The sequence below is a fragment of the Vicia villosa genome, linkage group LG7 (genome assembly GCF_029867415.1).
Source record: "Vicia villosa cultivar HV-30 ecotype Madison, WI linkage group LG7, Vvil1.0, whole genome shotgun sequence".
NCBI classification, from domain to species: domain Eukaryota; kingdom Viridiplantae; phylum Streptophyta; class Magnoliopsida; order Fabales; family Fabaceae; genus Vicia; species Vicia villosa.
In genome coordinates, this window is record NC_081186.1 from 48,816,276 (window position 1) to 48,888,364 (window position 72,089).

At 34.3% G+C, this 72,089-nt stretch overlaps 3 protein-coding genes and 2 pseudogenes across 3 annotated transcripts; 3 read left to right on the forward strand and 2 right to left on the reverse strand.

The window, feature by feature from the left end:
• The first annotated feature begins 583 nt into the window (after positions 1-583).
• LOC131618999 (uncharacterized) lies at positions 584-1,477 on the forward strand. The gene is made up of 2 exons (XM_058890144.1): positions 584-1,315; positions 1,397-1,477. Exons 1-2 carry the CDS (start codon positions 584-586, stop codon positions 1,475-1,477), a joined length of 813 nt encoding a protein of 270 aa, XP_058746127.1.
• A 13,521-nt stretch (positions 1,478-14,998) lies between these two features.
• LOC131617199 (uncharacterized) lies at positions 14,999-18,790 on the reverse strand. The gene is made up of 8 exons (XM_058888541.1): positions 18,516-18,790; positions 18,358-18,434; positions 17,121-17,223; positions 16,800-16,897; positions 16,190-16,320; positions 15,794-16,094; positions 15,583-15,719; positions 14,999-15,500 (listed from the first exon to the last, which is right to left on the reverse strand). Exons 1-8 carry the CDS (start codon positions 18,727-18,729, stop codon positions 15,218-15,220), a joined length of 1,344 nt encoding a protein of 447 aa, XP_058744524.1. The 5' UTR covers positions 18,730-18,790; the 3' UTR covers positions 14,999-15,217.
• A 4,607-nt stretch (positions 18,791-23,397) lies between these two features.
• Positions 23,398-23,970, forward strand: LOC131619000 (protein MAIN-LIKE 1-like). Its single transcript, XM_058890145.1, has one exon. The coding sequence runs from the start codon at positions 23,398-23,400 to the stop codon at positions 23,968-23,970; it is 573 nt and encodes a 190-aa protein (XP_058746128.1).
• Positions 23,971-24,599: 629 nt separating this feature from the next.
• On the reverse strand, positions 24,600-27,293 carry LOC131620534 (polygalacturonase 1 beta-like protein 3; annotated as a pseudogene).
• A 41,345-nt stretch (positions 27,294-68,638) lies between these two features.
• On the forward strand, positions 68,639-70,391 carry LOC131619001 (ras-related protein RABA1f-like; annotated as a pseudogene).
• Positions 70,392-72,089: the final 1,698 nt, after the last annotated feature.

Consider the following 72,089-nt stretch of genomic DNA (forward strand, 5'->3'; position numbering starts at 1 on the left):
TTTATGATAATGATGAAGTTGAGGCAGATGCAAATATTGAGTGTCATACTAATGTTGAGGGTGAGAATATGGATGAAGGTGTTACTAATGTTGAGGGTGAAAATTTGGGTGAGGGTGATACTAATGTTGAAGGTGAGAATATGGATGAGGGTGATACTAATGTTGAGGGTGAAAATATGGTTGAGGGTGAAAATATGGATGAGGGTGTTACTAATGTTGAGGGTGAGAATATGACTGAGGGTGATAATAATGTTGAGGGTGAAAATATGGATGAGGGTGACACTAATGTTGAGGGTGAAAATATGGATGAGGGTGATACAAATGATGTTGACATTGTGGGTGGTTCTGATGATGATTCTATAGACTTGGATTTGACTACAGTGTTACCTAAACATACATCAGAAGTACCAACTGAGCATGTTGTAGACGAGGATTCAGATCAGCTATACACTCCACTTGCTAGTGAAGATGAACAAGAGTATGAACATATTTCAAATTCCAAAGTAGTGAGACATTGAATTTTAAATTAGGTTTGGTATTTAACAACAAGGATGTGATAAATGATGTTGTCAAAGAGTATGCAATGGTTAACAATAAAAATGTGTGGTTCAAAAAGAATGATGGAAAAAGGATGGTGGTCACTTGTGAAGAGGTTTGTAAATATTACATGAGGTTTAGTAAGAGGGATAGAAATCAATATTGGCAAATTACTAGTTTGTTTGATGAACATACTTGTGCTAGGACTGCATACAACGGACAATCCAAGATTGGATGGTTGGCAAAGCAGTTTGTCCACATACTCAGACACGCTCCAAACATGAAATCAGTTGGGTTAATAGCTGTAGAAATTGAAATATTGGGTGTGAAACTGTTAGTAGATCAGGAAAATAGAGCTCAGTCAAAAGTAGTGGAATTGATACAAGGGGTTGGGAGGGATCAGTTCACACATCTGAGGAGTTATGCACAAGAACTTCTGAATTCAAACCCTAACAGCAGTGTAATTTTACAGTATACTGATTCAACTAATGGACCTGTATCTGAAAGAATATATGTGTGTTTAAGAGCGTGTAAAGTTGCATTTGCTAAATTTTGTAGACCATTAATATGTTTGGATGCATGCTTTCTGAAAGATGACTATGGGGGACAATTGATGGCAGCTGTTGGAAGTGATGGGAATAACCAACTATTTCCCATTGCATATGTTGTTGTAGAAGCTGAGACTAAGGATTCTTGGGAGTGGTTCATAAATATTCTCCTTGAAGACTTGCAGTCAATTAACAATGTTCCATATGCCTTTATCTCAGATCAACAAAAGGTAATTGTTGTATGCATAAGAGTTCACTAACTGTACTAAAGTGTTTATCATGCTAACATTGTTTTATGTATATGTTATCAGGGACTTATTCCATCTGTTCAAGGCATAAGTGAACATGTTGAGCAGAGGTTGTGTGTAAAACTTCTGTATGAAAATTGGTAAGATTCTATAGACTTTTGAAAGAATTAGTTTATTTCATATGCGTTATAGATTAAAAATTCAATTTTTTCATCAATCTATATTTTTAATTTAGAGAAAAAGATAAATCCTTGATTACGCTTTATATATCGAAAAAAATTAATTTTTTATCAATTATTAGTATACTTATTTGTTTATTATATTTCAGAAGAAAAAAATATATTTTTCACATGCTTTATATATTAAAAAAATCAAAATTTTAATCTATTAGTATACTTAATTATTGTTGAGTTTTAAAAAATTAGATCTTAGAGCATTTATAAATAAAAAATTTGTTAATTTAATATATAAAGATGCTATCCTTTTTAAAAATATTTTGTTCCAATATATTTCGCTTAGCATATATTTTTTATATTATTTTATAGTTATGATTTAAGATTGAGGAAGGTTGATTGGATTTGGATCTCATATTTTATATTTCTCTCAATCTTAAATCTTAATAATTTAATTAATCTAACAATGAAGTAACAAAATTGCATATTCTAAGATATATATATATATATATATATATATATATATATATATATATATATATTTGAACAAAATATATAATATATATATATATATATATATATATATATATATTTGAACAAAATATATAATATATATATATATATATATATATATATATTGTTCAAATATATATATATATATATATATATATATATATATATTTGAACAAAATATATATATATATATATATATATATATATATATATATTTGAACAAAATATTTTTAAAAAGGAAAAATACTTTTATATATAAAATTAACTGCTAATTGATAATATATTTAACAATAAAGAGTGAAGACTCATTTTGGTCCCTCACAAATATTACACGAGTCAAATTAGTCCCTCACAAAAAAATTGACCCAACTTAATCCCTTACAAAATTTAACCGGATCATATTAGTCCTTCTGCTAATATTTTTCTCAAATCTATTTTTTCCTACTTCTAAACCGGTTCTTTTCATACTTTTAAACCGTGACTGGACTGACACGTTGGATTTTTTTTATTTTTTATTTTTTAAATACTAAATTAATTTTTATTTTTAATTTCATTTTTAAACAGTTATCAATGAATAATATCAAAAAAGCCAAAATTATTTCTTATAAAGTAATTTTTAAATAAGTAATTTTCATGATTTCTACTAATATTAACAAATTTTATACAGGTCTCAAATTCAAGTCCCTTCAAATTAATTGATGTTCACTTTACAACTAGACAAATCAATTTTTATCGTTAATAAAGTGCTTATCATTTACAATTAGAAAAATCAATTTCTATTGTTAGTAAAGTGACTATTATTTACAACAAGACAAATCAATTTCTATTGTTAGTAAAGTGACTATCATTTACAACTAGATAAATCAATTTCTATTGTTAATAAAGTAATTATAATTTACAACTAGACAATCAATTTCTAGTAAAGTGACTATCAATAACAACTAGACAAATCAATTTCTATTGTTAGTAAAGTGACTATCATTTACAAATAGACAAATCAATTTCTATTTTATTAAATTGACTGCCATTTAATCCGAAGAGACTTAGGTTCGAGACCATATTGATACAAATTTTGTATTTTGTATTTTAAATTTAGAATTGTTTAAGATTAACCACATGAGTCTGAGTTCAACTCCTTATAAGAAACAATTTTGACCTTTTTATATTATTAATTTATAATTGTTTAAAAATGAAATTAAAAATAAAAATTTAAAAAATGAAAATAAAATAAAATCCAGCGTGGCAATCCGATCACGGTTTAAAACTAGGAAAAAACCGGTTTGAAAAAAATATTAACAGAAGGACTTATATGATCCGGTTAAATTTTATAAGGGATTAAATTGGGTCTATTTTATTGTGAAGGACTAATTTGACTCGTGTAATATTTGTGAGGGACCAAAATGAATCTTCACTCAACAATAAATGAATATCTATTTTTTTAAAACACAATCAATAGTCAAATATACTAATTAATTAAAAAAAATACTTTTCTTTCAATATAGCATGCGAAATAATATACTTTTTGAAGTATAATCAACATTTAAGTATACTAATTGATTAAAAAAATCAATATATAAAACATATTAAAAAATCTATTAATAAAATTTGAAAAATATTAAATCAAATTAAAAGGAAATATTAAATCAAATTCTCATTAAAGAGATTAAAATTTGGTGTGAACATAAATGTATAATAAATTTAAAAAATAGGGTTACCGTGAAGGAATCCTTTAAAAGAGATCAAATATTACGGTAGACAATTACCTCATTATTACATTATAAAATATCCAAAACCCTCCATTGTGAATTTTCGTTTACCATTAACAACCGACCTTACTGCTTTTGTGTGTTCTCTCTCAGGCTTCATTATTCTAGTGAAAATCTAGTACCTATATAACAAGGTTTTTTGTTATTCACTTTCGTATGCATTAGTCTTTCCCCTTGAAACTTTTTTTCTCAAAATACTATATTTGGAATTCCTAATTGGTAAAATCACCATGGTTACATGTATGAATGTTTGGTATTTTATGATCAGTATTATGATTTTCCTTTAATTAATATTTTTTTATTTCTTCTACTATATCAAGATGCGGTCCCAGCGACTTTAACCTAGGGATTTAAGCCTTCATAATATATCAAAACTTTGATGAATATTTGTTGATATAATATTCTTACTACGAAACTACTAGGAAAATATAATTCAGTTTATAAATGACATCTACAGCTGAACAAAAAAATGAAGGGACAATTGCATATCGGTTAAGATCAAGTTCTAGAAAGACACCCCAAATAAATGGAGTTGAAGGTAATTTCACATATTTCTTTATTCTGTTTATTGTCTAATTTCCATTAACAAATTTATTCTTTGGCTACTGTGTTGATAATAGTTAAGCCATGTCAGTTAGAAAAAGACATCAAAACTGAAAAGATTGCAAAGAAGAGTAGTGATTCTGATTATAAGACTTCAAATATTTTTAATACTTCTGGTGGAGAAGAGAAGAAAGGAGACAAGCCTTCATCAAGTAAACAACAACAAGATTTACAAAAACCAATAAAACAACAACCCATACACCATATTCGATGGAAAGGTACGTACCACTCACACTCATTCATCGATCATACATGTATTTTTTTAAAGAATTGTATGACAAGATTTATGATTGTTTACAGGTATTGAAGACACGAGTACACAATGGAACTGTGATTTGTGTAAGCTTGATTTATCTAAAGAGGAACAAGAACGTTCAATTCAACATGGAGATGAACTGCAGTATTATTTATTGTCCTCGCAAGGGAGAAAAGATGATTTGAGTGGAAACGTGTTACCGGAAGTTGTTGTTCTTCCATGCAGTCATGTCTTCCACATCAAATGTTTATCTGCATCGCTCCAGCTCACTCATGTCACTGATCCTTTGTGCCCCATTTGTGAGAACAATACTTAAATAAAAACAAACATAACAAGTGGCTTTACAAATAACCCATCACTATTTTGTATTAATTTATAAAAATAATTTTTGGATGTTTTTTCGCTCTCATTATTGAATGTTTCTAAAAATATGAATTAAGGTTTATTTTCATGCAAGTATTTCTCCGTTTGTGATACGGTTATCACACCATTCTAAACTTAAGTGATAAGAAATAAAATTAATGTTCTTTTTTTCTCTATATATACTTGCTAGTTGAATATTTAATTCATAAATATTATTTCTATACATGTTATTGTCTTGTTTTGTTAGTGAATTTAATTAATTCCGTTAATTTTTGATATTAAAAAACCAATATTATTGGCAGTCCATCAAAGACCTCATTAATTTTTTTAATCTTAAATATTTGATTATTTTGTAAAAATATCACACAAAAGTCTATAGAGTCTTAAAATTGAAGTGTGTCTGAGTATGTGGGCAAATTACTTTGCCAACCATTCAGTCTTGGATCGTCTGTTGTATGTAGTCCTAGCACAAGTATGTTCATCAAACAAACTAGTAATTTGCCAATACTGATTACCATCCATCTTACTAAACCTCATGTAATATTTACAACCCTCTTCACAATTGACCACCATCCTTTTTCCATCATTCTTTTTGAACCACACATTTTTATTGTTAACCATTTTATACTCTTTGACAGCGTCCTTTATCACGTCCTTCTTGTTATAGACCAAACCTAATTTGAAATTCAATGTCTCACTACTTTGGAAATTTAGAAAATATTCATACTCTTGTTCATCTTCACTAACAGGTGGAGTGTAGAGCTGATCTAAATCCTTATCAACAACATGCTCAGTTGGTACTCCTGATGTATCTTTAGGTAACACTGTAGTCCAATTCAAGTCTATAGAATCATATTCAGAATCACCCACAATGTCAACATCATCTGTATCACCCTCATCCATATTCTCACCCTCAACATTAGTATCACCCTCATCCATATTTTCACCCTCAACATTAGTATCACCCTCAGCCATATTCTCACCGTCAACATTAGTAACAACCTCATCCATATTCTCTCAGCCATATTCTCACCCTCAACATTAGTAACAACCTCATCCATATTCTCACCCTCAACATTAGTATCACCCTCAGCCATATTCTCACCATCAACATTAGTATCACCCTCATCCATATTCTCACCCTCAACATTAGTATCACCCCCATCCAAATTCTCACCCTTAACATTAGTAACACCCTCATCCATATTCTCACCCCTCAACATTAGTATGACACTCAACATTTGCATCTGCCTCAACTTCATCATTATCATAAACAGGTCCATCCTTTCCCAACTCTTCCTCATCTACTATATCAGGGATATCAATACCATTCTTAACTTAGACATCAACCAAATCAAATCCATCAACATCTTTAGCAAATCTTAGTACATCCCTATCATTTTCTATAGGTGTAAGACCCCTAGCAAAACTAAACTTGGGATTTACATACCAAATGCACTTCAAACTTGTATATCCCACCTCATGAATAAATTTCTCTAGCTCAATGTAAGACATATAATCAACATCCCATGCCCAATTCAATTATGTTACATCCCCATCTAGATACCATTTAACAGGATTGTGAACAAGTGTACCCTGATGGTGAATTCTTAGCCTAACTTTATGTTCAATAGCTGGCTTGAATAAGACAAATTTTAGGGTTAGGGTTCAGATTAAACAATTACGGTTACACACGTTGGGACCACAGACAAAACATTAGGATTAAAAAACTAGGGTTTCAATGAGTTGGGACCACAGACAGAACATTTGGTATAAAACACATTGGGACCACATACAAGACATAGAAATAAAAATACGTTCCTCAAGCAAAACTTTTCGTCTTCTTGCAACTTTGATGACGGTGGAACTTGAAACATTGCAAGGATTTTGAATCAAACTTGGTTAGGATTTCACTTGAAGGTGAGTTTCGCTTGAAGGTGAGCACATATGTAAGTAAGATGGAACGAAAATGATGATGAACGAAATTAACAATGAGTTATCACTTTATGACCTAATTTAAAATAATTTTTTAATTCTTAAAATAAAATATAATGTTTTTGGAAAAATAAAATATTAATTTACCAATTAAAAATGGATTTCAAAATAATTTTAATGATGTGGCAAGTGATTGGACAAATTATGAAGTAACATGTGAATAAAAATGGGGACCTAATAGTTGATTTTTTTTGTTGGGGGACTAAAAGTGCATTTAAGCCTATTATTTTTAAAAAATAAATAATTTTAAAAAAGACATTTATTTTATAACACAAATATAAGGATGTGTCATTAACCAACTTCATAATTAATTATACTAACCATAAAAATGTACATCATTAACCACTTATTTTACTTATAATTTATTAACCACTTTCACTACTTAATTAATCAATTAAATACATACTATTAACCAAGTTCTGGCACTAAATTATAAATGTATTAACCAACTTTTATACTTCATTAACCATTTTTATTTTACTATTTAATTTTTTTATTTTTTATTTTTGAGAACTCATTAACTAAGTTATGAATTATATTTGGGCTTAGGCCCTCTTCAATACCAAAAAAAAAAGTTATGAATTGTATTAACTAACTTTATACATAATATTAACCAAAATTGATTTACTATGTAAGATTTAATATTTGATGTTAGAACACTCAATAACCAGACTCTAAATTATATTAATCAAATTTTTATATCCTATTAACCAAACTTATTTTAGTGTAAAAATTACACAATGTCAAAATAAAATAGTTATTGTTCACTGTATTATGCAAGTATACTTGCATATTTATTATATTTTTGAATTACTTTTTTTTTTACAAAAAAAAAGTATAATTCATTTACCCATGAATTTAATGTGTTATAAAAACACACTTCTAAAATTTAAAGGGTATTTTTTGAATTTTTATAAGGTATTTTTTCACTATATAGGATGAAATACCTTATAAAAATTCACTTGGACTTTGATTCAACCCTTTCCATCAGGTTAACCGGGCTAAAATGGGTCTGGTAGGATGTGGTACTTTGCTAGGTTTTCTCTCATGGTATAGTTTTGAAAAAAAAGGGGTTATTCTTGATACTCTTAGTGGTTCTCATGCGCCCTAGTAAAAAATCAATAATGCTTTTAAAATTCAGAAATGTCATATACCTCACATTCCTCGGTAAGTGAGACACACATTTATTTTGTCATAATTCAAAAATTTATTTTTGGAATAAATTTAAAAATATACTTTCGTAGGAAGCAAGCCTCAAGCTGAAGTAAATCATTGGACTCATTAGAGAATGCCACCTTGGATTAGAGTTCATCCTCAAAGACACCATGGTTCTGCTTCTTCGACAACAAGAGGTGATTAGTAATTTAATTAAATCAACTACGTGCTTCATGATAATACATGTTCATCATAGTGCTTCATACCAGAAATAAAAATGGAATTAAAAAAAAAAATCATTCATGTGAACTTTTAGTCATCAAGTTGGTGTTTTAACTCAAAAAATTTATGGTTTACCGGTTTTCTTCAAATCAATATCAATTGGCCTCTCTTTTAAAATTGTCAAGATAAACTTTGAAACATTATAAGTAAATGATAGAGATGCCATAAATTGAATTGAAAATGCCGAGGTTGAATATTATTGGGTTCATATACTTAAATTCACTTGTCTTTGTGCTCTTTGTCATAATTTAATATAAGGTGACATTTTTGTTGCATTTTCTGATCATTACAGTGATCTATTTCAGCTTCTGGATTTATTCAAGAAATCTATTTTTAGATGTTTACACCTTAATTTATTCCACCTTAATTTGACATGGGTAATCACAAAATAATAGTAATAATAAATTAATAATCTTAGGTGTTTACACTCAAAATTGAACTTTTTTTTTAAAGTGCACACTATTACCTTTTTTTTACTCAATTGTTTTTTTTAAATTCTTTATAGAAACCAAATTCAATCATAAGAAAAACAAATTTTAAATAGCAAATACTCATAATGGAAATATGAGGAAAAAAAAGGGGGAAAACTATGACAAAGAAAATTAACACGAAAAATTAGAATGTGGTAGTCAATAGAAAATTATGAATAATTATAAATTTTAACACAATACAATTTTTTCCTTCATATTTCTTTATATAAATGATTCAACACAAACAAATAAAAAAAAAATTTACAGGAAGAAATGATCCTATATGAACCTTATATGAATATCACTTGATGACTAATCAATTTAGAATTTAGTCATTTACTCATACTTTGATAAATTTATGAAAAACTTGATGTTCATTGTGATGAGATTGAGGAAGAGACACAAAATTTAAATGATATTGAAGTTAGGACAAGATTGAAACAAATAAAAATTTAGAAAGAAATAGATGGAAATGACATAAATAGGCAGCCACACCCTTTCTTAGAATAAAAAATGATGATAAGTTTCAATAAAATTCAACTTTTATCAATATTATACAATGTGTTTGTTTGACAAAATTCAACTTGATTTTTTATTTATGACTAACTCGTCGATCTTACAATAATTGTTCAGGAAATGCTACAAATCTAGCTCACCATTCTATCAATAATTAATTGGTGGATGAAAGGTCCCTTATTAAAAGGCGGTGGAGTGAGTGAGCATTCATTGCTTTGGTGAATAATAACCACTTTTATCAATATTTTGGACACAAAAATAAAGTCAAGTTTGTGACCAAAATTAGACAAGTCAGAGCCTTACACATTTTATTACAACATAATCAATTAAAAATATTAAGTGGCGCAACAATCTCACATGTTATGTCCTCTTCATGAGTTTGGGTAAAAAATGACTATTCGTTGTCCATTTCCTCTCAATTGGACCATTTTTTTCACTAGTTTGGTTAATAATTGAATTAAGGAACCATTGACACCCCAAACCCGTTCCTTTGTCATAAGACTTCCCAGACTTTGGATTACTTCATTTATGTCTTTGTGCTCCATGTCTTGATTCCTTTACCAATAGACTTTCTAGGCTTAGGATTACTTTATTTATGTCTTTCTGCTTCATGTCTTCATTATACCCCTTATTATCCCCTCCTAGGTGAATATTGTAAAGTTCTATGAACAACCCTTTTATAAGCAATCTCCACATGAGACAACTATTCTTCCCATATTTTACAATTATTTTTAAGGTCACATCTAAGAAGAGTAGAAAGAGTCACATCTAAGAAGAGTAGAAAGAGTTATATTAACTATCACTTCTTTAAAGAAGAGATCAACAATGAGATAAACATCATCTACTTTCTTGCAAGGTATAAAATGTGCCACTTTCAAAAATCTGCTGACAATCATAAAATTAGAATCTGAAATATACTCAGCTTCATAGGTTGACAGGGCAACCACATGTTGCTTCTTGGAGCACCACAAAATGGAACTTCCCGGATACTTAAAGAAATATCCATAAGTACTTCTTTTATCAACCCTGTCTCCACACCAATCAGAGTTTAAATAACATATTAGCTCTGAATCAAATTTAGCACCAAAATGGAATAAAACTCCATACCTCAGAGTCCCCTTAATCTACCTTAGTGTCCCAACAACATCTTGGTAATGTGACCACTTTGGTTTGATTATAAACCTACTCAATATTCCAACTGCATAGCAGATATCATGTCTGGGATTACAGAGATATCTCAATGAGCCAACCAATTGTTTAAAAATTATAGCATCTATGTCATATCCTTCAACATCAGAATCTAGCTTGTGATTTGTTTTAGTAGGTGTGATTGTAGACTTGCAATTTGTTAACTCAAATATCTTTAGAAGCTCTAGTTCATACTTCATTAGATGCAAGATTATACCCTTCTTAGAGTACAGAATCTCCATCCCTAAAAAATATATCATGTTTCCTAGACCAGTCATCTCAAACTCATTTATCAGCACCTTCTTGAACTTGACTATCTCATCTGAGCAACTCCTTATTAACAATATGTCACCAACATAGAGACACACCATAATCATATTTCTTTTAGAGGTATACTGAACATAAGCCCCATACTCCATCTCACATTTTCTGAATCCTTGAAGCTTGAAAAATGAATCAATTTTCAAATTCCGAGCTCTAGGAGCTTGTTTTAGTCCATACAAGGCTTTATGTAACTTATACGTCACCCCTTCCCGATTATTTTTCACAAACCCATGAGGTTGTGACACATAAACTTCCTTTTGTAAAGGACTACTAAGAAAAGCATATTTCACATCTAAGTGCATCAAAGGCCCATTTTTATTAGTAACTATAGCAATCACCAATCTGATTGTTTCATGTCTAGCTACAAGCACAAACATTTCAAAATAGTCTAAACCAGATTTCTGTAGAAATCTTCTAGCTACTAACCTTGCCTTGTGTTTGATAATTGATCCATCGGGATTTAGTTCCATTTTATAAACCCATCTGACAACCATCTTGTTCTTTGTAAGCTCAGTCAACTCCTAAGTCTTATTTCTGTCTATATCCTCAAATTCTTCTTTCATGGCCTTCAGCCACACTTTCATCTTAAGAGCTTCTTCAGTGCTAACTGGTTTAGAGTCTACTAACATGGCACACTGAATGACTTCTCCTTTAGAGTCTATCTCAGTATCTTGCAACATGTCAAACTCTACAAATCTTCTTGGTATTTGTCTAATTTTTTGTGGCCTTTGGCCATCCATTCTAAGAGCTTTCAGCTTCTGACCACTCTGTTTTTCAGCCTTCACTTTGAACTTTTAAAACTCAGCAAACATCTCATGCTTAAAATTGATGAGTTCTACCCATCTCATTCTTGTGAACTCATCCACAAAAGACACACAATACTTCTTTCCTCCAAGTGAAGGTACTTCAAATGATCAACATACATCAGAATGCACTACTCTCAAAGCATGCTTTGCTCTTGGAGCCACTTCTGACGCAAATGGAAATCTAGGTTTCTTGCCTTTCATGCATATCTCATATGACTTATCAGGATTCACAATCTTAGTCATTCCATGTACCAATTTCTTAGAACTCGGATTCCCTAAGATTATGAAGTTCAAATGCCCTTAATCTCTTGTGCAACAACTCAGTGTCATCTTCAACACCTTCTGCACTAAGGTATTTAGTTTTAGTTGTCTCCATATTCACCTGGAATATTTGTTGCTTCCTTGCTCATATTGCATAATCAGCTTCTAATCAGAATCATACAACTTTAAGAGATGATTCTTCATAGTTACTAAGAAACCTTTCTCAATTAGCTGACCTACACTCATTAAATTTCTCTTCATATTAGGAACATACCAAACATCCTTGATCAGAATAATTTTTCCATTCTTCACTCTGACATTGAAATTTCCAATTCCTTCAACATTAAGGTACTCATCATCAACACATCTGATCTTTGTCCTCTTTCTAGAGTCAAAATCAATCATCCATTGTTTGTTTCTAGTTAGGTGATTTGAGTAGTCAATGTCCATATACCACCAGTCTACCAAATATCCATCATCAGATTCATAAGTTATTAATAACACAGGTTCATCATCAGAATCTCCTCTGGCTATGTTTGCTTCTTTTAACTTCCTTTCCTTGTTTGACCAATAGTCAGCACCAAAGTGGCCAAACCTATTAAAGTTGTAACACTGAACATTTTTGTGCCAAACTTCTCCTTTGCCTTCTGATGTTTCTTCTCATCAAATTTGGAGGCTTCTGACTTCTGAGGACCACTATGTCTTTTCTTGGCCTTTGACCAAGACTGTTTCTGATTCTTCTTACTTGAAGACGCTTTTAGAGCCCGCTCTACCTCTCTTTCAGAGTTTCTCTTAGTCACACACAACTCTTGTGTCTCTAGACTCTACTCTACAGATCTTCAATTCTCATGGTGCTGAGATTGTTAGAATGTTCAATTGCTACAACAATGTAATCAAATTGAGGAGTAAGTGATCGTAGTACCTTCTCAACAATAACTTATTTAAAGAGCGTTTCTCCACAAGCTTTCATCTCATTGGTGACCACAATCACTCTGGAGATGTAATCTGGTATCTTCCCATTGTTCTTCATGTTGAGATTCTCATGCAGCTTACGTAGACTCTGAAGCTTCACATTCTTCACTAATGAGTCACCACTGTAGCACCGTACCATGTGTCCCACGCTAGCCTTCACCGTCGTTGAATCAACAAGCTTCTTAAACACATTCGTATCCACACATTGATGGATATACAACAACGTCTTTTGATCCTCTTCCTCATTTCTCTTTGCGCGTTTCTTTGCGCTTCAATGGCATCTTTTGTAACCAGCGTGCAACAATCATTGACGAGATTAAGAAAATCTTAAGCGCCAACTAACACATGCATCTGAATCATCCACCGGTTCTAGTTATTTCCATCAAATATTGGAAGCTTTGTATTCAAGCTACTGTTTTCGCCGTTCATCTTCGTTTTTGTGCAAATTCACTCAGATCTCATCAACACTCGTGTTTCCCAATCCCTCATAATCAAGATATGTTATTCTGTTCCAATTCTGATCTTCAATTGACTGTGAATTGAATGAGCATAAATTAATCACACACGCCTCACGTACACTCGTGTTTCCCTATGAATCTAACTGGAGCTCTAGATATCAATTGTTGGTGCACAAGGTTGAAGATCAAGATGGAAGAAGAGAAAGAAAATTGATTTGTAACTAACTTTCAAAGAAGAGGAAATTCAGTTACACTTTCTGTATTACACTTCTCTAACTGAACATACTCAATTTTTATATCATAATTGAAATTCAAAAATGCATCTCAAATTAAATCTAAACGCAAACTTAACTGAAATGCTAACTAAACTGTGTTGAATTCAGATTACAGTTCAATAATTTTTTGCATTAGATATGGTGCACCCAAATGTTTTTGCTATTGTGTCTACAGATGTCAAACGTGTTGTCGTGATAGAGGTAGATGTTGCCAAACAATTTACAAATTGACAAGAGTTTGAGTTTCTTGATCATACGCTTCAATGGATTCACACAAAGGCATCTAAATTAGGGGTTGGTGTTGTAATTGGAAGGTGAGATAATTGTTCAGATAGAATAACTCCTCCCCGAAAATTCAAACGAGATGACACCGGTTTGAGAAAATGCGAGGGTCCCTTTAAGTTGTGTGGTTATCTATTGTCAAATAACAAATGGAAGCTCGAGTACCGTTCACCATCGATTTTAATGAAGAGAAGATTGAGTTCGGAAACTTCGAGCTGAAAATTGCTACAGATGTTAGAGCTACGTGGAATATATTTCTCCGTTACGAAAAAAATGTCCTATCGAGTTGGACGCAAAAATAGCAAGATCAGTCGAAGATATTCTTAGGATGTTGGAACGCTAAAAAGTTTCATCTATGTAATGTCTGACTAGCTGTGTAATATTTCATCTTTTATGTTATCAATTTTAATTTTAACTTCAATTAGCATATATATTCCTGGATCTGTGTTTCTGTGCCGTTCGAAAATGTACCTACATATGGCTTACAAAAAATGCATCTCCAAAATAAAATCAATCAATTATTTGGGGCGTTTGTCAAATACAAATGTGTTTTCTTATTCTACCATTAAGAAAAAACACATTTAAATTAAAAAATAATATATAAATTGTTTTATTTAAATTCAGCTAATATATAAGTGTACTCAAGAGATTATTTAAGAGAGCTTATGACATACTTGCATGAAAACAATTTTATTTTATTTATTATTGTAAAAGTAATTAATGATTTATTTTATTTTTCTACAATATATATATATATATATATATATATATATATATATATATATATATATATATATATATATATATATATATATATATATATTAAATACTCTATAAAAACATGAATTAATTATCTCTTTTAAAGGATAAATTTATAAAAATCATATCAATTATTAATAAATTTAATACAACAATCTAATTTGAAACAATCCACATTAGTTTTCCCAATATTTCTTCAAATATGACCTAGTAATATAAATAATAATTAAACATAATCTCCTTTCCGGTAATATCAAGTAAAAATCCATCAATTTCATGAATTTGAATCCTTGACATTTATAAAATAAATCAATTAACTGTAAAGTGGAGAGATGCAATATGGAAACAAACATATATCCTTGTTTACCTCTCAGCTCCAGTATTTTCAACATGCTGCCCGTTTTCAGTATAATGTCACGGCTACCCTACCGAATTCATTAACTGCGAAACGATACAAAGAATCGGGTTTAACTTCCAACTGCCACTTGGAATTGCTTAGGTACACGGAGCATCGGAGCTTGAATGGTGCCGGGATTGCCTAGCTGACCACACGCAGCCATCTGATCATCGCCTCTACTGGGTCTTAAAAGGACTACGCATCCTGCCTCAGCTAGCATATTTCTGAACTCAATCATTCTTTCGTCTTTAGTTGGTTTGAAGAAGGATCCACTATGCGGATTGAATGAGATGAGATTGATCTTGCAAGGGATGCCCTTTACCAGCTCGATAAGCCTCTTTGCATCTTCATTGCTGCATTATAAAAATTAAAGCCGAAAAAACTGTAAAATCATTTATTTAACACAATCAATAAAGTGAAAGAAGTTTTCCTAACCTGTCATTAATTCCTTCAAGCATCACATACTCAAATAGAACCTTATATTTGTGTTTGACGGAAAGCTCCTCCCGAAGCGTCTCAAGAAGCAATTCCAGTTTATACTTTCGATTTATAGGCATGATCCAGTTTCTTATCTGAAATAATAGATTTTAGTGTGGCCAATCCTTTTGTTTATTACTAATCTTGGCAATAAAAGAATAACTTTTACCTCATCAGTAGTTGCATTCAAACTAACAGCTATCGCGCAGTTGGACTCGTGAAGGAAACGTCTGAGCTGCGGAACAAGCCCACTGGTTGAAACAGTGACCTTGCGGGGGCTGAAATGAAGCCCTTGATCATCCACCATAATATCTGCAGCTTTAATAACATTATCAATGTTATGAAGAGGTTCCCCCATGCCCATAAACACAACATTGGAAATGGAACCAACTTCACTTGTGAATAGCCGTCTCGCAAAAACAGCCTGCTCAACTATTTCTGCGGCAGTAAGATGTCTCTTAAGACCCATTCTGCAAAAAATTACATTGTATGAAAAACTTGCAGCAAAAGTAAAGAAGGTGGAGTGGCCACTGAATTAATCATTACAGACAGAAACAAGACTTGCCTTCCGGTATAGCAAAATTGACAATTCATGGCACATCCAACTTGACTGGAAACACACACGGTAGTCCTGCCGGTATCACAAGGGATGACAACTGTTTCTATGACCAGCCCATCGTCCAATGTGAATAAAATCTGCAAAATCCTGTGAGTTTAAACAGTCAACAAGAAGATTTTCCAGAAACGCGACTAAATACAAGCAAGCAATGCAAGAAGCTAAAAGCCTAAGCGTATGTTTGGTTCTGCAGTGAGGAAAATTGATTTGGTTGAATTGAAAAGTGAGTTGAAGGTAAAATGATTTATGTTTGGATAAATTTCTACAAAAGTGAGTTGGACAGTTCAGTGTGAAAATCACATTTAGACTCGAAAGCTCCAAATCCTAACTTCAAATAGAATCAATTCTAAAAAGCATAATCAATTCTACTTGAGAGCAACCAAACACATCAGAATCAATTCTACACATCCAAAATCAATTCTGAATGCTCTAAGCATAACCAAACATCCACTAAATATCATCAAGTAATCGCGAAGGTTGCATGCATTTTTAAGGTGGACTAAAAGATTCAAAATATATAATAAGAACTGAAAAAACAATAGAGAAGAATAATTTCAACCTTCCTAGTTCCATCAGAGGCAGTGTGAATTTCTTTCACAGCAAGTGCCTTGAAATCTGCATTTTCACTCAACATCTTCTTGAAATCTTTGTTCAAACCTTAACCACAAGAAAGAATTAATAAATAAAAGTACAGGACTTATTAGTCGATTCAAATTACACAGTTTAGAGTTCATAACCAATTGCTCAATATACTCAGGAGAAGGATATGAAGAACTAGTTCGTTAACATTACTGGTCGATTAAACACTGCTAGATACCGATATTACAAAATCAATAGTTTCTGCCTAGTCTCGAATACATGAAGGAGAAGAAGAAATCACCTTCCAACTCATCAGTATGATGCGCCCAAATATTGTTTCCATACATACGCTTCCATAACATCATAGCCTGCCCTGGTCTGTATCCATGTGATTGAACCCATTTCTGTATCCATTGGCCACAAAAATAGGAGTGAGCAAGTGGAAATCAAAAACACAATTTTATATTTTATTTTGATCATGACATATTCAACATGAAACCGAAGGAAGAAACAAAGTATTCAACATAAAATCCTAGAAATGAAATTAAATATGTACAAATCTTCATGACTAACTTATAACATGTAAGAGTATACAACAAATTGTTGGTTTTCCATGATATTAATCATGGAGAACACAACTGCAAAGACTAACTCATTCGAAGATCTAATCTAGAATACATTTCAGGTCTTCCTCCCCAAATGGTGAATTTCTATAAACATGAATTAGGTATCAAACCCTAGACTAGTGTTTTCGATGGTGGTCCATGGCGGAGAGCCAAAATCCCGCCATACCGGTTGTTTTATGGCACCATTATAGCGGATTATGGAGGGAAAATTCACAATATCGGTTGATATTTACCATTGCAGTGAGCCCAAAAACCGCCATGTATATCCGTCATAGTGGCCATGACACCACAATTTGATAACACTGCCCTAGACCATATTTTAAGGTACCGAGCTGCATGCCGCTCAGAACACACAATAAATAAATATGCATTAAAGTAAGCACAACTTTTTATTGATAATGCTAGCCATGTCCTTAAAATATAACCATTTGGAAAATACTCTATCTAAATTGAAGTTCATTTCAAGTTGTTGGAGACATCTGCATGCACAACAATAACAACTTTTGACATAATGCTATATCTAGTATTATGCTTCTATCCTTCTTAATAACTTCTCTTGTAGTTTTTCTAGATATTCCTCTACCTCTAGTTGTTTAACCTTATCAAATAATCTACATGCCTTCTCTCAATATTCCCAAACCTCCTAAGTCTATTTTCCACCATCTTTTCTACTATAAGAGCTACCCTAACACTCTCTCTAATATTGTCATTTATGATATTATTCTGTTTAGTCTTACGACACATCAAACACAACATCTTCATCTCTGCTACATGTATATACAGAGGAGTAATTTTGGAACATCGATATAAAACTTGAACACATTGAATGCACTGCATACTTTTCTTAATAAAATAAACTAGCATATATATTCAAAGCATAAAGAGTAACATAACCCTAAAAACGAAACATACTTCAAGCTCAGAGTAAGTCATCCCTTTAAGAAGCACTTTATCACCTATCCTTGAAACCGCACCACCGTTCCCATCTCCTGCATCAAACAAAAACTGATGAATCACAATTATATAAAAAAAAAAAAAAAACTGTAGAAAAAGATGGATTGAGTAGTGACCAGAATCAGAGAAGTTGAAGGTGTGGTCAGCGGAGAGTGAAGGAAGGGAAGAAGCGGAAAGGAAGCGGCGAGAGGGAGTGGTGAGAGAAATGAGATACGGCGAGGTTTTGGTGAGAGAAAAGGGGATAATGGATTTGAGAATGGGTGGAGAAGATAGATGAAATATGGAGTTTGTTACTGCACCCATCGCCACCATGCTCATCCAGTTCTTCATGCTGAGTTCATTGCCTCACACACAAAGCAAATTATTCAGTTCCTTACCACAATTTAGTTTTTGTGAAATGATATTTATTTTTTTCTTTTTTTGTGTTTTTAGCAAAATTACGTTATAATAATTTGATTTTTTTTATTTTTAATTACCCATTTAAATTATTAATTCTTAATAGTTTTTTGTACTAGATTTTGTTTGGAGAAATCTTCTAACTTATATATAATCTTCACAAGTGTTATTTAAGTTATATTTTGTGTTTGTCAAACTATAAATTTTGTTTTACAACTAAAGATGAGAGATATTATTAAATATGAACAAATAATTGTATTTTGGTATCTTAGATTCGAATCAGAAGATTTCTCAATGAACTTCATGGCCTTCTCACGCACCGAATTGTCTATTTTGCCCTCGTACTTCCGTAGATGCATCTCCGGAAGCATCCTTATTTTTAAACATTGTTTTGTTCCGTAGATGCACCAACGGAAGTCCTCCGCATGTGCATATACGAAAAGATTTTGGTGTTATATCTCGCGCCAGACCTTTCCTCTCCCTCATTCTTAACATTTTCAAACTCAACTCTCTCAACCCTCATACTCTCTCAACCCCAAACTCTCTTTCCCCTACCTCAAAATCAATATCAAGTTCGACTACGTTATCAACATCAACTATCTATCATGTTCAAAGTGATATTTTAATAGGTAAGTTTTTGGAATTTTTAGTTATTTTAGTGTAGTTTTGAAACTGAATTAGAATGTGTTATTTAGGTGTAGAAATGAATTGATAGGTTTAGGAATAGTGTTTAGAGACAATGTAGGGGTTGTTTGAGGTTTTAAAAAGACGATCAAGCCACAAAATTGAATTTGTAGTGGTTGGAACTATACTCAGACGCCATTGTTGCGTTTCTGAGTTTCAGTTGCTTCCGTAGATCCATCTACAGAAGAGATGGACGTTGGGGCTTTTCGTAGGTCCATCTACGGAAGCACCCATTGTTTTGTAACTAACATGATTCCGTAGGTCCATCTACGGAAGCACCCAATGTTTATGAAACTACCATACTTCCGTAGGTCCATCTACGGAAAGAGTATTTTTTTTTTTTTTTAATTTCTTGTTTATTTGTATTTCATTGTTCATGTACGGTTACCTAGGCAGACATAATGACTCACGGGCCAGATAGAGATATACATGGGAGGATTGCGCACGGGCGCGTGTTGTAACACTCCTTTCTAATACCCCAAATATTTAACATATAATCAGAATAAATAAGTATGCATATAAACAAAGGGCGTCACATCGACGTTTCCAAAAACTAAAAGCTTTCAAAAACCAACAATCATTCATCATCAAATATATAATTACACCTGGTCATCAAGGTAACACCTTTCATTTGTCATAGTTCATCAAGAATATGCATTCACAGCAGAAATAATAAATACTCATGTATTTCATAAATGATCATGTCCCATACCAGTGGCGGAGCCATAAATTTTAGGGAGCCTAGGCAAAAATTGTACACCCTGTTTTTATTAATTTTACACCTTGTGTTCTACTAATTTTGCCTTTGATTTCGTCTAAAAATTTTGCCCTTGATTTTTTCCAAAAATTTTGCATTCTGTTTTTATTAATTTTGCCCTTAATTTTGTCTAAAAATTATTAATTTTTCCCCTGATGTTGTCTAAAAATCGACTATTAGTGTAGGGAGTATACAACGAAAGGAGGGATTGAGCCCGGGCGTGTGTCCGGGCTCGCTGGGCTAGAGCTCCGCCCATGTCCCATACCATAATCATATCTCAATAATAATCCATAAGATAATATAACGTCATATCCAAGATATTCGGCAATATGGCCTCTCAACAACAAATAACAAAACATACATGTTCACAAGATAATATCATAATACATATCCAAAACAAAACATGAGTTCAATACTACTAATTCCAACCCAGTGTTACATGACCAGAGCATTGACTCATTACTTAAACTCTCAACAAAACTCGGACGCTCTCCGGCTAACCTCGCATGAGCTACTAAGCGTCTGAATCTGCATGTTACCACCAAAGGGTAACATTCAAACAGAAGGGTGAGAATTCAAATCATTATGAAAAAAGTATAATAAAGTACAATGATTTAATTAATAATCATAGGAATTCATCACACCTCGCATAATCATGTAAATAATATTATTCAATATATTTCACATGTTCAAGTACGCAACAAAGTTCAATAGTATAATATTCAAAAGGATCCAATACTATTATTTCAAATATGTACACAAACCATCATTATCACATATTCACATTTATCACTAAATTATGTATCCAAACATCACCAAATTCAATTATCACATCTCGTACACATATAACAATCACATAATTGCATATATTCAAACATCACATAACACCAATGTGACTCAATACAAGACATGTGACTCTATGCATGTGGTACCAAATGTGAACCCAATGTTTCACCACTTTCCGATTCAATATCTAGACTCCAAGCCACGCTTCCGATCTGGACAAGACCAAAGCCCGCCAAAGGTAAACATATAGCTTACCGCTTCTATATCCATCTCAAGAATCAAGCCATCGCTTCTATTTCAAATCAAACCACCTCTATCTCAAGTCAAACTATGCTATGAGTGTATGTACAATTATCACCAACACATATGCAATTAAGATCATCTCTACCATCTTAACATTCCGCATATCACAATAATTCAACTCTATGAATTATCCACCAATTGTACATATACACATTCATAACGAATATATTATTCACATATATAGGTCAATTATCAAATACGAACACAAATTCCAATTAACACTAGTAATCATACTATCTCATGTTAATTCACATTTGCCAATATATATGAATACACACTTTCACAATCAATCAACTAATCACTAGGATTCATACCATATGGCTACCCACAGAGAACAGTCTCAAAAAAACATCATTAACATAGCAATATATTATCACATATCAAATATTATCATCAAAATCTAATAATCACGAATCATAGAAATTTAGGGGTTTCACCCTAAACATGTTAAAAACTAGAATTTGAAGAACAAAATCCCTAAATCATGTTAATCTACCTATTGACCAAATCATACTAACCCATAATAATAAGGATTCTCCCCCTTACCTTGGTAAATTTGGACTCTTTCACCATAGCTCTAAGTTTTTCTCCAAAAGAAATCCTTTCTAACATCATTTGGAGACACACCTAAAAACCAGTTCGAAAATCGGCTTATCAGACGAACTTAAAACCCTCAAAATGAAAATTGCTCCGGTCAGAACTTACATTTACGAGTCAGGAACTCTGTGTCTAAGTACCGCAATGATCCAACGGTTGAATTGAGAGATGCGCCTTTTGCCAAGGTGACTCTATGCTGAAACTTGCTGCAAAAATTGAGGTTTCCTCCATAATTTTTCTTCTTCTCTCAAGTGCTCATCCCTTCTTACTCTTATCTCTTCTTTCTCCCCCAAAATGAGTTATGAGACTCCAACTCTAAAACCCTAACTTTCTACTCTTATTATCTCTCTTATGTCAATTGGGTTTAACCCACCAATCCATCCATTATGTTTCTATCACTTAGGCACATTTAGTTATATCTCTCTAATAACTCAATTAAGTCAAACAACACAAATACTCACATAATTAAATACTTAAATAATTATTATATCACATAATAATTAATAAATAAGTAATTATTAAAACACCAAACAATATAATTAGTAATATAATTAATAAAAATCGGGATGTTACAACTCTCCCCACTTAGAATATTTTCGTCCTCGAAAATACAATCGACACAACCATCTCAACGCCAAATCCACACTACTCTCTCTAGATTCGTATCCACACAAAGGCGTCCCACACCTTCGGTCAAACAAAGCTTCCAAATGAGCAATACCAATACGAGAATGAAAACTGTTATTATACGCGAACTCAATCAACGGTAAATAACTATTCCAAGCACCTCCTTGCTTCAAAACACAAGCTCTCAAAAGATCCTCAAGCGACTCAATCGTCCTCTCCGTTTGACCATCAGTTTGCGGATGATAAGCAGAACTCAAAAACAACTTGATAATCAAATCACTTTGCAAACCTTTCCAAAATCTCAATATAAACCTCAGATCTATATCAGAAACAGTACTCGACAGAATACCATGCAAACAAACAATCTTCTTAATATACAACTTTGCAAGTCTCTCCATTGGGTAATCCATTCTTATCGGAATAAAGTGAGCAGATTTCGTCAATATATCCACCATGACTCAAATCGCCTCACAATTACGCGATGTCCTCAGCAAACCCGAAACAAAATCCATTGAAATGCTATTCCACTTACGCGATGCAGGATCTGTTGTGCCACCTCCGTATGGACACGAGGATGAGCCGGTGCCAGAGCCTATTTGGTACCCTGGGGGTCCTATAGACGCATCCCTTTTGACAGGGTATAACGATCATGCAGCTAGGCGTATATAGAATGGAGAGGTAAATTTTATTTGTTAATTACTATTTATTTTCGTCAGTTCTGACCTTGTTTATTACTAACCGTTTGAATTTTTAAAAAATTTCAGCGTAGGGATCCACAGAGGTTCTACTACCATGGGCGGAAGATTAAAGATCTCGCGCAGCCTGACGAGCCATGATTTCAGGAGGTAATGGCAGCTTCAGGCATGAGGGACCTTTGTACGCTCGGCTACCATACTATATATAATGGTATGCTTGCGGTTTTGCAGAGAGATGGCATCCTGAGACATCCTCATTTTATCTACCCCGGTGAGATTACCATCACCCTAGATGATGTGGCACGCCTACTTCATCTACCTATCAGGGGTACCCTCTTTCATCACGGTAGGATGACGAAGGCGGAAGCTCAGGAGATGCTGATTACTGAGCTGGGGGCTGATACCGATGACGCCCTTGAGGAGGTGGAGTGGACACGAGGGGCCCACGTCCTATTTAGCTTCCTGCAGAGACAGTATGATGCGGAGCTCACTGCGGCACACCAGGCTGAGGGAGACGAGTTGGAGCAGGCTACACACATAGAGCGGGCGCTGAGATGCTACTTCCTATATTTTATAGGCACTCAACTCTTTGTGGACACGAGCTCGACGTACACATACGTCGTTTACCTGACGTACTTATCGGATACAGCATGTATCCATGAGTACAATTGGGGAGCGGCTGTACTGACGTACAATTACCACAGACTTGAAGAGGAATGCCTCTGAAAAGCAAGGACAGTTGCATACATGTAACTTCTATCAATATTCTTTTATCAACGGTATTTAACTTCTATCAATATTCTTTTATCAACGTTATTAAATAACTATGATCTTTGTTGGAACTTTTTTATTCTATTTCAACCGATTAAAATCTTAGTGATATTATGAGTAGTATGTGAAACAATAGTACATCTCTTTGAAAACAAATGGAAGAAAGAATGGGATAGATCTCTTGGTATTAACAGTTTTTCTTTTTGTCAAGTTCATAGAAAAAATGATTTTAAATGATTGACTTTCGTTTCTATTCTGTTCTCGTGATTTTTTTTGTTGGATATATACTCCAAACATTTCTCAGATATGTTTTTCATCTATTTCTTTTTTTAGTATACCCTTTTTACTGTTACATCAACTTTTTGTGATTTTTGTGATGTGCATGTGAACCGAAGAGAGATACAAACTTTTGTCTCAAACTCTTAATATGCCATTTCTAGTTATTCTTAAATTTAGCAGCCATTACTTAGCGTAATAAAAAAAAACAGACTAATGACATGAATAGAAGGAAGCTGGTCGCAATAAATTTCATTGGCATCTTTCATTTATTTTAACTTCTTCAAAATAACCGTCACACATAATGATTATTTCTAACTCATGGTTAATACAAACATACACAAAGTAGATTGATAATTGAAAATACATTTTTTTCAAAAGAAAAGGCCACTTCTAAAAGTAGAAAAACAACAATTACTTGACATATAGCATAGAATTGAAAACATAACTTCAGAGTGAAGATTGCTATTTGCTACTACTTCAGTCAGCAGTAGTCCAAGTCATATCATTCTCAAAAATCCAATGACAAACTTCAATCCGACCAGGACCAGACCCAAGAGCCATGAACGCACCGTGGCTAGGGCTCCAAGCAGTTGTATCCAAGTGACAAATAGCAACACCATGATTAATCTTAACCTTAGACTCAGGGTCCAAAAGATCCGCCTCATAAACTCGAACCTTCGGAACAGAATGACAGTAGTACAACAAAGAAGGAAACAAACTTTGGTGACACGACACCGATTCAGTTACTTTCCCACCATTTATCCCTTTAACCTTACCCACCATAACATTTTTACCCCAACCATTCACATTCTCCGTGGATCGAACCGTAACATTGCGCCCCAAAACCGAAGTTGCAAAGTCGATCATATCCTCGAGTGAACCCACACAGCGCTTTGTCTCGCCCATACTCGGTGCCCTCTCACACTCATTCATTGCATCAACTATAATCTTCTTCATTGGAGAATTCTCAGACACCTTAAAAACTTGCTTCATCTCATTCAACTTAGAAGATGCAAATGGCAATTTAGTCAAAATGGAACGAGGCAAAAACGACCTTGGTGGTAATTTATCTCTTATATCCGGCATAGGCATAACCGTCCCTTCCTTCAACATCATTTCCCGGAAAAACTTACCCGGTTGAACCAAGCTCTTAACCAAACTACCACTAACAGAAACAGAGTTAGTTGAAGAACCGTTAGGGTTAGTGTTATTGTATTTCGCAAAGGAAATACCTTTTTTATCGTAATCTTTAAACGTGTCATTAACACCGTAACTTTTGAAAGTAACCTTATGATCTAAATCGGCTCCTTTAGCATAGCCTGCAAAATTATCAAATCCTGGAAATTTAGGGAAACCAGGTCTTTGACCGTAGCTATTGAAACCAACGTGGATCCCGCCGCGTGAACTCTCACCGTACGAAGTGAACGAATCACCACCAGCATTGGCTTCGTCTCTGTAATTCGAGAATTTCTCGGTAGCACCTGTGCTTCCCTTACCGTAATTCTTGAAATTGTTGTCAGGATTGTTCAAGCGCTTACCGTAGCTGGTGAAGGAATCTTCATTGCTTGTTCCTTTTTCTGAATATGCAGAGAATTCAGATTTGAAGACATTAGAGTCGGTTGCGTAGGAGGTGAAACCGTTAACAGCATGGAGGGAGTCTTTTCCGTAGTTAGTGAAACTCTGGTTACCGGCGTTACTGGACTCGCTGTAGCTTGTGAATGTTTGTTCTCTGCCGACGGTGTCGGCGGTGTAGGTGGTGAATTTTAGGTTAGGCACGTTGCTGTCTGGAGTGTTGTAGGTTTTGAATTCGCCGGATCCGGCGACGGAACTGGTTCCGTAGTTGTTGAAGTCTTCTACCGCGGCGTTGGTGTTGATAGCGTAGGTTTTGAAACTGTCGTTGTGATTGGCGGAGCTTTTGCTGTATCGTTTGAACTCGTTGTGCTCGGCGCTGAATAGACCGATGGAGTAGTTCTTGAACGCGTCGATTCCGTTGGATTTATGTGTTCCGTAGGTGGTGAAATTCTCGCCGAAGGTGTAGGTGGTGAAATTCTGGTCGACGTTGTAGACCGCAAAATGTAGGGGGTCGAACGGGTATTGTTTCTTGAGGTTGGGGTTTATGTCCAGAGGCAGAAGAGATGTGCGGCGGTGCAGAATTCTGGGAGCTTTGTGGATAACGTGTTGGCGGCCGCGTGTTTGGCGAATGATGCTGCTTCGGTGGCGCTGAGCGGTGATGTTTTGGAGAGGAGGAAGGATGGTTTTGGTAAGTTGTTTGTTATCACTCTGTCCCAGTAGCGAATTACAAAAGCTTTTGGAGTGAATGGGTTTTGGTTTTTCTCTTTTTCATGATTTGCTGCAAAACCAACCTGTGTTCATGTTTAAGGACAGAAACAATTAGAAGTTAGATTCACATTTCAAATAATAAAAAAAGAAAAATCAAAGTTAGTGTAACATTAATATATGGTGCGTTGTGATTTCCACGTGATTTTAAGAAACTAGAATTCTTAACTTCTGGCCATTCGCGCGTATACCTGCTCTTCACCGCAAAACCAAACATGCTAATAGAATCTACTCTTATAGTGAATAAGCAAGAATTGATTATTGAACAAAAGAGTGATGAAATGGATAAAATTCTTACAGTGATAATGGAGAGTAGGATGAAGAGGGTGTGAATAATGTGATTGAATTGTTTCTGCATTTTCTTCTTTGGTTTTTATTTATGTTATGTTTCTTCAATAGTTTCTAGATAAGATTCATTCACTCTTTTGAAATGAGTGAAGGATAGGGTAATGATGAGTGTTGTGGTGGGTTTTCCTGGTTGGTTGCTGGTATGGAATGATTTATAGAATTATTGTAGTTTGTCTTGTATCTGAGCTCTGCAGGGTTTATGAATAAGTTTAGCATTAGCACCATGTTGTGTGATGAATCCAATGATTATGTTTGATATTTGTTTTGGTTAAATTGTAGTACTGCTAAAAATGTTTATAGGCTTGAACAAGGAGGATGTGAAATTTGTGTCTTTCTTTATGACATTTAATGCACTTTGCTACTCACATATTTTGCATTCAACAAATAATAATAGGGCTATTTCTAAATGAAGGAAAATGTTGGATGTAGAGTTAGTTAATAGGATAGGGTGGTCACACTTTGATTGATCAAAATAAGTATTCACTCCATTCTAAAATAAGAGTTTTTTAAATTTGTTTTACATTGTTATTTTTAGTAAACTGAAAATTGTCATTGAAAGAAGTAGTAAAAAAACTTTTTTTGTGTGTCTAAAACAAGTCAATTTGCTCACTTTGATTGAAATTTTAAAAAAATTACACATATAATAGAAGATAAATGGAAACAAGACATGATGCAACTCTTTTTATCGTTTTGATAATAATCTTAAAACTTAAATATATTGATTTAGAAAATACCACATTACTATACATGATATTTTAAACTCACGGTAAAAGATCCATTGTGCACTAATACTAAAAAACCAAAAATGTAAAAAAAAAATAGTATGAAAATATATATGTTAAGTGTAACAACATAATTTCTCAGTATTGATCAATTTACTTTAAATAACTTTGAAAATTATTTATCTCACGATTGGGAAATAAACAAACAAATAAATCTATCAATTTATAAAATTATTTTTACTAATTATTGATTAGTATTAATTGTAAAAAAGTGCATGATATAGTGTAAACACTATTAATTAAAGGTAAAGTTAGAATAAATTAGTTGATGTTGTATTGAAATCGTAAAATAATATTTGTTATGAAATTAACCAAAACAATATAGAGATGAAGAAGAGATGAATGAGAGAAAAAGTAATATTGTATTATCATCTTCTTCAAGTTACCTTAACATTGCAACATGATCCATATTTATAGTACATGACCAATAACAACCATTAACTCAAGGAATACACAAAGGTTAGGAACTTAATTTATAGGAGTTAAGGAATTTAGAAAGATTGGGGAAAATGAACATCCACATCTATTTACTATTATTCATAACACTCCCCCTTGGATGTTCATTGAGGATATGCCTCGTTAAAACCTTACTAGAGAAAACCCAGTGGGGAAAATTCTAGTGAAGGAAAAAGAGTACAATATCCTTTGAATGTGAATTGCCTCGTTAAAAACCTTACCAGGAAAACCCAGTGGGACAAAACCACGGTGAAGGGAAAAAGAGTGCAAAACATATGTATTTCTCTCCCTCATGCAAACATTTATATGTGTGGTGATATTCTTTGTAGTCGTTGCTTAAAATGTCTTCTTCGAAGCGACTTCATGTAATGCTAATAGTTATGCAGGATTTGATGAAGTTGTTGTCATGAGTTGTTTCATAGATCTCCATGAAATGGTTGTACCATCACATGTAAACAAATAACCTGTTTCTGATCTACTATTTTGAAAATCTCACAAGTAACCAGCATCTCTAAGATAACGAAGTATATGTTTGACTTCGTTCAAATGTCTTCATGTAGGCGAATAATTGTATCTTGGTAATAGATTGACCACAAACGATATATCGAGACGTGTATAATTAGCAAGGTACATTAGTGCTCCAATTGTACTAAGATATGGTACTTCAGGAACAAACAATTTATATAACCATTTTCTTGAGGCCTGAAAGGATCTTTCTCTACATCTAATGATATAATAATCATTGGAGTAGACAACGAATGAGATTTGTCCATATAGAAATGTTTCAACACTTTTCTATATAATCTTCCTGATGTACAAATATTTCATTGTCCAAATTCTCAATTTGTTAGCCTAGACATAATTTTTGTTTTTCCTAGGTCCTTCATCTCAAACTCTTTCTTTAAGGAATTTATAGCTTTTGGAAGCTCTTCAGGAGTTCCAATAATATGTATGTCATTCACATAGATAACTAGTATTGCAAATGCTTTTCCACATCATTTTATGAAAATACAAGTACAAATTGAATTATTTGTATATTCATCATTTAGTAAATATTCTCTGAGGCAATTATACCACATGCATCCAGATTCTTTCAGCTCATACAGAGACTTGTTCAATTTGATGTAGTAGTTTTCTCGAGATCCATAATTACGTGCCTCTGGTATATTGAACCCTTCAGGGAGTTTCATGTAAATGTCACTATTAAGTGAACCATATAAATAAGATGTCATTACATCCATCATGTTTAAATTAAGCCCTTCATGTTTTACAAGGCTAATTAATTATCAAAAATCAATTGAATTCACTACAGGTGAATATGTTTTATCAAAATCAATCTTAGGTCTTTGTGAAAATCATTGAGCAATAAATCAAACTTTATATCATTCTTATTTTTCTTTTTCACAAAAACTCATTTATATCCATTTAGTTTCACCCCATGAGGTGTTTGGACTACAGGTCCAAAAGTGAGTCACTTGTAAGGTGAGTTTAATTCTTATTCAATTGAATATACTTATTTTGGCCAATTCTCACTTAGTATCTAATCTTTAATAGACTTTAACTCATGATCCTCGTTATCATTGATCACTTTTAGCGCTATATTGTATACAAAGACATTGTCAATATTGACTTTATTTGGTTATCTCAAATCCGGTTCCATTCCATTTCATCCATGACATAATTTATCGAGATCTCTTTATTTCATATTTCAAGTACTTGATTTGTTCTTCTGGAACTGAAAATTAAATTAGATCAAAGTGCTCTTAGAATTTTCATATCCTCACTTGGGTCATCTTTAGTTTCTTTTCTTAGTAGAGGACTTTTAACATTGGAACCGACTTTCATACCACGCTTCAGGCGCAGCTACAACTCATTTGCAATATTATATTATCCAATAGGAGAATCCACTTTGAGTGGAGTATTACCAGCTGATAATTTATTTCATAAACTTTGCAAATGAATAATATTTTGAACTTTTGGTTCATATTGATTTGTACGAGGATCAAGACAATAATTTATTTTTACTTGTTCATTTGAACTTCTTGTTCATGATTTCAGCTGTTCATTTCCCTCCCTCTAATATTGGGAAAGTTAATTTATCGAGTGATAATCAGCCTACTGGGCTGCAATCAAGTATTTGATTATTTTCTCAAATTATATCCTCAAAATTGAGAGTCATATTAATTATATTTTTCCAATATTCTATCACGACTCATCTTAATGTATTATATTGGAGCAATTGGAATTTACACAACACATCCAAATGTTCACTAAGATGAGAAGTATTAGAATAAATTAGGGAGGACTAAGATATATTATCTTGTTGGCTTAATGTGAATAAATATCTTAATATCATACTTTGGGTGTTTCAAATATATAATTTAGAATTGATGATCTCATAAGTATCAACCATATAATTAACTTTAGACGTCTAAAGAATGGATCTCCGGGTCCATTTTCTTTTTATGAACATATATTACATGATATTCAATATCAATTTTAATAATATATGTGATACTTATACAGGAATTTCTATAAAAAAAATCCAGAAAACAAGATCTTAGTCTAATTAGTTGAGAAAATAATTTCACAAACTTCTGGTTGTGAGTAGAGACATATGCATGATATTTTAGTCGATGCAACAATTAATGTCATAAAACGCAATTTCTCAAATTTTTATTTTCCTTTAGAAACACACAAAAATTGACTGGATTGAAGAAACTTCTGGTTCTTCAATACAAATTATTCGCATCATATTATATCCGAGATGACCCAACCGGTTTTACCAACGACCCATTTAAGTGTAATTTGTAAACTACTGATTTAAAATGACATGTGCTTCAATTTTACTAATATAAGTGTAGTACAAGCCTGAGGAAAAAGAAGGTAGCTTTTCTATTACACATTTTCTGTCCAAATTGTGTTGTGTAATACAAAGATATTCGATACCTCCAATATAAGTCAAAACCAATATAATAGTATTTCATTATTAAACACTTTAATCAAATACATTCATATGAACATATGATCATATAATTATCAAACAATTACCCCTTATAAAATTAAACATATTTAATCATACAATATTATATCACTAAAATTATATCGTCATATAATTAATTTGATTTACTATCCTTCAGGGATGGATAAGTTCTTCAGGAACTATAAAATAATTTATTTTTCTATCCTTCAGGGATGCTTGATAAGTTCTTCAGGAACTATATAAATAATTTGTTATAAACAATAATCTAAAAATAACCATCCTTCTGGGATGCGTTAAAATCATTTGTGTCATTTTTCTGGAATGACAATCTTTTAATGAACATATTACAAATTATGAATTTTTAGATCGATACAACAACAAAAATTTATGAAATCCTTCAGGGATATTTTAATATTACTCTTGAAATATTTTTGGGATGCATGAAGATCATAATTGATATTATCCTGAGAGCTTCGTTTTACTTAGAAAATTACAATATTTGCAATCCTTCATAGATGTATACCATTAAATTATGAAAGAAAATTGGATCATTTTTATGAAATGTTATTTCTCAAAAAATGTAGGTTACAAATCTTTACAATCATCAATAAAAGAAAAATAAAATTTCTTTGTGAAATCCTTCTGGGATACTTCACTATTATTGATTCAATCATTTAGAATTCGATAATATAGGTTATGCAATCATTTTTCAAATTTTTAACATAACTGATGCAATCCTTCTGGGATATGTTACTAGTATAGATGCAATCCTTATAAGATTCATTAATATCATGATGAAATCACAAATTTTATTTTATAGTTCTTCAGGAACTCAATCACATTTTGTAGTTCTTTAGGAACTCAATCACAAATCTTTTACTAATAAAAATAATAATATTTATAATCCTTCTAGGATTCAATAATATTATAGATGCGACCTTTTAAAGGTGATTGAATGTTGAATTCTTCTGGAATTCATCAATTATCACAATAATCGATTAAACTCAATCTTTGAACAATAATTTGGAGATAGTTTAATATTAATCTTTAGTTCTACAAATATCACATCACAAACTATTTCCATAAACAACGGTCGAGAAAAATTATTCTTTGTGCAATCCTTCAGGGATGCTTGAATATTAAATTAACACTTTTATGTGTTAAAATTCAATTTCGGGCAAACATATAGAAATGCCTTAATGTTAAATTCTTCTGGAATTTAACAAGAATGATCAAAGAAATCTAATATTATTGTACAAGGTAAATTAATTTCTCTACAAAATATATAAAAAATAAACATATTTATATGAAGGAAAAAAATAGTAACAAAAACATGAATTATATTATATTGGTTCAAATATATTAAGATTAGAAAAATAACGTAGAACCTGACTATATCATCACCCGCGTTGTAGAGTATCGTGCTGATAACGTGTTATGAAATTAACGAAAACAATATAGAGATGAAGAAGAGATGAATGGGAAAAAAAGTTATATTGTATTATCATCTTCTTTCAAGTTACCTTAACATTGCAACATGATCCATATTTATAGTACATGACCAATAACAACCATTAACTCAAGGAATACACAAAAGGTTAGGAACTTAATTTATAGGAGTTAAGGAATTTAGAAAGATTGGGGAAAATGAACATCCACATCTATTTACTATTATTCATAACAATATTTTTATTTTGGGACAACTTTTTAAAAGATATTATTGTGAAATAGAGCAAGTACTCATATGATAGAAAGAGACAGAGAGTAAAATTAAGGAGAAAGTTGCATTCACACAACCCGACTAAATATTTCTCAAAAATAAGATGTTGAATGAATGTAACAAAATATAAGAGGTACAAGTTTCATTTTAGCTTTTAAATTAATGTCAAATAAACTATTTAAATTAATATTAAAAAGTAAAATAATATAGTAATATTTTTACTAATTTAATTTTATGAATTATCAGCTTGTTTTCACCATCATAAATGTAAATTGAATACTACTATAATATTTAGAAATAATAAATATAGTAATAGTTAGAGTAGTAGATGAAAAAAATAATTAATCACATTTTTTAAAAATTAATTTATAATTATACTGGTATATTTGCAAGTACTACCAAAGAGGCGACATAATGTTTACTTAGGGTAACTAGATAACGCCCATCGCTCAAAGTAGGACTCTAGTCGCTCTTTGCTATAACGTCATCTAAATAGTTTCCCTTTGATTAGATTACTCGCCCACTTACGAGAACATGAGGATCAAGTGTCCATACTCAGCAACGACTAGAGAAGTAGTCAAAAGATTCAAGGAATAACTACTCTTTTCCCATGTTTCGGAGAGATATGATTGTTGTTATTTGAAGCCTAGGATCCATACCCATGAAGAATCCTATAAATACCCCAATTCTAAAGTTGAGTAGAAAATTCAATTTCCCTTGAAAAACACTTATATACATAGTTTCTCACCTACCCATGTGAGCTCGCTCTAACATTGGAACAACCTTATGAACCTCTGACAACCTTATAACACAAGGGATTGTCGTGTATTGTAATTTTAGTAAGTACAATTAGCGCCCACCGTGGGGTTCGGTAAAACTGACATGGGTCATACTTATCAGCAATCACCAATCATTTTAGTCACCTTCCCCTAGAAGATGCAAAAATGAGGTTCGAAGATTATTTTCAGCATCATTGTCGGAGGATTCACCGACGAAGGAAAATCTAGTTCTTCTCGGATATATTATGCTACCAGACAGGTTTTCACCGCAAATATCATACACGCAAACACTAAGGAAACTATAGAGAAAGAGTTAAGGTCCCAAATCATCTTCTATAGTAAATACACCATCATCATTTTCCATAACAATGATGTCATGGTCATCATGCTGCAATATGATGATTAGGATATGAAATGAGTATTAATCGACCCTGGTATTTCAGCAAATTGTTAGATTCATGACTTCATACACTAGATGGGGTGAATTGTGGAGGTTTGAAAATTTTTGGTTGGAAACAAAATCATTTGCAAAATCAAAGTTCGAAAACATTTTGTAACACGAATGAATAAATAAGCGACGGAAAATCAAAGGAAAGAAAATTATTGGAAACTAAAAGAGATAAAGGAAAGAGAATAATACTAGAAAAATATACAGGTTCAATCTTGAATGATCTACTCATGTCTTCAATAATTATTCTTGAGAGTATCCAATAAGCTTGAGAGCTTTTAGAAGGATTTGCCCACAAACCTCCTTATATAAGAAAATGAAGTTTTTAGGCTAAATTCTAAGCAAACAACAAACAAGGGTTAGAGCGACTATTCTCGAAATCAAAAGAGATTTTCCACGGGCAGATCTTGAACCAAAATGGAGTTTTGAGTTGGTTATACTTTGAATCAAATCAGAATTTTATACAGGCTGACCACGAACCATGTTTAGATTTTCACTAGATTGATAGAGATTTTTCCTTCAAGGCAAAACTCACGAACCAAAATGAGACTTCCTAAGATAATCCCCTAATACCAAAAAGAGCTTTTAATAGTTTAGCTTGCAGCCAAACAATAACTTCTTACATAAAAAATATTCATTCAAGAGACAATTACACTTTTGGTAAATTACAATTTATTATTCATAAGTTACTCTCAAGATGACTCTTGAAGCACTATGGCTAAAAGTATGTGAGAAAAATGATTGATTTAGAAAGGTGATGAAAGAAATGAAAAGTGAGATTCAAACTCGTTTTCTAGAAGTGAAAATGTGATAGACAGGCTCTCTATGTATAGGTCAAGACATGTGTCATACCCCATTTTTTGACCCTAAGACCCCACTTCATTTACATTGAATTAATCATTATCATCATCATTCATACATCATCCCTAACCTCAAAGATACAAGAGATATGTGTTTGCTTGTTTGTTTCTTTCACAAGGTAGGTATGATGGATCAAGGAGCTCAAGTAATAAGGGTTTTTGTGGATCTCAAGGTGACTCAAGATTCTCATATGATCAAGTGATTCCCCCCATCAATACTCAAGTTCAAGTGTGCCTTAATTCAAGATCATCAACTTTTAAATTCATCTCATGCACCAAATTAGGGTTTTGACCTAATTCATTGAAATGTTGACTTTTTAGTCAAAGCATGATCTTTTGACTTAAAACATGATTAAAGGTCCCCAAGTACTTCATTATAGACCACTCATATGATTCAATTGGCTAGAGGAGGTTAATTCATTGGTACTTAAAGATTGCAATTCATCTGTTGAAAAAGTCAACTATTCAAGAATCAAGTTTGACTTTTCAAATTTTTGGTCAACCATGGACTATTAAGGTCAAGGATCATGAAAATATGGTTGATAGAATAATTTGATCAAGTGGAATCACTCAATTTTGAAGGATAGAAAAACACTTAGAAAGGGGGGGTTTGAATAAGTGTAGCTTTAAAAACTTGACAGATAAAAATAAATTGCACAGTTATTTTTATCCTGGTTCGTTGTTAACTAAACTACTCCAGTCCACCCCCGCAGAGATGATTTACCTCAACTGAGGATTTAATCCACTAATCGCACGGATTACAATGGTTCTCCACTTAGTCAGCAACTAAGTCTTCCAGAGTCTTCTGATCACACACTGATCACTCCAGGAACAACTGCTTAGATACCCTCTAAGACTTTTCTAGAGTATTCTGATCCACACGATCACTCTAGTTACAACCTGCTTAGATAACCTCTAAGACTTCCTAGAGTATTCTGATCCACACGATCACTCTAGTTACAACCTGCTTAGATAACCTCTAAGACTTCCTAGAGTATTCTGATCCACACGATCACTCTAGTTCCTTACAACTTAATGTAATCAATTCTAAGAGTATTACAATTGCTTCTTAAAAGCTATAATCACAAACTGTGATATTTCTCTTAACGTTTAAGCTTAATCTCACTAATATATTACAACAGCAATGTAGTGAGCTTTGATGAAGATGAAGATTCTGAGCTTTGAGTAGAACAGAGTTTCAGCAAGTTAATAGGCGTTGTTTTTGTTCAGAATCGTTAACCTTGCTTCTCATCAGAACTTCATATTTATAGGCGTTGGAGAAGATGACCGTTGAGTGCATTTAATGCTTTGCGTGTTCCGTACAGCATCGCATTTAATGTTATACGCTCTTGTCAACTACCTCGAGCCTTGTTCACGCTGTGTCTACTGACGTAGCCTTTAGTAGCTTTTAACGTTCCTTTTGTCAGTCAGCGTAGCTTGCCACTTGTACTTCCTTCTGATCTGATGTTTGTGAATACAACGTTTGAATATCATCAGAGTCAAACAGCTTGGTGCAAAGCATCTTCTGATCTTCTGACCTTGAAGTGCTTCTGAGCGTGATACCATCAGAACTTCAGTGCTTCTGATCTCATGTTCTTCTGATGCTTCCATAGACCCATGTTCTGATTCTGCTTCGACCATCTTCTGATGTCTTGCCAGACCATGTTCTGATGTTGCATGCTGAACCCTTTGAGACAAAGCTTCTGAGCGCTGAATTATGCATACTCTTTATATATTTCCTGAAAAGGAAATTGCATTGGATTAGAGTACCATATTATCTTAAGCAAAATTCATATTATTGTTATCATCAAAACTAAGATAATTGATCAGAACAAATCTTGTTCTAACAAATTTGTGGTTAATTGCAAAAGGGGCAAAAGTGAAAAATTTGAAAATTTCACTAAGTCCAAAAAATCCATGATCAAGTGACCTACTTTGAAGACTTATAAGTTTTTCCTCAAGTCATTATTTTTCATTCCCAAAGTCTCTACTCAAAGATGATGCATCATCATTCAATATTTTGAAATAAATTGATCAAAAATATCATAAGGATTGGAAGTTATGGATTTATCAAAATGATGTTTCAAAGTTGTAAAAGTTCTAAAACTTAGAAAATTTTCTAATTGTCAAAACACAACTTATTTTTTCCAAAGTTGATGGCCAATTATCTCAATGATCCAAGTTGAATTTCTTCAAGCAACCAACATGGAAGTCGAAGTATTTGATCTCACCTCTCTAAAATGTCAAAGAGCATGAACTTATCACACTTGAGCTAAGAGAATCAAATTTAAGAAGATGGCACCATGAAGTTGTTCTTGAGGTCCATTTTCATGTTCAACCAAGTTGAAAACCATTGCAAATATTCAAGAACATCACACAATTGGTTTGATCATTATCCAAAGTTTTATTCCATTTCAAGGAGAAAGTTATGACTTCCATTTTGGTAAAGTTCACTTTAATCACAAACCACTTTGCATCGAGCCCATATTTTGTTTCTTCTGATCATACACCTCCTTTGCACAAGAAGCAACACCTCTAAAAGCATCAACCACCCTAGATATGCATTGAAACCATGGAGAACTCATGAAACCTTCAAGTCCATTTTCAACCAAACCGTGAAACTTCAAGTTTCATTTCTAATCAACCCTTGATCCTCTCATGTTTCCCTATAAATAAAGGACCTAACAACACTTCAAAACATCCTTGAAACACCTCAACTCCCTCCAAACATTTTGCAATTCAGAATTGGTTTTTGAAACTCCATTAAAGCTTCAAAAATCCAATTCCTCGAATGTCTCTCCACTTGTAAGTTTCTTGCTAATTTATCATACACACACCATCCATACACCATATATAAGCTTTTGTTTGCATTAATACAAAGTTGTAACACCTCCATCATCACCTTCCAATTCCCATTATTTGGAGCTTGCAAGTGGACTTGGTTGGAGAGATTCAGGCGGTTCCAGTCTAAAGTAAGAGTTTCCATACATTTCATAAGTTTCAGGGAAGCTGAATTGATCATCATCCATCACCAGAAGTAGATGAAACTCCATATCCGTTTCTCTCCATGAAAGGTGAGTTTTCTGGACTTTGAACTTCGTGTTAGAAGCATAATTTTAAGCATTTCTCGATATGATTCTCTTTGTTACAATGTGAGGAGTAAAAACCCTAAGCTATCTGGCATTGATTGTTCATGTATGGCATTTAATTTTTTTTTGAAATTTTAGGGTTCTTGAATGTTTCTGGAAAAATCAAGAGCTATAAATAATATAAATGTTTGATATGTATATTTTTGAATTTGTGATGAAATTATGAGCATCTTTGATGTTTACACTTTTGCATTTGGTTGAGATTTGAGAGAGCTCCATTTTTAGGCTCAAGGTTGAAGATGACCATGGTGTTTGCGCCAAAATTTGAATCTGGGTGATGTTTTAAAATAAATTGAGTTGAATGCATTTACTACACTAGATGTATGACACGGTGAAGTGTTTTATAACAATCAATACCATAACTAGAGCTCTGATGCCAATTGAAGGAACATGAAACACAAGAAAGTGGGGGGGGGGGGTTAATTGGGTTTCAAGATTTAAAAACTATTTCTCAACCAAGACCAATAAAAGAAGAACACAGAATAAAAATAAAGAACGCGATATTTTTATCCTGGATCACTATTAACGAAGCTACTCTAGTCCACCCGCCATGGTGATTTTTCCTTCTCAACAAGGACTTAATCCACTATAACCAAACCGATTACAAATCACAAAGACTACCCGTCAGTGTCTTCTTGAGAAATTGTGACTATACCCTAGTCTCTCAAGGAACAAGATCAACTTAGAAGTTGAAATACAAAGAGTGTGTTTACAAGATGCTTCTTAAAAAGAAGATTACACAAATGAAATACAAATGATAACGTAATATTGTTTGAGCAAGTTTATGAACAAAAGTTCCTTGCTATTACAACTTTTCAAAAGAACAAAGTTTCAACGTATTCAAAAATAATTTGTTGGTTCGTTGTTCTTGCAATCTTCCAAGTCTTCATTATATAGGCATCAAAAGATCTGTCGGAGGGTGAAGATGGAATTGCATATTGTCATACCCCAATTTTTGACCTAAGATACCACCTCATATCATTTGCATATGCATCATTTGCATCTCTAACAAATTGCATAGCTTGTGTTTGTTACTTGTGACTCAGCAGGATTTAAACAAGAAATAACTCATCAGTACAAGTAACAATCAACTAGGGTTTTGTTCTCCCTTCATCTCAAATGAATCATCTTCATCAACAATCAACATTTGGTCCTCAGAGATTCATTTCAACTAGCTCAAAGGCTCTGAACCAACCAGATTAGGGTTTTGACTGAAGATAGCATACTCCTGACTTCTGCTCAGGATTTGACCTAATGACTTGGGACATGACCTCAAGACCCCAAGTACATCATTTTGGCCTAATCTATTGGCTCAAGACATCTCCTACACAAGGATTGATCAACAGTGAAATCTCAGATTATCAGATTAGGATTTTTGAACTATCAAGGACTGAAATCAGGGATCATATTTGGGAAACCCTAAAAATCCCCAGGAAGTCAATCAAAGGTTTCAATCATCCTCAAATAATCCCTATGACAATATCCAATGGAAATTACATCTCAATTCAAGATCCACAGTCATCAATTTCATCAGGTCGACAATTAGGGTTTTTTCACTAAACCATTGACTTTTTAATCAGGACATGGTGCCACAACTTAAACCATGGATCAATATCCTCTAATGCTTCAATATTATCCATTCATACCATTCATATGGTGAGGATAGCCTGTTTCATTTGAAATCTCCAGAAACGCGATTCGTCTGAAAAAGTCAACTGTACAAGATCACCATTGACTTTTGGGGAATTTTGGTCAATCATGACTTTTGAAGTTTTGAATCATCAATATATGATATATGAAGTCATTTGATCAAGAAAAATCAAGAAAATCAATCAAGAATCAAAAAGTCAAAAGTTTGACTTTTCATACTTAGAAAAATTTCTAAGTGTTTTTCATGGTTTTTTCCAAACTTTGGAAGGGAATTTCTCAAAATTTCACCTACAAACTGATAAAAACTTCCAACATGAAAGTTGTAGATTTTGATCCAATAAACAACTTTGAAACATATAAATTTTTTCCATAAGATCAACCATTTAAGAGATATGGAGCTTCAAAGTTGGTATCTTTTGAAAATTTCACTTAAAACTTCATTTTCTTCAAAGTTCATGGATCTTTTTCACCCACTTCCTTAAGGATCTTGAAGAAACTTTCAACTAGGGTTTTGAAGTGTGTAATATGAGCTTTCCAAAATGTCCAAGAGCAAGAAAAAATATGGAGTGTAGCTATGGTTTTGAATTATGCATTTAGTGATCTTTTTCACTTGAATTTTCACCATTTTTCACTAAGTTTCAAGACTACATGACCTATAATCCAAGCAATGATGCATAGGAGCAATAATTGAGAGATATTTTCTGATTAGAAGATCAGAATGGAAGAGGATAAGAAGCTTGAGAAATAACCATGGTTAAGTCACTTTTAACCATTTGCATTTAATGTGAAAGATTCCTTTTTATCTCTTAAGCCAAATCATCATTCTTGATCAACTTGCAAGAGCTTTGTATTCAGAAACTTTGGCCTATAAATAGAGGTCCTTACCTCATTCAAAGACACACCAAAACCTCACAATTATAGGTTTTCTCTCTTCTTTCTTGAATTGCAAGTTTCATAGTTTTCAAAGAGGTAGAAAACTCAACCTCCAAACCCTTGAAGTTATGGCCAAAGTGATGGTTCTAGCAACTCATAAACATCATATGGGATGTGTTTGAACCACTCACACACCCCAAATCACCCCAAAACTCAGATTCACTCTTCAACCTCCATATGAACACATAAAGAGCCTTATCATGCCAATTTTCATTCCAGATCATTTCTGTCCAAATTAACACTTCCCACACCTCACATATATCACATATAAGCTATCTAAACACTCATCACCAACCTGAAACATCAGAATCATAGAGCTCGATTCACACTTAGGCTTAACTGCAGATCGGGTACCTCCAACTACTCCAGGTGTTTTCAATCCACTCCAAGCATCCAGACACCTTCCATATGGTTCATTGAAGCTGTCCAGATCAAGCAACAACATCTGTAACACCTCCTTCGCAAAATTCAATCTCCAGCTTGGCCGTTTTTGAGGTAAGTGTTCATGAACTTCAAACTCTATCATACATGCATCATAAATGCAAAACTGAGTTACCATCTTGTTTCTGCACCATCACTGAATAATAACCCTCAATCAATTGCATCATATCATGATCATACACGATTTCACAAAGATTTTTCATATTAGGGTTCTTCGTGTTCATCAGAGGATTAATCATCTTAGAGCAAAAATAAATGAAATTAAAGGTCATCATCATGTTCCTCGTCCAAAACCGAGTGAGATAGACCCTTTGATCGATCAAAACAACACAGTTTTGAAGAATTTTGAAAATCAGTTAGGGTTGTGTTCTTGGCGCCAGATTTGGTTTGGGAAATTCAAACTCTTGATTTAAAATATATTTTATCAAACGCGTATGTTTAACAAGCCACAAGCGTGGCTCAGTTGGTCCATGTTTTGGCTGGTGAGAGAGAGGGCGTGAGTTCAAGCCCTAGTGGAGACAAAACCAATTTTTTGCAACCTATTTTCTTTCATTTTTTAACAAACTTCACCAATTAATTTAACCAATCAAAATTCATTATTTTCACTTCATTTTTTTTACACTCTTTATTTAATATACATATTTTGATAATATTAAAAAAAATCACAAAAAAGGATTCATTTAATATATTTTTAATTGAGTTTAAAATGACATGTTTTAAATGTTTTTAATACTTTTAAATATTGTTTTTCACTTGATTTTTCAAACTTAATCACTTGTAAATATTTTTGAGCAAACCCTAATCATCTAAGTGTTAATTGAGGATAACCTTTTTGTTTATTTTGATTAATTTGATTCCTTTCAAAATTCAAATCGTTTTAAAACGAGCGACCGCGATTCTTTTCAAAAAAACGATAAACCATTTCTTTTTGATTCTCAAAGGAAACTATTGATTAAATCTTTTTTATTGATCAATTGATTTTCAAAACGATGTGGGGCCTCTCGAATATTAGAGAGTATAAGTCCCTTTCGTCTTTCTTTGTACAGTTTTTTTAACAGAAAACGTTTTTCAAAACACAAATCATTTACAAAACTTCAAAGAAACAAAACTTTTCAAAATACCATGGGCCTCCATGTAGGTATAAGTCCCAAGCCCCTTTGTACAGACCTTTGCCTTTGTACAGTTTTTTCTTCAAACAGAAAACTTCTTTCAAAACAACTTTCAAACAGTTTTTCAAACGACGCGTCTGTAAATAAAACAATCAACCATGTTTTGTAAATAAAACATGGGCCTCCATGTAGGTATAAGTCCCAAGCCCCTTTTGTACATACCCATTCCTGTACATGAAATTAGGTATTTCATTGTACACACACCTTTTTGTACATATCTTAATCTGTTTTTTAACTTTGAATAACAAACCAAAAATGAAGGTTTCTTTAAATCTTCCCAAAAATATACCATGGGCCTCCATGTAGGTATAAGTCCCAAGCCCTTTTGTAAATACCTGTTTACATAGCTTTGAATAAACTCAAGTGGACCTCTCCCCGAGTATGAGTCCCGAGCCCTGTGTATACAAATGGATCATGCTTACAGGTATATTTCCTTCATAAACTCCATTATATACACACACTTTGTCATATATATGCTTATTCATAACCTGTTCATATTTGTTCATGTTTGTTCATACTTGTTCATGTTTGTTCATATGTGTGATATGTGTGCTTGTTCAACTTAGTACAACACTAGGTTCCCTATAGCCTCCTATTGGGCTTCGTGCAAAGAATCTCCCTAGTTTAGGTTAGGACATAGAGTATGGTTTCCCGGTGAAATCGCTCTAAGAGCTCAAACCAACTATACCATGCCTCCCCTTGGGCTTTGTACAAACGAGTGACCCTCTCATAGCCTCCTCTTGGGCTTACAATGCAAGGACCCTGGATTGTCCCTCCCATAGCCTCCTCTTGGGCTTACAATGCAAGGACCCTCGGATAGCCTCCTCTTGGGCTTCGTACAAGGACCCACGGGCTTCTTATAAGCATCCCCCAATATCCAAACACAAATACCCTAGGAGATTAGACATTTATCATCTCTATGATAGGAGTATCTCTTCTATATCATCACAAACAATCAATCAATCAAACTTTTTTGCCACAAGGCTGGCTAATCAATCAAACTTCTTTTGCCACAAGGCTGGCTAATCAATCAAACCGTTTTGCCACCATACTGGCTGATTAATCAAAGTTTTTGTCACAAGGCTGACTTCATTGAAACTTTTGCCACAAGGCTGGCTGATTAATCAAAACTTTTTGTCACAAGGCTGACTTCATTGAAAGTTTTTGCCACAAGGCTGGTTAAACAAACAAAAACATCTTTATCATTCTAAGCACCATAAGTGGCATGACCCAGGGCTTATAATGAAAAGATCTTCAAACAAAAACAAACAGATGTATGTGATGATATAGATTAGATACATCGAACATTTAGATGACATTTGTCTCTTTTCCTTTGCTTCCACTAGCATAAGTGGGAACTACGATTGCTCTGACTTTCTCAACATCCCTTTGAGAATACGTAGGCACAAGGTCTTACTCCTTGGCGAGCAAAACTTCTCTCTCAAACCACTCAAACCTTAGCACCCGTAGACCCCGAGCTACAGATGCTCTGATTCCCTCTAGGGGATATGTATGCAGAGGATCGCGATGATCTTTGCGAGCATAATCAAACAAACACCTTAGGTCCCACCTCTTTCTCACAAGAACCTCCACCATAACAAGAATGAAATAAACAAAACAAAGAAACCTATAGAGTACTATAGATACGTTGGGTGCTAATACCTTCCCTTCGTATAACCAACCCTCTTACCTAAGATCTCTCCCCACTTTTAAGGTTATTGCAGCTTTTTTCCTTTTCCTCTTTTGGAAACAATAAAAAGTTTGGTCCGTACAAAAGAAAAATCATTGTTTTGAGCACTCGAGCCCAAAGAAGGCATCAGGTGTCTCATTTAGAAAAAGACAACGATTTTTCCCCGCGACACATATTTCTTAGTTGTATTCTTCATAGCAATCAGCAGAAAGTAGTAGACAACATTGAACTATAGTACAGTCCTTGCACCACAAAACATGCGTAATGGAAGGAATATTTGATTTGTACCATGTACTGTTTTTCTCACGTAAAACCTTTGATCTTATCTTCTAATCTTAAGAGGCTTCAGAATATAATTTGGTGAAGAATGTTTAGAAGGATCAAATGCTTAATCAAATTCTTCATAACCTTGTCTTTAGAATCTTCAGAACTTGTTTTCCAGAACCTTGTCTTCAGAACTTGTTCTTCAGAACTTGTGCCAAAATGTAAAAGCTTGAGATTCTCCAGAATCTCTCTTATTAGAGTCACGGTTAGAAGCTGTTTGATGAGTATTCTATTAGAAGTATAGTCAAAGAGCATTCCAGACCTTGACTTGTCTTTGTAAAGAACACGTTGTATCTCTTCATGGTCAAGTGTGTTGATTCCAGAAACTGATGACGTCACACGCCATACTATCAGAGTCAGAACCTGTAAGTAAAATCTACACACTACACAAAAACCATTATGGTACAAAATTTTTCTATATATAAGATATCACATATTGATATCATCAAAACTAAAGGCCAGATGCATAACCAAATCTTGTTCTTACACAGTCGAGGACTAGAGTTGGAGGATTATGAATGACAATTTGTATTGTTTATTGCATTCACGTATCAATGTATCATGTATATCGGAGATAGGTAAGACTTCGATCCAGTGACGAGTTTGGGCTTCGGTACAGTGAGGTTTAGGACTTCGGTCCATTGACGAGTAGGACTTTGATCCAGTGATGGGTTGGGTATCTCAGTGACACACCTCTGGATATCCAAATTATTGGTACCATACGCATGGAAGTATACGAGATGAATACATTGCATACATAATTTCATTTGTTGATTAATTATTCTGTTGTTGGATTCCTATGTTTGATCTAAGTGTCATAATATACTATCCTTGTTGTTTATACATCGCTAATATATGGAATGTATTTCTCACACATTTTTTTTGTTTTCGTGTTATTCTTTATGCATATTATGCAGATTCTCAGGCAGAGACTAGTGAGTTGTAGGTGTTTTGGAGGATGGCATAGTTGGCCTCTTCGTTGTGATTATTTTCTATTTTGTTGTCGTATCTTATCAACTGTTTAGTTTTTTACATGTCGCTTTGATAATGTGACAATGGGTTGGGGAATGCTTTATTTGTTTTGCGAATTATTTAATTGAATACTTTATATTATAAAATAAGTGGTTTTCCGCGTAAATAATGTTTTGAGAATGATAAATATTGATTGGAGATGTAGCACCCTTGGTATCATTAAAATTTTGCATGTTTTAATTAAAATGTATGTTTCCTTGCCTAATCGCAGTTGTTTTCTCAGGTCGAGTTAAGGGTTTGAGCTTCTATGATTCCTGTATTGTAGTTTTTGCGTCGACTGTCTTATTTCTTTAATAAAAAGAAAGGCCAATTCTCGTCTAATTGATAGTGGCTCATTCCTCTGATTCTGGTTGAGTTGGCACACAACTGCAAGAAAGCTCAAGCCCTACTTTTAAGGGCACCGATTAATGGTAGAAAAACAAATACCCCATTCAACAAGTTCTGAAAAAGACATACCTAACAGGAAGGATGGTATCTTGGGGAACATCAAGTGACAGGCAGCGTTTAAAAACCGGACCAAATCGACCGGTTGAATCAATTGAACCGAGAGCAAGATGTATCACCGGTCTGGTTTGATTGTTGGATCGGGTAAGCCATTGAACGAATAGGAACCTTAAGTTGACCAGTCATTCGACGGTTTTGAAAAATCGGCGGGTTAAATGTTTTTTTCTTCAGACAAAACAACGTCATTTTGATAATTTTTAAAAAGTTAAAATATAAATCGACTTTACTCAAAACTTATTTGAAACCAATTTCCTCCATTAGAATTAAATTTATTAGACTCTACAATTATTTTGTTATTCAATTTATGTTGCAACTAGAATTTGTTCAAAATTTATTTGGATTTGTATTTTGTACTATTTTGTTGTGTGTGATGACTATGTTTAGAAATTGAATTTAAAGAATGAACATGTGCAATTATGATATTTTGAAATTTTGTAGGTGTTGGGAAAGAAACTGAGTCATCCGGTTCGACCAGTTTAATAACTATATAGTTTTGTCATAGAGACCGCTTTATTAAATTGAATTATCCGGTTTAATTTAATTTGGTTTAGTCACACGGTTTGACTAGTGAATTAATGATTCGACCAATTTATCAGTAACACTGTATCCTCACCAGTTTGATAAACAATCCAATTTTTAAAATTTTGGTCATATTTACTAGTTGATTTTCTAGCAGAGTCCAATTTGCAAATAGATGAGGAGACTTTCTACACCTGGATACTATCCGTAGACGGTGCCTCAAAATTAAAGGGTGCCTCAAAATTAAAGGGGAGTGACGTTTGGATAGTGTTAGAAGAATCAAAGGACATGTTGATCGAGTGGTCTTTGAAATTTAAATTAATGGCTAGCAAAAATCAACCCGAGTATGAAGAGAACAAAAAAACTAAGAGATGTGCAAGGTATTCCATATCATTGACTCTTTTAATAAAAGAAATAAGGAGAACATTGTTCAATCATTCACTAACTCTTCAGTTATTGAGGCATGTTTAACTTGTTCAACATGATGTAACATCATAGAACTTATCTCTTTGAATCATTCCCAATTTCTCAAGTTTACCATTACATAATAAGAATCCTTTTAAAGCAAAGGAAACAACCACATGTTTCTTCTTTAAAACGTGCATAGCAATCTATTCAAGAGGTATACCTTATTTAGTTGTTTGAACATTAATAAATTTGTTTTGTTATTCCAATAAGCGTGCTTGAAAAGTGCACTCCTTAACTACTTGAAAATAAGAAACAAATCTAGAAATAGTCCAAAGTTGCAACACATCATAATAAAAATACTTTGAATTTTAATGTTGTTTAAAAAGTGACTCCAAACATAAGATAAAAATACTTTGAATTTTAATGTTGTTTAAAAAGCGACTCCATAAGAGAAATGAATTGTATTATTTGGTTTTAAAATCTTTTTTGAAAACAATCAATTTTAAGTTGATTAACTTTAAGAAGAGGGTAGAAGATTAAGTAGAAGAAAAGATAAATGATAGAAAAATAAAGAGATAGGATAAGAGAAATTACACTAGAGATTATCTTTGTTCGACTTTAAACCACACGACATATTTTAGTCCCCAAGAGTTTCATCTTGAGATTTTCATTATCAATAACTTGAGCTTTTACACAAGTACATCCCAACAACCTTACACAAATATTTTTATAGATTTATTTTGCAACCTTCAAGTCTGTTATAAGAGCACAAGAGGACTAAGCTCTTGAATATACAATTTCAACACAATAGCTGAAAAAACACAACTCTTAGGTGAGGCTTTTTGTTCTTTCAATAGTAAGGCAATTTCTAGTGAGTAAAAATGATAACAAAATGAGGAAGAGTGAAATGGAAAGGTAGAAGTTTCAGAAAATTCGTGATTTGTTAGTGTGAAAAACACTTTTTTATGTAGGAAAAAATATAGCTAAAAAAGGCAATAGTCCATGTGCTTGTATACTATTTAATCGAATAGAAACAACATTATAATCGATTAGACTAAACCCAAAAAGGAAATCCAAATCTCCTAAATAACTTAATCGATTAACAAGATATTTATTCGATTATGAGACTAACTATTGCCTTAACCAATTAGATAAATGGTTTAATCGATTAAAAAATGAGTTTAGTTTTCTTAATTGATCTTAATGGCTTCTTTATAGTTTAAGTACTTGCCATGATTGGTTTTAAGAAGTTTTGAGAAAAAGACGATTAATTTAAAAAGTATTAATGCGTGGGTGCATCCTCATAGTACTGCAAGACTTATTATTGTTTAACTTACTTTCAATTGATCAAATAAAAGATAAAAACACTAAGTGCATGTTCAAACAAAATTTCACATCTTAATTTATTTTTTTATTGATTTATTGGATTCTTTTATCTCTTCAAAGAGAAACTTGAATACTTTACTTTGAGCTTGCTTCTAGACCGATAGTCCTTGACCTATCTTTTTTATTCTGTTCTTATCATCAAAACTTTTTAAACCGCCGAGCTCGAATTCGATGGTTTACATTCCCTTCTATTTCTCGATAATTTTTTATTACAGACCCAAGATATTCAAACCGTGTGACTAGATAGGTGATATGGTCTCCTACTTTCACCTATAGGTTAGAAACACTTCTTCTTTTGTCGAACTTACATTCCATATACTTTGTCTTACTTCTGCTTAGGCGAAAACCATGTGTTTCTAAAGGTTACTCTTGCGGAATCAACTAGAATATTCCAGACCAAAGTGCTAATTTATGATTTGTTGTAGACTATTGACTAATATGGACACATTAAGATTAATGAATGATAGAAAAGTGGACAACAAGTGACTTTTAAATGCAATAAACGCTGGATAAAACCCAATTAAATGCAATAAAGACAAACAAAATTAATGTAGAGAAAAGGAAGAACAAGTGAAAAGACTTTAACTGAAATAAATGCAAAGTAAAAGAGGATGAAGCGTAGTAAAAGGGAACAAAATGACATTAATGGAAAGGATGTAAATGATTGCATTAAAAGTAAATTGGTACACAAACATACATTTTCAGATTGCACTCGTTTCTCATTTTCAGTGTAGAGATTGAGTTTATCATAATGTGTAAAATTGTGGATAGCTAAGATGATTCTATTCTTCTGCTTAAATAGGCATTTCAAAATAACTGCTTTAGACGGTTGCTTAAGCCCTTGACGACACGTGTACAACCATGCATAGGATATTAATTAGAACTTCTCCACGTGTCTCAGAATATAAAACCACCAACAATTGTCACTTTCCTTCCCACCCTTCGACTTCGACTAGTCTTAGAAGCCAGACTTTTGACACTTGCATCTTCTAAGAGTAAACACGCTGTAACTTGCTTCGATGAAGCCTTATTAGATTCTGCGTCGAACCTTCTTCGTCCAGGCTACCTTTTTCGTCTCTTCCCACACTTTCTAAAAATATAGAGAAGTCGAAATCTTTGGTAACAAATTCCCCCCCCCCCCACAAAAGGGCCGCTTTCGACTTTTGAGAAAAAGTGGCGTTTTGTCTTTCTTCCGATTTCGACTTCCCTAAATGCCATCATTACGTTTCAGTTTCCAAAGTCATTAATTATGACCTAAAACCCTAGGTAGTAGGCTCTTTAACCACTCTCCCACTTTCTATACCATTTCCCAAGAAAATAGCCAATGAAATGACATTTTTTTTCTGAAACGTCTTTCGTTGACGTCATTAAGTCACCACTCTTTACTATAAAAGCTCTCTCTTTTATTCCAAGTCTATTTTCCTTCTTCTTCTTCTTCATTTCTTCTGCAACCTTTCAACAAAACACAGAGTTTTCCAAAATCTACACATTCTCTTCTCAATGGCAGCCAACACTACCGCTTCTGATACTGGTGCTAACCCTCTTGCCCTTGTCATTAACTAGGAAGAAGAAGAAAAAGGGATATCAACACTTCCTCCTCAACTCACAAGAGAAACTAATGTTGCAATCTGGAGAAATCAGATTCTTATACCATTCCAAGTATCTGACAAACTCCTTGCATTTTCTGGTCCGTACCCAGATACCCGTACCCATCCAAAAACGGTTCAAAGCTTCTTTCCTGCTTACGCTCCGACTATGCCATTGGCTTTTGATAAGCAAAGGCAACTCGACCTGAAGTTCATGGATCGTGCTATGAGGGTTTTCCGCTCGATGCCCCCTCCCGGCAACAAAAACTATATCGCTTGGCTCGACAAGGTTCAAGCCAAAAAACAACAGCGATGGGAAGAACTAGGTATCTTCGACGCAATTCAGATTTCCAGGCACGCTCACAAGGTAAACTCTTGTATGTTGTTAGCGTCACTCTTCTTTTGGGAAGGTTCGACTAACACGTTCCAATTCCCTTGTGGAATGATGACCCCGACCCTCTTCGACGTGGCAGCTATTGTAACACCCCACTTTCCCATTTTATAAAAATACGGTAAAATAATAAAAATTTATCAGAGTTCACAAACAAAAGTGGAATGTCACGTCATTTCAAGCCGAACAGAATATGAAGTCTCAATTACTTCATCTATTCATTTCTCATTAATCAATAAAAACAACGGAAATATTATTTTATTTGAAAATAATCACGGCACAATTGGCAACTTATTCCAAAACTCCACACAAAATCGTGGTCCTCAAATATTTGAATCAAAAACAGATACGTAACAAAATTCAATTAAAAATAACAAATAAAATAATTCCCAAAAACATCTCGTGTTACGTATCAGAGCGACTCGAACTAACAACACGGAAGACTTCCATAATGCTATCCTGGACTTCCACTGCTATTCTTGAGTACCTGCCCATTTCCCGTGGTAGGGGAAATATCAGCAGAAAGGGTGAGTACTCACATACCATTACAAAAGATATAGGAACAGATATAATAACATAATTCACAGGTTGTGGTTCATGTTCACATAACATCACACTGCATATACAAACTTCATTTGTTCAAACATTCATCATAGTATAAATTAACGCACCATTCACAATATCATAAACAAGTCATCACAAATCCATTCATTTATGCAACTCCACAATGCACATATCACGAAACACATGTCCCTCCCAATCACAACTCAACAAACATATAATAATAATGACAATGCAATGTGACTCAATGACTTGACACAATGCATGTGGTACCAAAACATCGTGGTTCATGACCACAGTTCCCGTCGGAACTCTCGACCCCTTTTTCATGGTCCAGTGTGACTCCTATTTCATGATCACACCCACGACCCCTATTTCATGGTCAAGTACGATCCATATTTCATGACCGCACCAATTCATGGTTCATTCAATCGAACCCGATTCCTAAAAGAATCTGGATAATTCGCATACACACCACTGAGCAACGAATTATCTCCACCACGACTCCACAATTGAGTCCGGACCTACTAGGCATCTACCATAGATTTTCACCTAGCAGTCTCAATGCTATGTTATACAATGCACAATCAACACAATATGCATAATCACAAATAACAACATGCATATCACACGATCCTCTTGATCACACGTAAGCCACACACTAATCGTAATTCACAAAGAATTACCACAACACAATATGCACATTCATAATAGATAATATGCATATCACACGATCCTCCTGATCACACGTAAGCCACACACTTACCGTAATTCACAAAGAATTACCACAACATAATATGCACATTCATAATAGATAATATGCATTCAACAACATACAACAACTACCAATTCATATGACTATCATACATTCACTACATCATACCACAACTGTCCAACACATCACATATACATGTCAAAACCTGCAGCAATCACAATCCACAACTACAACACACATTCGCACAACCAAACTCAACATTTCACAGTTCAACACATCGTAACATATACGGAAACACATATAATGCATCGAATTATTAGAATTCTGGTATTGAAAATAATTTTAACAGAAAGTACATGAAACCAGCTTTCCAACGATTTGAACGGCGCGCGAGTCGGACACACGGAACAAAAGTTATGATTTTTCAAAGTATTTCAACAAACCCGACACCGACATTTTACACTGACACCTTAAAAGCACATTAGACCTTATTTAAATTTAATTCTAGGACTTGAAACCATTTTTACAATAAAGTACACTATATTAGGTTTCTCCAGGTTCGAACGGTGAGTCAAACGGATACCCGAAACTCAAGTTATGAATTTTTGAAGTTTTATGAAAATCCTGCATTTTTCCTGCGAACAGCTCTCGGGTTCTCACTCAAATCCCCTCAAAATCTCATCTAAACATCACTATAATACAAATTAAATACATAGCAACCTATATCTATCATGTATCAACAATTAGGAACCTTAAAACATGATTTCTAGCAATTTCAAGAACAAAATCCCTTTTCACAATTGTTCGTAACTTCATTCCGACTCTGACACGCGAACACGCAACAACAACACATTTACATCATACACTTCATAATCATACAATCTCATAACAACAATTGCAACCAATTATCATTCCAACAACAATCATCATAACAACATAGAATTTATAAATAAAAAATCAACAATCATCAAAATTATCTCATAACGACAAATCCCTAAAACCCCAAATCATATCATTATACCTAAACCCATATCAAGAATAATAGCATGGAAACCCCCCCTTACCTCGAAATTGCTCAGAAAATCTTGCGGAGATTGATTCTTGAAATTGCCCTAGTTCTCCCTTGATCTTCCTCTCTAGCTTGTTCTTCTTCCTCTTTTCCCTTCTACGATGTTTTCACTTTTCTACGTAACTCTCCCTTTTCTCAACTTCTAATTCTCTTTTATTCCAATACTAACTCTTAGACCTCTAATACCTAATTCCAACCTTACCCTTCCCTAATTAAATAATTATTTAATAAATCACTAAATAATATTCATTCTATAATTCTATTAATAAAAATAACAACATTAATAATAATAATAATAATATTAATAATAATATTAAGCATAAAAATAATAATAACAAAAATAATAATAATAATAATAATAATAATGGTAGTAATTATAATAATAAAAATAAAACTATTATTACTTATATCACATAATTACTACCGACATTTCCAGTCTACCCGTCCCACTATGGACTCCACACCTACACGCTCAACCACACACCCTTAACAAGGCCAAACAATTAAAATAACACACGGCGATTAAATAATTAAAAATGGGGTGTTATAGCTATCAAAGGGCTTTCGCCCATGGGAGAAGTTTTTTACCCCACCTTGCCAACTCAAATGGAATTCAATTTCGCCAACGCCACCATCACAAGCTACATTCAAAATCACCATGACAAAAGTACTCCTGAAATGTCAGACGAAGAGCATGTCGCCTTCCTGACTTTTTGGTTGTCTTATTATCTCTTCTGCCCAGGTTCCCTTCAAATAGCCAAAGCTTACATTCCCATGGCGATCCAGATTCATGAAGGTCGAAAAATCTCCTTAGGTAAGTTATTGCTTGCTTACCTTTATTATAATCTGGGAGTAGCCTCCCTTAGAATCAAACGACTCATTGAGACTCCAAAACAACTTTCATTGTCTGGGCCTTATTGGCTTCTGCAACACTGGCTAAACGCCACGTTTGAACATACTTTGGGTTTCACCGTTTCTCAAGCCATCCTTGAAGTTCTTCATGATAGACGAGTCGAAGCTGTGAAGTTGGCTCTTCAAACTCCTCAGTGCAATTCAAACCGTACGAATTTCTTCAAATTTATAAAACTCTTTGCAAACTACAAAGTCTTTCTTGTGTCTATGGCTCCTTTTTCCAACAGGTGTTTTGGACCCAATTGGTTTAGAGCCATCTTCCTTGGCGACACCCCCACTCTGCGTGCTCAACTTAATGGTATTTGGGCTGCATTTCTAACCCCTACGCTTTTGTCACATCGTATTGAAGCAACAGGCAAGTGCTATGGGTTTACTAGTTATCAACCAAACTTGGTCTCCAGACAATTTGGTCTGAGCCAGATGTTGCCAAAAAGTTTATACAGTCGATCCACTGACATATGTTGGTCTGGTTGAAAATTCACAACTGAGAACCATACGAATTGCCTCAAATTCCTCAATAGGCAAAGTTTAGAACTTCCCACCTTTACCTTTCAAAATTCTTATTTTACAACAAAAAAATTTGAAATGTGGTGGAACATTTATTACCAACTTTTCAACACCAACTTATATGAAAGGCTAAATACTGCTTATGACATTTTGGAGGATCAACTCTTCAAAGGTATATTTCCTCTCCTAACCAATATTTATCATATTGTCCTTCCCTATTTATTCATGTATATCATTGATTCTCTTTAGATCTCTCTGGTGACGAACCTGTCAACGAAGTCGAAGATCCCATCGTCAAACATGTATTTGGATACTTACTGACATTACTCATTCTCTTTGCTTTTAATAACTAATGTTCAATTCAGGGGAAAAAACGTCAAGAAGCTTCGACCAACACTGGACCTCCCCCTAAAAAACAAATCACAAGACGAAAGGTATGTCTTTCTCAATCTGGCTCTTATTTCTTTTCCTTTCTTAGACTTAACGAGAAACTTTGTTTCTCAGTTGATTGTGAAAGATGAACTAGAGGAAACCCAACCTCCACAACCTGACGAAAGTGAAATCTTTTCCAATCCTCCAACACCGTCAAAGAAGAAAAAGACCATCACTAGAAACACCAAGAAGCCTCCTCCTAAAGGAGTGAAAAAACCAGCAGAAGCAAATGTCGAGGTATAATCATTTTGTTACTGTTTTGTCTTCTTTCGACGAATGCTTATCTGACACATAAGTTTCTCTTTTAATAGAAGCCCTTGGTAATTGTCGATGACTCTCCTCAGAAAGGTGAAACAACCAACAAAAAGACTTCCTCCAACTCTCTTCCAAGTCCACAAAAAATAGATCCTTTTGGGAGTGGTACTAATTCCACCAATTCTCCACCTTGACCTACTCCTGCACCAACTGTTACTCTCACCTCTCCAGTGACCCAAACCAATCAAGAAATGAACCTTCATGATCTGCACAAGTTCCACCAACCTTTTCACCGTCCAAAACACAAGCTGATGTCCAACCAACTCTTACTGCAGTCGACACATCCCTCAAAACTGGTTTTCAAACTCATCCAATCAATCATCCTGAAGAAAATACCTCCAACAATCCTCTTAGTCAAGAAGAAATTCTAAATCTAAAAAAGACCAACCCTTCAGAAGCTCTGTTGCGTCTTCAAAGGCTTAGGGAAACTTCCTTGATTCAAGAAACTGCCATTCAGACTTCTATCCCAGAATCTGAAATCGAAGCGTCGATAGTTTCCCTAATTTGTGACCTTCGTAGTCATATTCATGAACCTGAATTTCCCACTGTTCTAGAGGAATATGACTCTCTTGGTGGCGAGATAAGAAAAATTTTAGACCAAATACTCAAAGCGCCACTTCCCAATCATGTTGCCCAATACTTCTTCAGATTTGAAGCTTACTTCAACCAAGTTTGGCGAGACTTGGTCACAAGCAAAAATGCTGACTTATAAATGAAGAACAAGGCTCTTGAAATGGACAGAGAGTGGGACTTCAGTGCAGCTTCTGAGAAAAAGGTTAGAGAATTTCAAGATAAGATCCAGAAATTTTCTGAGAAAGAAAAACCTATTAATGATGAAATCTCTGACTATCAAGCCCAGATTGCGGAGCTTCAACAAAAAATTCTCGTCCTTGAGGAAAAGAAAACAAATCTGGCTCAATATAAGGATATTCCTTCGTCTGAAACTGTCAACCAAGAAGCGTTGAAGGGTATCGGCCATGAAAAAAAGGCTTTAAAGCTAAAGAAAGATATTTGCCTTTTAAACAAGGCTTGGCTCGACTCAACAAGAAACTTGACTTTGAGTCAGACGCCTTAGAAGGATTTAAGAATGAATTTCCAACCTTTTAACTTTGTAATTTGTGGCTTTATTTATAACATCCAACTGTACTATCTGGCTATTAAGCCATCATCAATCATATTTTCATTTTGTTATGTTTCAATTGTTATTTCTTGAAGTATTGGCTTATATTTTTTCAAATACTTACCATTTATCCTCGGGATTCGACAATCCTCACTTAACTCCTCGATTTCATATGCATTATTTGTGAAGACTTGCACAATTTTAAATGGTCCTTCCCAATTAGGTGACCATTTTCCTAAGGACTTGTCTTTTTGATCCATAGGTAAAATGACATTCCAAACATAGTCATCTAAAGCAAACATTTTTGTTTTCACTTTCTTATTATAAGCGTTCGCCACTTTCTCTTTTTGCTTTATCAGTCTGTCAAAAGCTATTAACATTTTTTCGTCTAAATCAACCAGCTCATCTAACATCAAATTCCAATATTCATCTATAGCCATATCATTTTGTCTTTGAATCCTTGCTGATTGCAGACAAATTTCAATAGGCAAAACTGCATCATGTCCAAAAGTTAGACTAAATGGAGTAGTATTTGTTGCCTCTTTTGGGGAAGTTCGACAGGCCCATAAAATTTGGTCAAGTGTCTGATGCCATTTTTTTGGCTTTCTTCCCACAACTTCTTTATTAAATTTATGATAACTTTATTAGCAACTTCGACTTGTCCGTTGGCCTGGGCATAGTATGGGGTCGAAGTCAACAACTTGAAACCTGTTTCTTTTGCAAACTCTTTCATTTTTCTACCAGTGAAAACTGATCCTTGATCAGTAGTAATGGTTTATGGTATCCCATATCTAAAAATTATAAATTTCTGTATGAAATCAATCACACTTTCTTGATTAACACTCACCAATGGGATAGCCTCTATCCATTTCGTAAAATAATCTATCCCAACTAAAATATACCTCTGCTGTTTAGACGAAGCAGGCTTTATTTCTCCTATTAAATCTAAAGCCCAACCTCGAAACGGCCAAGGTTTCACTATTGCATGTAATTCACCAGCGGGTACATGTTGAATACCTGAAAACTTCTGGCATTCTTGGCAACCTTTTGCAAATTCAATACAATCTTTTAACATTGATGGCCAATATAACCCTCGTCGAAACAAAAGCCATTTCATCTTATGGCCTGATTGGTGTGCCCCACAAGCACCACTATGTACTTCTGATACGGCTATAAATGCTTCAGCCTCACGTAAACATTTCATTAATACACCTTTGGCTGTCTTCTTATATAATTCATTCCCTAATATGACATAACTCAAAGCTCTATACTTAATTTTCCGATCAGTCGTCCCAACTGGATTGTTTAAGTATTGTACCAATGGTTTTCGCCAATCAGCATCTGTCATATTATCGATGGCAAAAATTTCACCACCTACCATACAAGTTTCTAAACCTTCGTCTTCACTTTCACGTTCCCCCCCAATTTTTGCTATTGACAAAGCAGGGTAATGACGTTCAACTTCTTTATCTTTAACTTCAATTAACTCTCTCAATCGATTTTTAGAAACTCTATATCCTGAAGCAATTTGTGCTAACTCATTTGTTGCACTATTTGCATTCCTAGGCACATGAGTTATATGCACCACGTGAAATTTCTCCAACAACTGAATTACTAGAGCATAGTAAATGATTAAATTTTCTTTAATACATTTATACTCCTTTGTAATTTGTCGAATAACAAGCTCGGAGTCACCTTTTATCTGGACTTCAGTAGCCCCTAAGTCTAAAAGAGCCCTGAATCTAGTGTCAAAGCTTCATATTCTACCTCATTATTAGAACAGGCTTCACTGATCTTGTACTTAAACGTCGAAGGTATACCTTGGGGAGATATAATTAAAACCCCAATACCTGAACCATTTCTATGACTGGAACCATCAAAATACAATTGCCACATAGTTTGAGTGACCATATTCACTGATATATCAGTTAATCCATGGTCAACTATGAAGTCAGCTACTATTTGTCCTTTCATAGCTTTCAAAGGAACATAAGTTAAAGAAAATTCAGTTAAAGCTAGTGCCCATTTTCCAATTCGGCTATGCAAAATAGGTTTGGACAACATATGCTTAATAATATCATAATGAGACGAAACATACACATCAACAGGCTTCATATATTCCTTTAACTTATTACATGAGTAGTACAAACATAAACATAGTTTTTCAATATCAGAATATCTAGTTTTTGCATTCACTAAAATTCGACTTAGATAATAAATAGCTCTTTCGACACCATGGTCATCTTCTTGGGCCAACATACTCCCTATTATCGAATCAGAGGAAACTATGTACAATTTCATGTTCTTACTTCTATTTGGGGGTATTAAAATGGGAGGCTTCGTCAAGTATGCCTTGATTTGATCAAACGCCTGTTGATGTTCTTCTTCCCATCTGAATACATCATTATTCTTGAGTTTGAGTAACGACGAAAATAACTTCGTCTTACCACTTAAATTTGAGATAAATCTCCTCAAGAAATTAATCTTCCCCAAAAGTGATTGTAACTGCTTTTTTGTGTCTGGCGCTTTCAACTCCAAAATTGCCTTGGTCTTATTTTGGTTTATTTCAATGCCTTTTTTATGCACCACAAAACCAAGAAAATCCCCTGCATGAACACCAAAAGCACATTTTAAAGGATTCATTTTTAAACCATACTTCCTCATCCTCTCAAAGGACTGTCGAAGGTGGTTCAAATGTTCATTTTCAGATGATGACTTTATTACAATGTCATCATTATAAACCTGCATAAAATGCTCTATGAAATCATGAAACATTAAATTCATTGCCCTTTGATAAGTGGCTCCAGCATTTTTTAAACCAAAAGGCATTACCACCCATTCATAAGTACCTAAAGTACCTGGGCATCTAAATGTTGTTTTAGGTATGTCCTCTTTGACTATAAAAATTTAATTATACCCTGAATAGCCATCTAACATACTTACTGAAAGCCTGCAGCTGAGTCGACTAACATTTCAGCCAAAGACACGGGATATTCATCTTCAGGAGTAGCACGATTCAAGTCTCTGAAATCTATACATATCCAAAGTGTCCCATTTTTCTTAATGACATGTACAATATTAGCTAACCATTCGACATACCTTGCAGTTCGAATGAACTTGCTTTTTAAAAGTCTTTCAATCTCCGCTTTAATTTTCACCATGAATTCTGGAGCGAATCTTCTTGGAGCTTGTTTCACTGGTTTTTGCCCCAATTTTAATGGCAATTGATGTTCTACCACAGTTCGACTCAAACCAGGCATCTCATTATAGTCCCAAGCAAAACAATCCTTATATTCCTTGAGAAGCTGAGTTAATTTAATCTTCATTTCGACATCCATTTTTGCACTAACATAAGTTGGTCGTCGAATTGAACCTTCACCCAAGTCAATCTCCTCAAGAGGATCTTGAGCTTTCATCCTTTTATGTGGTTCGTCTAGATCTTTTTCGAACCCGAGGGGCTTGTCATCATAAATCCTATCAAACCTTTCAAACTCTGAATCTAACTTGTTGTTAGATTGAGTACCTTCGTTTGTAAGCATGGCTTCTAAAGCCATATTTTCCTCTAAGTCGGCTTCAAGAGCCGCTTTTAATTTATTTTCGGATAAATAAGCCGTAATTCGAGCCAAATGAATTGACTCAGCAGTCATTGTCATCAATCATTGTCCACCCATCAGGTGGACCTTCTCCATTCATTGGCTCATTTGGGTCATCTTTATTCCAAATAAAACCATAATTGGGGTCTAAGTTCAAGTATTTAGACACACTTTCGTTAGAAGAATATATTTCCTCTACTCTATAACAAGGCCCTACATTAGCCAAATGTTTATCAAAGTGTCTTCGACTCACTTTGCTTGCGTCAGCTTTATAATAACTCTGATCAGCTTCCACATTTTCCACGATTCCATCTTCTCTCCAAATTGCAACCCTTTGGTGCAATGTTGACGGGACAACTCCTACTCCATGGATCCACTCTTGACCCAACAACAATTTGAAATTTGCTTATGAAGCAACCACCATAAAAATAGTGGGCCTTACTGTCAAACCCATAGCTAATTTCACCTGCAATACTCCCAGGATGTTGCTGGTCTTACCTTCATAATTTGACAACACCATATTATGAGGCCTTAAATCTTTATCAGATTTTCCAATTTTCTATAATAAGGAGTGAGGCATTAAATTCACAGCAGCCCCACCATCAACAAACACTTTATTGGCAGACACACCATTTACTTTCGCCCTTTTGAACAAAGGCTTGAGATGGTATTTCATCCCATGATCAGGCATTTCAAATACAGCCTTTTGTCCCTCGACTACGCCATTTTCCATTACATAATAACAGTGTTGCACCCCAAAATTTTCCCTCTTTATTCGAGCCATAAGTTATCCATGACGTTTATTTCGTCATTCAAAAATTGAAGAAAATCAATAAGAAGTTCTGGTGGTTTTAAAGAAGCGCAATGTGAAAAATGGTTTAAACAGTGGAAATTCGAGAAAATTCACAAATCTTACTCTGAAGGTGGCACGAGCGGAGTTCCCGCGCTTCCCCGACTGTCTCGACGATATCTACAACTTTCGTGTTCAGCTCGGAAGCCAGTTCTTTTAGGAAGGTCGTCAAATTTACAAATTACTTGAGATTTTGCAGTGAAAAATGGTGCTGATTGTAGGGTTTCGTGTCTCGGAAAATTCATATCTCACAATCCGCTCGTCGAACTCGCTCGAAAATTTAACTGGAGCTCCATGCCATCATTACCAAGATTTCATATGTTCGGACCGAAGGCCAATTATGCACTGAAAACTCCCAGCATTTTGAGGAATGTCGTAGTCTTTCGGTAAAAAGTGCATTTTCGGGTATGTCGCGACAAGTTTGAAAATTCATAACTTCTTTGATTTTTATCGTATGAAGTCCATTCCGGCGGAATTTTCTCATAAATTTTGTTAGCTTCGATTCTTCGTCACACATGCTTGTTCAGATTTTGAGCCGAAGATGGAGTTTTATCGAGTTCTTTGAGCGGTGCGCACAAAATTCTGCACAGTCGCGCCTGATGAATCGACGTTTCTCGTCATTCAAACGGGCGTATTTTCTTCATCTCTTATCGGACTGAGACGATTCTCGCGGCTACGAGTCACGAATTTGGTCATATTCACAATGGCATTGGTTTCGTTCCGGAATTCAGAGCCGAACCGTGTTTCCTTAAAAACGAGCCAAAAAGAGACAATTAAGGGCGTTTTGGACATTTCACCACTCACGCTATATAAGTTATTTTCCTTCACATTCTCTCATAACTTCACTTCACCCAAAAAATCAAAAACACTTTCTCTCAATTCTCTCTCAATTCCCTTGAATCAAAACTACAAAAAATCACATAAAACTTTCATCAATCTTCATGAACATTCATTGATCTTCATCAAATTCAAGAACAACATGGATTGAAGATTAAGATCTCGAGTTCGAATTCTCCTCCTCTCCTACATCTCGCGCGCCTCTATATCTCCTCTTGGGATTCGACTTTCGACTTTGATTCGTGTTCGCGTTTGTGTCGCATTCGTGTTCGCGCGTCGGTTTAGATCTTCATCCGGTAAGTTTTCGGATCTTGAATTAAGTGCTTAATTGTTGATCATTACATGAATCTGAATTTAGATTTAGGTTTTGTGTTCGATTGATGATAATTGATGATGATAATTGTTTGTTGATTGAATGATTCGTATTGATCTTGATTATTTGATTGAATTCGAGATTTACCGGTGAATAGTTGTTGATGATATATTGATAATGCTCTATGAATTAAATATATGCACACAAAGTGTTTGATGATTTGATTATGAGAGTTGTGATGATTTGATAATATTGAGTGTTGTGAATTAAGGTGCATGTGGATGAATTTTAGAAGTAGGACTTGTTTGGTTCAATTTTAGAATGTGAATTTCAACTTAAGCATGATAATTGGTGTTGACATGAGAGGTTATAACCATGAGCATGATGCTGAATTTTTGAGGTTGATTCTTGTTGTTGTTGTGCTTGATGATAATGATTGAAGTTGAATATACTTGGTGCACAAATGTGAGTTTAATGTGGAGAATTGTAGTGATTACACTCTTGAAAATCATGATTCTATGTTATCTTTGCTCTTGCCAATAATATACTTTGAGCCAATTGTCATGAGTCATTTCTTGGTGTTTATGTGTGACTTCTATGAGTTGTTGGGGCTGTTTTAAAGGTAGCATAATGCAGAATTTTCTTGGCTTTGTATTTGTGTTGCATTTCATTATTTTCAACTCATGAAAACATAGTTTTTTTGAAGGATTTTTGTCTAAACTTTGTTGTGTTGTTTGTTAATTCTAAGTGATAGTAGAGCTTTCTTGTGTGTTAATAAATGCCTCTAAGTGCTGGAACTTGCTGCTATACCATGCTATTTGTTTTCTTTCCGAATTTTTCCATAACGCGCGCGGTGTGTCGGCTTTACTTCAAAATGTCATAACTCTTGAACCGTGTTGAATTTTTGCGAATGTGAATAATGTTTCTTGAGTAGAATAATGCTTCCGGAGTTGATGGTGAGATTTATTTTCGGTTTCGGCCGACTTTTTTTTATCGTTTTCGCTACTGTCCCATTTCGGAAACCGTGCTTCCGAGCCGATTTAATAAATTCCGACCGCATATTTGAGTTCTTTGGCATGTTTCTAGCTTACCATAAAATTTTGGTTTAATTCCGACAAGTTTAGTTTATATCGTTTTTACCCGATTTTTACCGTTTCGGTGTACCTTTTGACTTGTAAATACTTGCTTTGGTTTTCATAATACTTGTGTACATATTTAACTAACATTTGAGTGTTATTTCTGGTTGTTATCTTACTTTCGCTCGATTTATGTTTTAAAAGTGTATTAATGTCAAATTTCTCATTTCGTCATCCTTTTTCGGTGTAAAGCACCAACGCAATTCCGATTGCGATGTTTGTTATCTCTAACTTGTGTGCTAGTGTGCAAGGCTTTTGGATAGTCACCGATCGACGCTTATCACTTGAGTGTTCCGCTTTATTTGCGGGACACAATCTCATTCACTCGCATTGTGTTCTCATCTTGGAGACACGTTCCTATTACTTTATATCTACTTGTTTGGTTTGCTTGTTCCTCTTGCAGGTGTATTGTGATTATGCTCGATGTGCATGTCGACCTTTGTGTACTTTCATGGCTAATCGGTGTGCTGACTATTTGCTTTTGCTTTGCTAGCCCGCTCGCGGGATTCTTAGTTTTCTTTCTCTCGTCGCTACAGTTTACGGATCATCATCCGTTTGGTATTGATTCCGTTTCATTTTATTTCTCTCGCACTTTATTGCTTTCTCGCATCATCCTTTAACATGAGAAGTAGGACCTAGACATACATCTGGCCAAGCCCTCGAAAGAGGCTCTATTTTTGTTCGTGTGTTTACATTTGTGCTATGTGGCAGGGAGTCACGGTGTAATAAGTCCTATATGGCACTCCGTTAAGTCCTCGTGGAAGGCATGCGGAAAGGTTTAGCAATCAACCCTCGCCCAGTCTCATCGAGTCTGTTCGGTATGCGCACGCTACGCGTCGCTTGCTTCTGAACCAGCACAAGATCTTGTTATCGAGTATGTCAGGAAAAGGGCTCATGCAGCCGGACCCCCGCCTTTCCTATAGCTCGCGTCGCTCGACGTTGATGCTCGGTGTACGCACGCACCGTTTTCCTTTATGATCCGTGACGGCTTGGTTGCTGAGAGGGACTCGCTCCTCTTATCTATGGCCCGATCATTTTCGCGAGGTCTAATGCTTGGTTGACTCGGGTGATTCGCTCCCCTTGGCTATGGCGGGACCGCTTTTCTACCACTCGGCCAGTGTCGTTGGTTTGTTTGCTTTACGAGCGGAGCTTGTTTGTGTGATACTCTTGTTTGCTTTCCCTTTTCCCCGTAGGTTGCTAGTTTAGTTTAGACTTGTACCCTTTGTATGATAACATTAGGTAGCAAGCTTTTCCCTTTAGCTTAGGCTTTCCTCATGCATTCTTTAAAACACAAACCACACTCTTTGATTTTCTTTTCTTAAGAGCTTGTTATTTCCGCTCCATTCCCAAGCATAAGTCTCCAAAGGTCGAGCAGCGGAGTGCGAATGTAACTCGTTCACCTAAAAAACACAAAAAAAAAACAGAAACTAGTTAGCCGAGCTACGGTACCTCTGATTCCTCAAAAAGGATACGTAGGCAGCGGGGTAGGGCCCGTGCAAGCACAATCCTTTCTTTTCCCTACATTCTGCATTCATTTTAGTCCAGATTAGCGTAGATTTGTTACACACTCATAGTTTTAGACACAAGCGTGGATACCATCGAGTACGATGGGCGCGAGGGGTGCTAATACCTTCCCCTCGCGTAACCGACTCCCTTACCCTTTTTCTCTGGTCGTGAGACCGTTGTTTTGTTTTGTGGTTTGCTGGCATTCCCTTCCTTTTCAGGATAAATATGTTAGTGGCGACTCTGTTAATTTTTCGCGGTAGCGACAAACAGACAGGCATATGTTCTTCCTTTTCATCCGGCATAAAGTCATCTCCGGTTTCATAAGCCTCTGAAACCCTGTCGAAATCAGCAGGAAGTATGGACACAATCCCACAGTCAATTAATAACTCGTCTGATTCTACATCAAAGTTATCGTCGACCAACTCTTCGTCTGACAATGGAGAATACTCCAACTCTTAGCCAACACTATCGTTTGGTGATTTTTCCACCATTTCTTTTCCTAGTACTAAACCAGTCGATAAGGTCTTGGTTGGTATTTGTCGAAATGTATCTGAACTGGATTTGACTGACTACTTCTATTTTTGTGATTTCTCTGGTATCGTCTCCTGACTTCTTGTCATTGGATTCTCCCCCTTGTAATTTGGAGAGATGTAGTCCTTTTTCCTTGACCCATTTCCCTTTGAGCTCTCAGCACTGGCTCCTGCCTCTTGGATCCTCCATTCAGGGCGCTTTCCTCCTTGAAAGTTGACTGGCTTCACCCATTTATCTTGGGGAACGTCAGATGGGGGACGAAAAGTTCTTGGCTTTTCGAATTTCTTTCTGTAAACCTCAGCCCTACGAGTCATACTGCTTTCTCCTGCAAACCAAAATTGACTGTTTTGGCCTCGTCTAGGATCAAACCTAATTTTCTTCGCAGCATCGACGTCATACACAACGTCACATCTTGGGCACAATCCAACTTGTGCATTGTTTTTGTGACATCTTTCCAAAAACTTCAGGAGACTTTCGGCTGGCTTAGGGTAAGCCATGCTCAATACCTGGCCATCAGTAGCCATATTCTTTTCTTTGTCAAAACCCTCATAAGTTTCGACCATCACTATATCAGCAACTTCAGTGTAGTTGGCTTCTCCAATCATCATTGGATTCTCATCCACTTGTATTGATGATTTCGGCTTTTCACCAAATTGTAGCCTACCTTCCTTCAATGCCTTCTGCACCAAATCCCTGAAAAGCATGCATTGAGATGTTTTATGGCCCAAAAAATTATGAAATTTACAAAATCCTCTTTTCTTTTTTTGTCCTAAAGGAGGATTTTTTAATCCTGGAGGCACAATGATTTGTCCATCAGCAACTAACAAATCAAATATCTAATCACATTTTGTTATATCAAAAGTATAAGTTTTATTTGTGAACTTTTCATTTTGGTTTTCTTCTACAGGATTTTTTCCATTCGAAGGCTTGAGTAATTTACAAACATAAGGAGGCCCTGGTTTTAACTCAGCCACATTAACTTCGTTTTCGTCATAACTACTGTCTGAGTCAAACTCATCTGTTGCAACATATGCCACTTTTTCTTTCTTATGATATTTATTTGATCTTGCTATTTCGGCTTTCAACCGTTCTACCTGGCGAACCCTATCAGCTAATTGCGCCATATCTCTCAAATATTGAGTGTCTAAAATTTTCCTAATGGAATAGTCTAAACCACCAGCGGCCATTTCGACTAACTCATGCTCTGGGACTTGTGTAAAACACCTAGCCTTTAATAATCTGAATCGATTTAAATAATCATCTATCGACTCAGACGTCTTTCGTCTTACACCTACTAACTCTTTCAAACTAATCTTAGACTGTCCCATATAAAACTGTTCATGAAACAATCTTTCTAACTAGTTCCACGAAAACACTGGTTGAGGTGGCAAAGTGGTGAACCAAGTGAAAGCACTCTTCGTTAAAGAACTGGGAAAGTATTTTAATTTTAAATTTTCATTATTAGCAAGATCTCCCGCTTCTATTTGAAACCTAGCAACATGTTCGACTGTAGATTCGCCAGTCTCGCCAGTAAACTTTGTAAACTTTTGGACTTTCCAACCCCTAGGTAACTCAGTTTGTCTAATATACTCCGATAGAGGAGATACAAAATTGGGTCTATGCAAACCCACATTTATACCATTTTGGACTAAGATTTGCTCTACTACATTTGAAATGTTATTATGACCCATAAAATTATTCTGCTGAACATTTCTTAAGACTTGCTCTGCATCTTAATTTCTTTATACTACCCTAGGTATATTTTGTTCCAAATGTTCCTCTTCGTCTCGCTCTGTGGTTTGACGTTGAGTACCTAAACCATCCCCATTACCTGGTTTTCGACTACTCTCATGTTCGACACTTGGGAAGTATGCCTAGGTTGGACCGGTGGTGTCCCAAAGAAATCTGCTATCCTAGACATTTGATTGGCTAACATTTCATAACTATGGTTTGTGTTATTTATCATGGGAGTGAAGATAGTCCCAATCTGTTGAGTCAAAGCATTAACCATATCATGATTACTCTCATCCATCTGTTGTCTAATTGAAATCATGGAAGACGTATTTAATGTCGGTGATGGTGGTGGCAAATACCCTACTCCTGGGGTTCGCCCTCCTGGATTATAAGAAGTACCTGTAGCCATCATGTTTTCAGAATAGGTGGCAGGATTAGTATGTAATCCCATCATCATTGATGTAGGCATTCCATATTGGGGAAATCCAGGTGGAGGAATTCCTCCTTGAAATAATGGTCTCGCCAATTGGAATGGCGAACATACTGGCGATGATACAGTGGCTGCCACTGTCCCAGTATTGTTAGAATTTCGTGTTAGCGACATAAGCACCGAATTTTGTGGTAACGTTCCAGTTGGAACCACATCTATGTTGTTTCTAGGTGGATCGACATTATTTGAAGTGTCGTTGTTCGACATTTTACTCAATTGCCTACCACTTCTTAATCTCATACATACTTTCGATTTTATTAAAACAAACGATAATATTTAGCACTAACGTGTCCCACCAGGTGTGCCAATTTTTTTACCCAGAAAAATGGTAAACAATCGCTAGTTTCCTTTTTAAAGGTTACTCTTGCGGAATCAACTAGAATATTCCAGACCAAAGTTCTAATTTATGATTTGTTGTAGACTATTGACTAATGTGGACACATTAAGATTAATGAATGATAGAAAAGTGGACAGCAAGTGACTTTTAAATGCAATAAACGCAGGATAAAACCCAATTAAATGCAATAAAGACAAACAAAATTAATGTAGAGAAAAGGAAGAACAAGTGAAAAGACTTTAACTGAAATAAATGCAAAGTAAAAGAGGATGAAGCGTAGTAAAAGGGGACAAAATAACATTAATGGAAAGGATGTAAATGATTGTATTAAAAGTAAATTGGTACACAAATATACATTTTCAGATTGCACTCGTTTCTCATTTTCAGTGTAGAGATTGAGTTTATCATAAAGTGTAAAATTGTGGACCGCTAAGATGATTCTATTCTTCTACTTAAATAGGCATTTCAAAATAACTCCTTCTGACGGTTGCTTAACCCCTTGACGACACGTGTACAACCATGCATAGGATATTAATTAGAACTTCTCCACGTGTCTCAGAATATAAAACCACCAACAACTGTCACTTTCCTTCCCGCCCTTCGACTTCGACTAGTCTTAGAAGCCAGACTTTTGACACTTGCATCTTTTAAGAGTAAACGCGCTGTAACTTGCTTCGACGGAGCCTTATTAGATTCTGTGTCGAACCTTCTTCGTCTAGGCTACCTTTTTGTCTCTTCCCACACTTTCTAACAATATAGAGAAGTCGGAATCTTTGGTAACATCCACAAGCCTTGATTTGGTTCACCAATCGAGTAATTCGTGTAACTTAATCATTAATTGTCTCATTTTCCTCCATTTGAATCAATTCAAGCTAATGTTTGTGAGTTTGTAACCTCATCACCTTCACTTTATCAACTCCATCATATGTCTTTTCCAGAATTTTCCACGCTTACTTCAACGATTTGCAATCACCAACCCATTCGAAATTGTCACTATCCTCACATTGATGGATCAAGAACAACGCCTTGAAGTCTTTCTTCTTCTCTTCCTTATGTGTTGCTCATTGTGCATTTGTTGCACCTTCGACAAAGGGATTTATCTCGTTCTTGATCACTTTAAGATCATCTTGGTATCCAAACAACACCTTCATTTGCTTACACCATTTGTCATAGTTCTTCGCATCAAGGGTTGGTAGGTTTGTAGGAATTCTTTCATTTGAGACAAAATTTATGTTGCACACTATGTGTTTGGTGGATAGAACCAGACTCTTGATGCCAAATGTTAGAACATTCAATCACAAGATTGGTAAATAATAGAGGGTTTGAGTATGTGGAGAAAGAGAGGGTGGGAGAGAAGAGAGTGAGAGAGAGAGAGAGAGAGAGAGATAATCGAGGGTGGAAATTTTCTATTTCATTCATTATACATTACAAACATCCTATAGGTTATATAAGTGATAGAGATACAAAAATATCAAGCTAAATAAGAGAAAAATGTCGGACCTGTAACCGATTACACCACCTCCAAAAGCATTTTCCCCAACTTATTTAACTTATTTTTAATACTTGTAACCAATTACATCTCCGTATTAACCGGTTAATTGCAATACTCAAAATTTCTTCATATTTAAAATATTGGCATAATGGTTATCTTCTAAATAAAAAATACTTAGATTTATATCTTCTAATGAAAAACCAATAATTAAAAACGATCATTTACACTACATCAGAAACTAAAATTTATAAATAATAGTATGATACCCCAATTAAAAAATAAACACGATTAAGATGAGTGATATACAAAAAGAGTATTAACTAGGAATTTTAACATTCACATTTTAGAAACGAACATAAAAGCACTTCTAATGGTACAACTTGCTTTTAAATTATTTTGTGAATCTTACTATATCTCATAATTTCAAAGTAATCTTTTCAGTTTTAATTTCAGTCTAGTAATTAAGAACTTATATTAGCTCTCACAATTTTATCTTACATAAATATAATTTATTTAATTAAATTTACTTAAAATATTTATGCAATAGTATCAAATATTTATTTTTTTTAATCAAAGAAGCCATAAATGAATTCCTAATAGAACCTAGTTACTTTAAGCATATCCTCCACCTAATATTGAAAAGTAATGTTTTATGAGTTTTGAAGTGTACCAAATGACATTACGGTTTCTTCAATAAGAGATCTATCTTTTTAGTCCTTTAAGTAAAGAATTAATATATTTAAGGGTTAAATATGTTTGGGGTCCTCGTAAATATTCAAACATTCAATTTTAGTCCCTAAAAAAATTTTCTTCAAAGATTAATCCTCTTAAAATTTTTTGTCAACAACTTTAGTCCCTACCGTCTATTTGGTCTAACGGAAGCTGACATGGCACGCCACGTTGCATGCCACGTCATTAAAAGTCAACATTGCATTGGACTGTAAAAAAATATGTTATATTGCGGGGGTTAGAAACCTCCTTTAAATCACTTTAAAATTTAACAATTCTTAACACCATACTGTAAGCAAATACTTTCTTTGTTAATTTCAATTATAGACTACAAATACTGTTATTGATATTTTTATACTAACATAGTCTGTTCCAACATCATGAACTACATCACTTGCTTCACCTTTTTTTTTTCACGAATGTCTACATCACTTTCACGATCAATCTATAATAATTTAATTTCAACCTCTTCATGACTTTTATCTCAACTCCACTAATTATTTTCTTCAAATTTGCACCTCTGCACAAAATATTTTCTTGCATGTAAAGCTTTGGTATCATTGTATAATTCAGTCAGTCAAATAGTTATCTCTCTATGTTGTTTTCTTTGGGATATTTTCCTCTGTAGAATTTGTACATAGTTTTACCAAAAAATTAGAGGAGCTGTTGATGCATTACTAGTCTATGATGTTACACGCCATGTTACATTTGAGAATGTGGAGAGATGGTTGAAGGAACTGAGAGACCACACGGACGCCAACATTTTCATGATGCTTGTTGGTAACAGAGCAGATTTGCATCACTGAAAGAGAGCATACGTTTTTCATGGAAACGTCTATGCTCGAGTCGTTGAACGTTGAGAATTCCTTCACTGAAGTGCTGACACATATCTACCGTGTTGTGAGCAAGAAAGCCCTTGAGATCGGTGATGATCCAGCACCACTACCAAAAGGACAGACAATTGATGTTGGATCTCGAGATGATGTGTCAGCTGTGAAGAAATCTGGATGTTGCTCTTCATGAGCTTGCAGTAAAAGTTTATGTATTTTTTTAAGAGTGATTCTTAAAGACTATAGATGATATTTTGAAGAAGATTTTGGAATGGTATAGAATATCATTTCAATATGGTGATATGAATTCTACTGTGAATTGGTATAGAATATCATTTCAATCTAGTACTCTTAGTAGCTTCCGATGGAAAATTATTTAAATTGAATAATGATACACTATGATGGACATATGTGCATGTATCTTTTTTGGTTAATTTCGTTCCTGGATTGAAGAACGATGCAGATTTTTTAATGAACAATACAAATTCAATGAAGACATTTTCAATCAATGGTAAAAGAAACCAAAACAAGCTCTGGTTTAACCATTCAATGAAGGTCCTATTTGTGGGAAATATGCCATTGTAAAGGAAAATGACCATCGTGAGAAAGACAAAGCGCAACTATTCATATTTGTTGAGACCAATGTTTCTACAGGTGCATGGAATTGAGCTCGTCCAAGCCGTAATACTTTCACTTCATCAACAATTCAAATGCCAACACCATCAAAACACACATATTGTCAATGACAAAATCTTGGAGCTTTCTTCAATTTCTTGCCGAGTTGCTAGGCCAAAGCCGCGCTCATATGCCCCATAGTTCAATTAGTAAAAATCTGGTATAATAGTTGGTCTTTAGTCTAATAGCATACAATCTTGTGATTGGGAAGAATGTTGTTGGTGAAACAACTCTGATTGGGAACAATGTTACAATTTTGAACAGTGCATCTAAGGTGTTTGATGAAATGTCTCTAAGAACTTTGCCTTGTTGGAATAAAATTTTAAAGAGGCTTGTAACCCCCGCAATCTAAGGAATCTTTCATAATTTTTTCAAGTTGTCTTTCACGTGGCAGTGTTTGAAGGAAAACTTTAGAAGAACTAAATATTTGATTAATTGTTTGTGAGAAATTATCATTTTTTCAGTTATTTAAAGGGGGTTTAAAACCCCGCAATCCGCCTCTTTTTCTTTAATTATGTCCTTGCCTGACGTGGCGAGACATGTGGTATGCCACATAAGCCTCCGTTAGAGCAATCTAACGGGAGGGACCAAAATTCGTGACGGAAAATTTTATGAGGACCAAAATTCGACGAAATTTTTTGTAAGGACTAAAAGTGAAAAGTGCAATATTTATAGGGACTAAAAACTTATTTAACCCTATATTTAATCATGTTGCACAAATTTGTGACAAAATTAATTAAACAAAAAAATATTATTATACAAAAAATTGTGAGATTAATTATAAATTTTTTAAAATTATATTATTAAAATAAAAATGAATGAGTTGCTGACATGACATTATAATATCTCCAAAAATATGTACAATGTGGTCTTACCATCTACAAAAATATGTATCATGTGCTCTTACCAAAGGAACTGTAAAACCAGTTGACATCCCAACAAGGACTGGCTTAAAATCTAACCTGGAGACTGTAAGAGGCAATGGAGACAAAATAATGCACAGCAAATTGATGGAACAACCAAGTCCCACAGCACTGTATACTAATATTGACTTGTAATGAAACGTTTAAATCATTGTGAAACTTGAAAAGGAAGTTTGCTTTGCATGGTACCAACCCTGTAAAGATTTTAGATGTACCGACATATATATATATATATATATATATATATATATATATATATATATATATATATATATATATATATATATATATAT

What these genes read in the sequence shown, in the direction of transcription:
- LOC131618999 (XM_058890144.1), top strand. Translation starts at nt 584, where the DNA reads ATGGTTAACAATAAAAATGTGTGGTTCAAAAAGAATGATGGAAAAAGG. An exon ending in TTATCTCAGATCAACAAAAG is followed by an intron (nt 1,316 to 1,396) that starts GTAATTGTTGTA and finishes ATATGTTATCAG; the next exon opens with GGACTTATTCCATCTGTTCA.
- LOC131619000 (XM_058890145.1), top strand. Translation starts at nt 23,398, where the DNA reads ATGGCAGCTTCAGGCATGAGGGACCTTTGTACGCTCGGCTACCATACT.
- LOC131617199 (XM_058888541.1), bottom strand. Translation starts at nt 18,729, where the DNA reads ATGAAGAACTGGATGAGCATGGTGGCGATGGGTGCAGTAACAAACTCC. An exon ending in TGACTTACTCTGAGCTTGAA is followed by an intron (nt 17,224 to 18,357) that starts GTATGTTTCGTT and finishes CAATGGATACAG; the next exon opens with AAATGGGTTCAATCACATGG. An exon ending in TCATACTGATGAGTTGGAAG is followed by an intron (nt 16,898 to 17,120) that starts GTGATTTCTTCT and finishes CTTGTGGTTAAG; the next exon opens with GTTTGAACAAAGATTTCAAG.